This window comes from Bufo gargarizans, chromosome 4, assembly GCF_014858855.1.
Source record: "Bufo gargarizans isolate SCDJY-AF-19 chromosome 4, ASM1485885v1, whole genome shotgun sequence".
NCBI classification, from domain to species: domain Eukaryota; kingdom Metazoa; phylum Chordata; class Amphibia; order Anura; family Bufonidae; genus Bufo; species Bufo gargarizans.
Genome location: NC_058083.1, coordinates 379,415,922 through 379,488,010, shown reverse-complemented (window position 1 = coordinate 379,488,010; position 72,089 = coordinate 379,415,922). Strand labels below are relative to the sequence as shown.

General features: G+C 44.9%; 1 protein-coding gene across 1 annotated transcript; it reads left to right on the top strand.

Annotated features, from left to right (window-relative positions):
* Positions 1-45,525: 45,525 nt before the first annotated feature.
* LOC122935450 (pecanex-like protein 2) lies at positions 45,526-57,626 on the top strand. Its single transcript, XM_044291217.1, has 2 exons — positions 45,526-45,678; positions 57,507-57,626. The coding sequence occupies exons 1-2, from the start codon at positions 45,526-45,528 to the stop codon at positions 57,624-57,626; spliced, it is 273 nt and encodes a 90-aa protein (XP_044147152.1).
* Positions 57,627-72,089: the final 14,463 nt, after the last annotated feature.

Here is a 72,089-nt window from a genome sequence, read left to right as displayed (position 1 = left end):
GGGAGGTGTCACGGACGGTGTACAGGAAACAAGGCAAAGCAACATGTATAAACGACTCGCTGGATCCAAAAACTAAGGAACCAAGGGAGACCCCTGCAGAAGACCTGGCACTTTCCCTGGCTGCTCAGCCTATGCAAAGATCCGAATGGTGGAGGTTTGCATATCCACGAACCTTGACTATAAAGCCCTGAGCACCCTACAATAGTGAGGGGACACGACCACCGGCTCCCTACACAAGATACGGAGGGAGTCAGGGTCACCTGGGATCCAGCAAACAGATAATAACAGATAAAGATACAACACTTAGCTTTGAAGCAAACAGGAGGACAGAGTCAGCGTGCACACACACTCCAGGAAGTAGTATAAGCCGCCCAGAAAAGCCTTCTGGGGAAGAATTTAAAGGGAAGCAATTAGTCCAACACATGACAGCTGAGAGAGGCTGACGAGAGGAGCTGAATACCACAACACAGAAACTCAAGGAGGAGGTTCTGAAAGGCCTCTGTCAGAGCTTCTCAGCTGTCTGGTTGTGACAGGAGGAGCAGGAAGTTCTAGTTAGTGTACCAGCCACCCCTGCTAGGGGTAGGCTGTGTTAGTAGAAGCTCCCAGGGGATCCCAAGACAGGATCGTGCCTCGGCTGAGGCCAAAGATCACTCTTCCCAGTCCGAGCCCTTTAGCCTTCGACTGTGGACAAGCAGTACCTCCAGAACTATAGATCTCCAGGAAGAACCATTCCCTGCGAGCAGTACTGTGAGTACTTATCCAGAGCCCTGGAGAAACCAGATTCCTCCTCAGCTAGTCAGGCCCATATCAAGCAGAAGATAGACAGAGCAGAAGGTAGATACCTGCAAGATTCTCCAGGCATATGATCATAAGCAGAGAAGATATTGATCCCCCATATTGCCAATACCTCCTGGGACCCAAGACTATTGCTGTTACTCGTATGGATATATGCTGCCATCCAGTAAAGACAAGTTGAATTATATTTCAAGTCTGGATCTCATTTACTGCTACCAAAGTTTCTCAATTACTCCTATTAACAACACTCATTTTATTGCAAGTGAGCCAGGATCCAGGAGTCCAGCCGTACCAAGGTAGGAGACACCGTTGACATTACACAGAGACACTATCCCCACTCTGGCATTCCTCACCTGGTACGTGAGTTTCTACATCTTAAAGGGCCCTGCAACAGTACCCTGCGCACATTGCAATTGGCATCACAAACAAACCATAGACTTATATACATCTATCCTGACCCACTGCATATTTGGCCACCGTACCCGTGTCCTGCTCATTGCATAAGTGGCGTCACAAACAGGATCGGATCGAATTGTGTGCCTATCCCTGTCCAACAGAATCGGATCCAATTGTGTGTTTAACCGGATCTAATTGCATGTTTCACAGTACTGCAAGATCTGAGGATTGTGCAGAAAACCCTGAAAAGTGACTTTATTGCCTTGTTACTGTGCCAGAAAGCGCTAAACATGCGCTCCAGCATTCCAAGGGTTAATTCACCATATTCGTAAGATGGCACTTTTTCTTCATGCCCAAAAGCGGGGAAAGACAAGAACACCCTCTCAAGAGCGTGAAAATGCAGAATACACCCCCCAGAAGCGGGAAAACTTAGTAACGCCCTTTCAAGAGCACGAAGATGTTGAATACGAACTCTGAGGATGGGTACAGCGTGCAATTTTTGTTGCGGGGAACGTAAATACTTCCCTCGCCAGTGAAAGGAGGAAGGCTATCCTCATGAAAATAGAGCCCAAACTGGCCAACATGGCTTTGACGGAAGCGGGCAAGGGTGCTCAAGGGCTCCTGTTCGGCGACTCCTTTATAAAGGAGCTCGGAAAGTTTGTGGGGGTCTTCACGGCCTTGGATAAAGCACAATCATCTATGCGCAAAGTTTTTCACGGTAGGGACTCTACCAGGGCCGGCAGTAGTAGGGGCCGACTGTCCGGCCTTGCGCACTTTCAGACCCGTAACACAGGTCGAGGGCCCTACCATCAGCGTCCAGCATTTCAAGACCAGAGACAATAGGCCTCTTTCTTCCCGTCCAGAGGCGCTTTCGGAAGGTCCAGAGGTTTCAGAGGGACTCCGGGTTCAAGACGTCCTTTCGGTGAGTCCTCAAGATCCGTTTCTTGTTTCTTCCCTTTACATAGGGAGAAGACTCCAACATTTTTTGCATGCCTGGTCTCTCATCACAGCTGACCCGTGGGTCCTGGCTACGGTCGGGGGGTTTCAGATAGAGCTAATAGACGCCCCACTTTGTCTTCCTCCATCCAGGCCGAGGGAGTTCCCGCCGGAGTATCTTCGGCTCATAGACGCGGAACTCCTATCCCTTCGGGAAAAGAGGGCTATAGAGAGAGCCCCGTTACCCCACGGAGGTGTCATCAGCGACATTTTCCTAGTGGAAAAGAAGCGAGGACAATTGCGCCCAGTTATAAACTTAAAGAACCTAAACTTTTATGTTCAATACTGCCATTTCAAAATGGAGGGTATCCACTTACTCAGGGACCTCCTTCTTCCGGGGGACTGGATGGTCAAGCTCGACCTGAAGGATGCTTATCTTACAGTGCCGGTTGCCTTGCAGTCCAGGGACTTGCTTCGATTTCTTTGGAAGAGGCAAGTCTGGCGTTTCACCTGCCTCCCGTTTGGCCTGCCTCCCGTTTGGCCCAAGCTCATGAAGCCAGTGGTCTCATGGCTTCGCAGCCAAGGCGTCCGTTTGATAATTTATTTGGACGACATGCTGCTCATGGCCCAGTCTCAGTCCGTTCTTCTATCTCACCTGCGTCTGTCCATTTCCCTTCTCTCCGGCCTCGGGTTCGTTATCAATCAGGAGAAATCCTGTCTTCAACCTTCAAGATCCATGGAGTTCTTGGGATTCCGGGTGGATTCGGCTGCACGCACTCTTTGCCTTCCATTGGCCAAGGTCCGATCCATCCGCAAGGAGCTGCGCCACACTCTACGGCTTCCCCGGGTGTCCCTTCGTCACTTAGCCTGTATCCTGGGTCTCCTGTCGTCCTCTATTCAGGTGATTTTCCCTGCTCCCCTGCATTACAGGGCACTTCAACAGCTCAAGATTGCACATCTACAGGTGGGGACCTCCTACGCGGACTCAGTTGTCCTAGATCAGAATACCAGGGATGAACTGACATGGTGGATTCACAACCTCGACGCGTGGAATGGCAATGCCATAGTTGGCTCTCAGCCCGACTTGATTATAGAGTCGGACGCCAGCCTGCAGGGGTGGGGCGCTCGCTGAAACGGAATCTCCATAGGGGGTCCTTGGTCAACATCAGAGGCGTCTTTGCACATCAACGCGTTGGAGCTTTTAGCAGGCTCCTTTGCAGTTTAGAGCTTCGCCGGCGACAAAGCCACTGCTTGCATTCGGCTTAGGATGGACAACATGTCAGCTGTGCGGTATGTGAACTCCATGGGCGGCACTCGTTTCGCAATGTTAACGCATCTAGCGAAGGAGTTCTGGTCCTACTGTCTGGACAGGGGCTTCACGGTTGTGGCAGAGTATATTCCAGGTCTTCTCAATTACCACGCAGATTGGAATTCTCATTACATCTCGGACTTCTTCGACTGGAGGTCGTTTGCCTTGGACCTCTTTGCTTTGCGGTGGAACGTTCAGTTGACCAGGTATTACAGTTGGAGACCGGATCCTCTGTCGGAGGCGGTGGACGCTCTTCTCCAGGATTGGTCGGGCATCCTCTCCTATGCCTTCCCACCTTTCGCTTTGATTCCCCGGGTGCTGTCTCAGGTGCGCCGCCAAGCGGCAGAGGTAGTTCTGGTAACTCCCTTCTGGCAGGCCCAAGTGTGGTTTCCCCAACTTCTAGAACTGTTAATCGAGGATTCTCCTCCCGTCCCCGCTGGATCTCCTGTTGGGCCCTCTGGGCCAGCACCATCCTCTCCTGATGGACGGTTCACTTCGCCTTCTGGTATGCAGAGTTTCGGGGGTCGCTGGGAAGTCGCTGGAGTATTAGAGACAACTATATTCCTACTGGAAAGTGCGTGGGCTCCCGGGACCAGATGTGCCTACCGGGCGGCCTAGGGAGCTTGGTCTAGTTGGTGCATGGTCCGGAATCTGGATCCCGTTGCTGCACCTGTAGAGGTTATTTTACAGTTCCTGTCCTCCCTTTTTGAAGACAGCAAGGCGTATCGTACTATTAATTTGTACAGGTCGGCTATTTCTTCCCGTCATCAGAGGTTCTCCGGTTGTCCGGCAGGTCAGCATCCTTTGGTATGCCGCCTGCTCAAGGGTTCTCGACTCTCTCGGCCTCCTCGACCCCGGTTCACTTCTTTGTGGGATGTTTCTGTGGTCATTAATTTCCTTTCCCGTTGGCCTCTTAATTCGGAACTTTCGCTTCGTCAACTTTCGGCGAAACTCGTCAAGTTATTTTGCCTAGTATCTTGTAAATGAGTCTCTGATGTCCGCGCTTTAGACTTTGACGCGGTTTCCTTTACCCCAGATGGGGTCTCTTTCAACATTTCTTGCCGTACCAAAACCAGTATCAAATCGGTCTCTTACCCGGCCTTTCCAGAGTTTCCTTCGGTTTGTCCAGTTTCGTGTTTCAGGGAATACCTGTCTCAGACTGCATCCTTGCGATCTTTGGACTCTCCGCAACTGTTCATTTATTTTCGTAGGCCCTTCGCACCAGTCACCAGTGTTACCCTGTCTCGTTGGGTCAAATGGATTCTATCTCTCGCGGGCATCGATACTTCTATCTTCACGGCCCATTCGGTTAGGGGTGCCTCTGCCACTTCTATGGCGGTCTCTGGAGCCCGTCTGGAGGATATCTTGAGATTGGCGGACTGGGCCAGAGCTTCTACGTTTAGGGATTTTTATTTCAGACCTGCTCCTCATGCTTTTTCTTCGGTGATTTATTTGCTTAAAACTTGCAATAGGAGCCTCCGTGTCTGGATATAAAATTGCATGATTTTCCTAGTTTATGACGTAAAGTCATGATTTTATGAAAGACATGGAGGCGAGTATTTCCCTCCCGTCTTACTTCTTGGATCTCTCTTTTTTCTTAGGAGGGTCGAGCTCTGATGTTCTTACTGTGTTAAGAGTATGTTATTTTGCTGGCCGGTAGCCAAGCTGGTATCCTGCCAGGCTTTGTTATGGTTATAATATTATTATTATTGTTGATCGACTTTGCCGTGCAATTACCACACATTTTGTTTCTCCTTTTTTCCTTAGGTTGAGAGCTGGGTTCTGGAGTGGTTCCTTGAAGTCCAATTCTTCTACGTTCCAGTGCTGTTTCTTCAGTTTGGATCAGAGTTGTGGAGGTTTCCTGTTGGAGTTTCGCCGATTTGAGAAATGTCCAGTGTCTCGTTTGGGGCCCGTTGGTTCTGCAGTTTAACAAAGAAAGAGGAGAATATCACAGAGGAGAGCCTATTTATGGACTGGTTGGTGGGAGGGGTTACTCTTAGGGGTGGTTCTATATGTTATCTTGTTATTCTTTTCTTTGCTGCTGTGGATTTTCAGTAAAGATAGAGAAAGCAATACTCGCCTCCGTGTCTTTCATAAAATCATGACTTTACGTCATAAACTAGGAAAATCATGCAATTGTTAATTAATTGGGAGATCCCACGGGACATAGATGGGGTTTCCATTTATTTATAAAATTTCCACCAAATGTGGTTTAATCCTTTTACTATTGACTATTGTATCTCCAATTTTTTTTTTTTTTTGGGGGGGGGGGGCTTTGTATTCTTCATTCCAGTATTTCCTGCAATTGTTTGTGATTGTTTTTGATATATATTTATTTCACTAAAGATGCAATGCTTGTACTTTTATGTGTGGTAGTGTGTATAATTTATTGGGGGAGGTTTTGGTATCACCACGTCCGTAACAACCTGCTCTATAAAAATATCACATGATCTTACCCCTAAGGTAAATTCCAACTAATCAACTAATTCTTGTGGTCACTTTGCCACATAAAGTGTACTATTGAGCTATTGAGTGATCAAAAAAAATGGTACCTATAAAAACTTAGACTCTTTCCGCCAAAAAATTAGCCCCTACACAAAACGATTGGCAGAAAAAAAAAATATAGCTTTCAGAAAATGTTGACAGAAAAAAACATGATTCTTTTTCAGAAATGAATTTATTGTATAAAAATAAAATAAAAATAGCTTTGTCCTTATGGTGAAAACTGGCTTGGTCTTGAATGGGTTAAAGACTCTATGGAAAAGTCGTTTTTTTACAGTATGTAATTACCATGTTATGGATAGTCAGGTATTATTCCCAGACCAGTATTTTTATAAGGCTTTGTTAGAGAAAATTAGTGAAAGCATGGTGAAACGATGGGAAAAAGTGGTTCATTTGCTTTATTAGGAGATATAGGTTCACATTTACAGAAGTATTAAAAAGGTTTCTATTAATACTGATCATACATTGCTGCTGTTTAGTTCAATACATCAGCTTTATTATCCTCCAATACGGTATTGCTGAGACAATGGCAACCGTTCTTGATGTACTCACTGAATGGTTGATTTTTTTTCAAGGTACAATTATTTTGGACAGATGTTATTGAAATAGGGACTATCATGCGTTATAATATTGAAACTGTGTACAGGGTATCTATCTATGCGGATATAAAAATAATTTGGTCTCTAGAACCCTTTTCTTGACTAGATTTATAATAGTCAGAAAATAGTTATCTATAGATGTTCCCACAATATCCGCCTGGGTAGCCAACAACTCCAGCCCTGTTTACATAAAAACATACAAATGTTTATGTTTGTAAGATATCCTGAAAAACCTCAATAAAAATCATTTTGAAAGAAAATCCGCCTGGGTAAACTTGATTAAAGCTGTTTGCTACCGTTAATAAATATATTACCAGAGTGCAGATTTAATTAAGAAATGGTCACCTATTTGCGTAAAATGGAAGAAAGGATGATTTGAGATAGGGAATAGTGTTTCCCTTTTTTCTCTATCTCTCTGGTGTGATTTTGGGGGTTCATGCTGGGTTTATTTGGCATTTTATTGCTTTCTAAGGCCTCTTGCAAACAATGGTATGTCTTTTTCTGTATTTTGCGGTACATTTTTAACAGATGCGTTGTTCAGTTTTCTCTTTCCGTTGTGTTTCCGTTCCGTAGTTCCTCAAAAATCTCTGTATGGTTTGCTTATGCGATCCATTACTAAAATTAGTAATCATTACTGTAATGTACAGTAATGTTTTTAAACAGTAAACACATGGGCAAAGTGGGAATGGATCCATAAAAAACGGATGACATACGGATGTGTTCCGTATGCATTCTGTAAAAAAAAAAAAAGGTTTGTGTGCAAGAGGCCTAAGGCAGAGACTGAAGTATACTGTCAGCAGATAATGCATGCTTCTGCAGTGTGAATAGCGGCATTATAAATTGAATGGATGGTCACAGAATTGCACAGTTTAGTCTTAATAGGTTGGATCCAGAAAGTGTGGAGCTCACCTTGTTACTAGATCAAACTGCAATGAGATCAATAGTAGAAGATGGTAATGTCAAATCTATCAGCGTACAGTAATAATCATTAAATCCCCTGGAGTCTGTCTGTTTAGACAGGCCACTTGCTCTAAAAAGACCCACTTCTTGCCTGGAGATAAAAAAAAAAAAAAAAAGGATCTCTCAAAACAGGCACAGAAACAATAGAGGTGGGTAGGTTACCAACTACTATTTCTTTGGAGTTTGCTGTAATAGTTCTCATATTTAGAATTAAAGAGTAACTAAACCTTTATCTAAGCTTTTAATATTATGTCCCTAATGCCCAAATAAAACTAACTCTAATATATTTTATTAATGAATTTTAAATTTTTACTACTCTTTTTCCTACCTAAAGCACACCATTCACTGGTGCGCTTAAAACTCTGTTCTCTTTGCACCACCGACAACTCAGTGATGTACTGAGTACAGAGTACGTTTTATCAATGAGCAGCAGCAGCGCTGTGAGTACGGGCAGGAGTGCACATTGCTGCTCCTGCCTGTGCTCCCTGTATTATTACTAACTCTTGGCATAGTATATGGGTACCCTGTACCATTGTACTAGGCCAGGATTAGCTGAGTAGAAAGGGCTCCTGCATCTACCTGCTCCGCTAAGCTAAGTGTCACAGTCCCTTCTGTGAGAGAGGTGAGAAGATAGGATAGACTTCCTGCACGTGAGGCTATCTGACAGGTCTCTCTGTTTTCCTCTATGTATGTTGTTGTTTGGCAGGATCTTACCTCTCCTCAGGTGCCGCTCGTTATCAAGTGATGAGGCTCTATTTAGATCCGCCTCACACTGCTGACCATGCGGTTTATAGTTTCTGCTTGGTGTTGCTAGTGCTGGTTTGTCTCTAATCTGCTGCTTTTCCATACATCTCTAAGATAAGTACTTGTTGTCTTCATTGTTTCTTATTATCTGATATGCGTTGTTTCTAGGCCTCAGGGAGACGCAGGTTCCTTCATTCTTGAAGTAACCAGCTGCCTCATCCCCTGCTACCTATCCTAGGGCTCACCAGTTTTAGCAGGGCTTTAGGTATCCGATGTAGGAGTATTTCCACCATCAGGATCTGCTCCTACTGGCAGGAGTTAGGGAAAGGCCTAGGGATTACTAGGAGGTCACCATCCCTCTTCCTTAGCTTTTGTGGCCTAGATTGTTGTCTATATTATTTGTGGTGTGTATTTGGTGTTTTCCCTTTCCCTTAACCTGTGCCATTATTAACCGCCAAAACCGTTATCCTTTTTTTTTTATCAGTGCAACTATGGATACTGTTTCTGCACTGGTTGATCATATGCAGGGGCTGTCTTTGGAGGTAGCTGACCTCCGCATGGCTGTTGCACAGATTCAGAGACCACAGGCGGTGCGTTCTGGCAGCGGGAACCAGGCCTGCCCCGAACCGAAGGTTGCTCTCCCGGATAGGTATTCCAGGAGAAGTGACAACTTTCAGCGGTTCAGGGAATCGTGCAAATTATATTTCAGACTGCGTTCTTGCTCTTCTAAGGATGAGAGTCAGAGATTGGGGATTTTTTTTATTGCTAAAAGGTGACGGTGTCTTGGGCTTTCTATTTGGCGACTGGTTCACAATCCCTACAGTCGGTAGATGAATTTTTCAGAGCTCTGGGACTTATCAACGATTGCCCAAATCTGGTTTTCCTGGCCGAATCTAAGTTGCGTTGCTTGTGGCAGGGAGAGCGTTCAGCTGAATCCTATTGCTCTGAATTTAGGAGGTGGGCAACTGATACGAAGTGGAATGACCCAGCTCTCCATAGTCAAGTTTGTCAAGGACTGTCTGAGAACCTGAAGGATGCCTTGGCATTTCACTCAAATCCAAAGTCATTGGAGGCGGCCATGTCTCTGGCGGTGCGTATTGATAGACGCCTGAGGCAGAGCTCTAAAGTTCCTCTCGCTCAGGACATATTATTATACAGAGAAGTGGTCTCATCTGACACTCTGGGTAAAGAGACACGCAAGCTTGTATCTTTCTGAACCTGAAAGAGTGGCCATGCAAAAGTATATCACTGAGAGTTCGGCTAAAGGTTATATTAGACCACCCAAATCACCAATGGCGGCGGGGGTTCTTCTTTGTTAAAAAAAAGGATGGAACTCTTAGGCCATGTTTGGACTTCAGTGAGCTTAATCACAGCACTATCCGTGATCCCTATCCCCTTCCTTTGATCACAGATTTATTCAATCAGATTTTATACACCAAGGTGTTCTCTAAGTTGGATTTGAATGGGGTATATAATCTGATAAGAGTCAAGAAAGGGGACGAATGGAAAACGGCCTTTAATACTTCTGAGGGTCATTTTGAGAATCTGGTCATGCCTTTTGGTTTGTCCAATGTTCTTGCAGTTTTTCAACACTTCATCAATGACATTATTTCATCATCTGGTGGGCAGGTTTGTGGTGGTTTATCTGGATGATATTTTAATGTATTCCCCTGATATGGAGACGTATAAGGATCACGTGAGACAGGTCTTACAGATCCTAAGATAGTATAACTTGTATGCCAAAATGGAGAAGTGTGCATTTGCAGTCCCTGAACTGCAATTGCTGGGGTACCTGCTCTCATTTGGGGGTTTTTGTATGGATCCTGAAAAAGTCTATGCTGTGTTGGACTGGGATTGACCCGAAGATCTGAAGGCACTCATGCGATTTTTGGGGTTCACCAACTACTACCGTAAATTTATATTAAATTACTCAACTGTTGTTAAACCATTAACTGATATGACTAAGAAAGGCGCAGATTTCTCAGTCTGCTCTGAAGAAGCATTGCATGCTTTTTCAGCAATAAAGGAATGTTTTGCTTCTGCTCCTATTCTGTTACAACCGGATGTGTCACAACCATTTATTGTGGAAGTTGACGCATCAGAGGTAGTGGTTGGAGCAGTCTTGTCACAGGGTTCTTTTCCTAGCAAATGGCACTCTTGTGCTTTTTTCTCTAAAAAACTCTCTTCTACCGATAGAAATTATGATGTAGGTAATAGGTAGTTGTTGGCCATTAAATTGGCTTCTGAAGAGAAGCGTCATTGGTTGGAAGGAGTGATTCATCACGTTACGGTAATTACTGATCACAAAAATCTGGCCTACCTGTAGTTGGCTAAACCCAAGGCAGGCCAGATTGTCGTTGTTTTTTACTAGATTTAATTTCATTGTCACTTATTGTCCCGGGATTAAAAACGTCAAGGTAGATGCCTTGTCGCGTAGCTTTCCCGTGGAGGGGGGGGGGGGGAGGGGTGATTCGGAGGATCCTGATCCGATATTGGCAGATGGGGTAATTGTATCCGCCCTTTATCCTAAACTTGAGGCAGAGTTGTTGGAGGCCCAGGAAGTGTAGCTGGCCAGCTAAGACTTGTCCTAGGTTGCTAACATAGCTTATATGTTTATACAGCTAGACCTGCCAATAACTTTAATACAGTTCCTGTGTTTGTGTGTTAAAGGCAAAAGAAAAGTTATTTACAGTGACTTCATGTTTGGATTTCATATAACTCTGTATATATATTGTATTCACAGAAGCATAAAAGATAATATGCCTTTAAGATATACTATATGGATGTGAGGTAAGCTCAATGACACAGCAGAAACAACTGAAAAAAATAGAATTAAACTGTTGTTGCTGGGCAGTAGTCTAGATGTCATGGTCTTACCTTCTTGCTGTTCTCCTTCGTTTGACATGTGCTGGCGGCCATCTTGGTTTCTGGGTTTCTTGGTTCCTGTAGCCTCCCACCCTGCGGCTTCTCCTTCCCACTGGGAGGAGCTGGATGCCTAGCTCATATATATAGGAGGTCTGTGGCTTCAGTTCCTTGCTTGGTCCTCCTGTGTTCACATGCTTCTAAGACTGCTGCTGCTTCTGGTTCCTGATCCTGGCTTCGTCTGACTACCCTGCTGGTTCCTGATCCAGGCTTCGTCTGACTACCCTGCTGGTTCCTGATCCAGGCTTCGTCTGACTACCCTTCTGGTTCCTGACCTCTGGCTTCGCAAGACCCTGCTTCGGTTTAGCCATCCGTTTGGACTTTTGCCTTACAGCTTGATTTTCAATAAAGCCTTCTTATTTCCACTTATCTCTTGTTGTACGTCTGGTTCATTGTTCCATGACATTAGGACCAAGCCATGAATTCTGACGGTACAGGGCCATCCTCGCTACCTACGCTGGTTGCCAGACTTGATCAGCAGGATCACCTGTTGGGTCGGTTCGCTGTGGCGTTGCAAACCCTGCTTGAACGCACGGCTCATTTAGCTTCCGTTGCCGATGGGTCGGTTGTCGCTCCTGGGGCCGCTCCTACTGCCGCTCCGGTTGTTGCGCCAGAGTCTACCCCGACACCTGTTGCTGCTCCTGCGGTGTTTCGGGGTATGACCGGTTCTGCCCCCCTTCCACAGCGCTTTGGGGGAGAGCCAACTCAGTGCCGAGGTTTCCTTAACCAGGTGGGCATTTATTTTGAGTTGCTGCCACATGCCTTTCCTACTGAGAGATCAAAGGTGGGCTTCTTGATCTCGCTGCTCTCGGACAAGGCCTTGGCCTGGGCCAGCCCTTTATGGGAGAACAACAATCCGGTGGTTGCCGAGTTTTCCGGTTTTGTTGCTTCTCTTCGGAAGGTATTCGATGTGCCGGCTCGTGCTGCCTCTGCTGCGAAGCTCCTTATGTCCATCAGACAGGGTTCACAATCCGTAGCTGAATACGCGATTGAGTTTCGTACCCTGGCAGCAGAGGTGGGCTGGAATAATGAGGCTCTGGTCGCTGCTTTCTCTCATGGTCTCTCGGATGCCTTGAAGGATGAGGTTGCAGCTAAGGACCTACCAGTGGAGCGCGAGTCTCTTATTTCTTTCCTGATTTTGATTGACACCAGACTCAGGGAGAGACCTTCCTTTAAGGAGAGCCTGCGGAGGCCTTCTAACAGATTGGCGCCTACGTTTGCTGTCCCACCCGTGCCTCCCTCTCCTCCCACGCCTCCTGGGGATGACTTGTCTGGGGGTGAACCCCTGCAGCTGGGGTTTGCTCGCCTGTCCGAGGGGGAGAGGGCACTCCGGAGACGCGAGGGCCGGTGCATGTACTGTGGTCTCGGTGGGCATTTTCGGTTGGCATGCCCGAACCGTCCGGGAAACGCTCGCACCTGAGATCCTGTCGGGGGCAGATCTTGGGTGGAGTCTCCTCGTCCCCGGTTTCCCGTGTTGACAAACCACTGATTACTGTTGTCCTCTCCTGGGTCGGGGGCTCGGTGACGACCCAGGCGTTGGTGGACTCTGGTGCTGGTGGTTTGTTCATTGATAGTGTGTTCGCTGCCCCCAATTCCATTCCTCTGCAGCCTCGAGGTTCCCCACTGGCTCTTGAGGCGATAGACGGCAGACCCCTTCTGCCGCCACACGTGACTCATGAGACCCTTCCAGTGGGGATGGCCATTGGTGCCGTTCACAGAGAGTCGGTCTGTCTCCAGGTTATTTCGTCTCCACACTACTCGGTGGTCTTGGGGTACCCCTGGCTCCAGAAGCAAAATCCGACTTTCGATTGGAGATCGGCCGAGATCCTCTCGTGGTCACCGCAGTGTGGGGCTAGTTGCATCCATGGGTCTGTCAAGTTGCTGTGTACTTCCTCGGACTCTCTGTTGCCTCCTGAATACGAGGAGTACCGGGATGTATTCGATAAGGTGCGTGCGGTTGCCCTACCTCCGAACCGCCCATACGATTGTGCCATAGAGTTACAATCTGGTGCCGTTCCTCCTCGTGGCAAAGTCTATCCACTGTCGGTAGCGGAGAATGAGGCCATGGAGGAGTACGTGAGGGAGGCGCTTTCACGCGGACACATTCGCAAATCCTCGTCCCCGGCAGGGGCTGGATTTTTCTTTGTGAAAAAGAAGGGCGGTGAGTTGAGGCCTTGCATCGATTACAGGGGTCTCAATCGCATCACGATCAAGAACGCTTACCCGATACCCTTGATTTCCGAGCTGTTCGATCGCCTCAAAGGGGCCACGGTCTTTACCAAACTCGACCTGAGGGCGGCATATAACCTGGTAAGGATCAAGGCGGGCGATGAGTGGAAGACCGCGTTTAACACCAGGACCGGTCATTATGAATCCTTGGTTATGCCCTTTGGGTTGTGCAATGCGCCCGCAGTCTTCCAGGAATTCATCAACGATGTTTTCCGTGACCTGTTGCAGCAGTGTGTGGTGGTCTATTTGGATGACATCTTGGCATATTCTGAATCCATGGAGGCCCACATTCTGGATGTCAGACGAGTGTTGCAACGGTTACGAGAGAACAAGCTGTTCGGTAAGCTTGAGAAATGCGAATTTCACCGATCCCAGGTAACCTTCTTAGGTTACATAATTTCCGCTGAGGGGTTCTCCATGGATCCTGAGAAGATTTCGGCTGTCTTACAGTGGCCCCAGCCCAGTGGTCTTCGTGCCCTGCAGCGCTTTTTGGGCTTCGCCAATTATTATCGGAAGTTCATCAGGGACTTTTCCATGCTAGCCAAGCCTCTCACGGATCTGACCAGGAAGGGCAGTAATCCCCAGGTCTGGCCGCTCGAGGCCATCCGTGCTTTTGAGGCTCTAAAGTCCGCCTTTGTGTCGGCTCCGATTCTGTCGCATCCCAACCCTGGGTTGCCTTTTGTCCTCGAGGTGGACGCGTCTGAGACGGGAGTAGGCGCCCTTCTGTCTCAGCGTAGAACACCAGAGGGTCCTCTGCTTCCTTGTGGGTTTTACTCCCGGAAACTGTCTTCCGCGGAGTGCAACTATCAGATTGTTGACAGGGAGTTATTGGCCATCGTGCAGGCCCTTAAAGAATGGAGGCACTTGCTCGAGGGCTCGGTGGTTCCGGTTCTCATCCTGACGGACCACAAGAATCTGACCTACCTCTCTGAGGCCAAGAGATTGACACCACGTCAGGCCAGATGGGCTCTGTTCTTGTCACGTTTTAATTACGTGGTCTCCTACCTACCCGGTTCCAAGAACATCAGAGCAGATGCCTTATCACGGCAGTACTCCGAGCTGTCCGGGGAGGAGTCGATTCCGACTTCGGTCATACCTCCGAATCAGATCCTGGCCGCCATTCGCACCAGCCTGACCTCTCCCCTGGGTGAGCAGATTTTGGCGGCTCAATCTGGTGCTCCCTCTGGGAGACCCAACGGCAGATGTTTTGTGCCTGAGGAGTTGCGCACTCGGTTGTTGCGAACCTACCATAACTCCAAGGCCGCGGGGCATCCTGGAAAGAATCAGCTGTCCTGGGCTGTTTCACGTCTGTTCTGGTGGCCTTCTCTACGTTCCGACATCGCTGCATATGTAGCGGCATGCTCCGTTTGTGCCCAGAGTAAGTCCCCTTGGCACCGTCCGTTGGGCCTTTTGCAACCCATAGCCACCGGGGAGCGTCCATGGTCACACCTGGGGATGGATTTCATTGTGGACCTCCCTGCATCCCGAGGCCATACGGTCATTCTCATGATTGTGGATTGGTTTTCCAAAATGTGCCACTGTGTTCCTCTCAAGAAGTTACCCTCTGCACAAGAGTTGGCCACGATTTTTGCCAGGGAGGTCTTCCGGTTGCACGGTTTGCCCAAGGAGATTGTGTCGGATCGGGGGAGTCAGTTTGTGTCCAGGTTCTGGCGCTCCTTTTGCTCCCAGTTGGGGATTCATCTCTCTTTCTCCTCGGCCTACCACCCTCAGTCCAATGGGGCCGCAGAACGATCCAATCAGGCCTTGGAGCAATTCCTTCGTTGCTATGTCTCCGATCACCAAGACAATTGGGTTGACCTCCTGCCTTGGGCTGAGTTTGCCAGGAACACGGCGGTGAACTCTTCCTCTGGGACGTCTCCCTTCATGGCCAATTATGGGTTCCAACCTGCCGTGTTACCGGAGGTATTCTCTCCCCAGGATGTTCCGGCTGTGGAGGATCACCTTTCTGTCCTACGTGCTTCTTGGGTACAGATCCAGAGGTCCCTTGAGGTCTCTGCGCAGCGCTAGAGACTCCAGGCTGATCGCAGACGAGCGCCCGCTCCTTCCTACCAGGTCGGAGACCGCGTATGGTTGTCCACCCGCAACCTCAACCTTCGAGTGCCCACTCCCAAGCTGGCGCCTCGCTTTGTTGGTCCCTTCCGAGTGCTTCGCAGGGTAAACCCGGTAGCCTATGCCCTTGCGCTTCCTCCTGGCATGCGGATCTCCAACGTGTTTCATGTCTCCCTGTTGAAGCCACTGGTGTGTAATCATTTCACTTTCCGTCCGGTCCAAGTGGGCAATCGTGAGGAGTATGAGGTGAGCAATATCCTGGACTCACGCCTGGTCCACGGTCGGGTGCAGTTTTTGGTCCATTGGCGTGGTTATGGTCCAGAGGAGCGTTCCTGGGTTCCCTCCGCAGATGTCCATGCTCCTGCCTTGCTCCGAGCCTTCCACGCACGCTTCCCTGAGAAACCGTTCTTTACTCCGCGGAGGAGGGGCCCTTGAGGGGGAGGTACTGTCATGGTCTTACCTTCTTGCTGTTCTCCTTCGTTTGACATGTGCTGGCGGCCATCTTGGTTTCTGGGTTTCTTGTAGCCTCCCACCCTGCGGCTTCTCCTTCCCACTGGGAGGAGCTGGATGCCTAGCTCATATATATAGGAGGTCTGTGGCTTCAGTTCCTTGCTTGGTCCTCCTGTGTTCACATGCTTCTAAGACTGCTGCTGCTTCTGGTTCCTGATCCTGGCTTCGTCTGACTACCCTGCTGGTTCCTGATCCAGGCTTCGTCTGACTACCCTGCTGGTTCCTGATCCAGGCTTCGTCTGACTACCCTTCTGGTTCCTGACCTCTGGCTTCACAAGACCCTGCTTCGGTTTAGCCATCCGTTTGGACTTTTGCCTTACAGCTTGATTTTCAATAAAGCCTTCTTATTTCCACTTATCTCTTGTTGTACGTCTGGTTCATGGTTCCATGACACTAGACCAATCACAGCAAGCCTCACACACATCAGGAGTCTTGGCCAATCACAGCCAGCCTCACACACAGCCTGTGTGGGAAATTCCCTAGGAGGAGCTGCTAGAAATTATTCACCAGTGAGAGAAGCTGAACAGACATTCACTCCACTAAGAGCTGTGTTTTATGGAAGCAGAGAGGCCTAAATAGGTATTTAAACTTATAAACAGTTATACATTGTTTCTACTGTTAATATAGTGATAAGAACTGTATACTGAACCAGTTATTTGTGTGTTTACTTACAGTTACACCAATTTCAAACTACAAAGTTCACAATCCAAATTCTAATTCCAAATTTCAATCCAAATTGCATACAACCATACCAGATCATACTCTGCAAATAGTTACTGCTAACTGCATATTGCAAATTGTGACCAAAGTGAACTATTAGTTAGACCTCAGATATACCTCTCAGAGAGATCATAAAGTGCTTAAATAATGTAAACTGATAGTACAGATACTCAAGAGAGAAATATATCCACCATGTTATGTTGAATGACAAGATTGAACACCAGCTAATGCATACGCTAATGCATATCGCCATTTTGTGATAACTTTTCAACATGTGTTATGTACATGGACTATTTGCTGCGGAGGCTGAAGTGTTACATATGAAGAAAAGTTGAAGTTAATTAAGAAGTTATTTCAAGCATTTGATGTGCTCTTTAAACCTACTGTTTCCATAGAACGACGCTAGAGGAATTACAGAGTCTGGTTAGACTAAAAGTCAGAGATATCAAATTACTTCTAATGCCCCAGCGCAAAAAGCACTTTATAGTGCTGAGCCTGCCACAGTGGAACTATTACCCCCAGTGGGTGAAGCGAAAGCTCTCCTAAACTTGCACAGAAAAGAGCGCATTAGAGCAGCGGAGCCCCAGCATATACTGCTGGGCAGCATCTGATCCCTGAGTGAGCAAGCAAAGACACCTCAGTGGAGCTACCATAGAGGACATATAACTGGTGAATTAGTCAAACTGCAGCCGACTTTTAAAGTTGCAGAACGGCAAAGGCAAAATAGTCAGAGAAAGAGCGCCAACCCTCCTGCGATCCCTAGAGAGAGAAAGAGACGAATGGTGGGAGGCCAAAGTCCAGAGCTAGAGTGCCCACACCGCTATCCACGAAGAGGCCATGTACTTCAGCCAACTAGTTCCTGCCACTAGGCCCAAAGCCTGTGATATGGTTCTGATTCTGGATCTGACCCAATAGTCAGGAAAGGGTTGATGTACTGCTCCGAATGGTATGAAATGATTGGCATACGTACGCCTCGAGAGATCACACACAGACTGTCACAGAGAAGTCAATGCTATGATGTTCCGTTTATTATTTAGATTACATGATTTTTTATAGCAGAAAAAGAGGAACTTTATGACTCGGCTAATTTGATCTCATTGTCACATTACTAAGTCCCATGATAACGTATCACATTATCACTCCATACTTTAGCAAAAGTCAGCATTATGTCAGCAATATGTCAGCAATTTCAATATCATAAAGTGATTAGTAAGGGATTATTAAGGGAGCTGGCTGCTGCTTCAGGGGCCATTTTGTTAAGCAAACTGTTAGATATAATACAAGCAAGTATACATTTGATACTAGATATATGATTCCACAACAGTCCCCCCTTGTAGACTTGATTGTAGACTTGATTGTAGACTTTCCCTAAACCTAGCGAATCCCTTGGCATACCATTCGTATCCTCTTCACCCACAGTGGCGACAACTTATCCCTTGTGAATAAGTTCCCGATTGAGCGGACTTCTGGTAATACCCTGGGATTCATTTGTCCCTAATTCTCATCATCTCTTGGATCTTCAGGCCTGGGTAGAGGAGCTTCATCAGCGGGAGTTGGAGAAGGCGGGGGTGTCGGGAATGCAGGGATCACATCCACATCTATTGCGGTGCTAGCCATTTGTTCATAGAGAAGTAGTATGGTTTCCTCAGCAGGCTTCTTTCTGTTGGTGATGCGGTTAATGCAGGAAACAACAACTTTGATAAATATGTAGATTACCATCAATATTAGGGCTATCTGTAATATTCCCTGAATTATTCCCATCGTCCATCCACTAATTCCCTTGAACCAGTTACTGGGATTAAGGAATGAGAAAGTGTCAGACCACCATGTTGACTTATCTGCACTGTGAGCCTCTAGCCATTCATCACGTATCTCACTCATCTTTTCCAAACCAGCTTTTACTTGTAGATTACCTTGTGGATCGATATAATGGCAGCATGCAGTACCTACTACCTGACACATACCTCCATCCTTTGCAGTCAAATAGTCTAATACTAAAGTGTGTTGATTAGTGACTATGATGAGCTGATTCTGGACAACATTAGATGTATTCATCAGTTTCATAATTTCCCAAATCTGATCATCCAAGTAGTCGGTAGCCATTACTAGTTTGTCATATGTTTGTGTAAGCATAGGATAGATTAATAGAGTACTAAAGAACTTGTTGGCACCACTCATTTCTACAAGATGGGGTTTTCCATTTGGTCTAGGAATGTTATCTGCGGCTCTTTTATATAAGGTGTGTTTGGGGATAGCATTGACATTTAATTTTCCATGAGGCAGTGTGAAAGTGGCTGGTGTGAGCCTAGCAATTGTACATAAACCTTTGAAATCCGAAGGGAGCCATTTATATGCCCTGTGTCCACATACTAGGTATATATTTTTTGGGACCGAAACCACTGTACTATTGAACAAACGAGTGATTAAGTGGGCTAATTTGATACCTTCTGCTAGTTTTTGACCCTTTTCTTGACCCTCTGTGGTTTTACTAGTTATCCCTATTGTCAAGTCCCTTACACTGCGCCGGGCGCAGGCCAGATCACCACTTGCTTCAGCATATATACCAATGCACTGTACTGGACTGTCTGGGTTGGAATCATTACAGCCTGATCTGTTATGGGAACTGAAAACCATACCATGGGTTTGTACCTGTAGGCAGTAACAGTGGGTCCAATTTGGGAAGCAGGATACATTGCTCCACATATAGTCATTCCAGGGCATATTGCTATTCTGAGCTGAGGGTCCTGTTCTGTTTATCATTAGCCATGGGGACCCATCCCATGCTACTACTATTAGGGAAGCTTTCCTGTTGGCATTTTTGGTATTAACCTCATTTATGCTAGAAAGGAAAACAGCTGATCCTGCCAAATCTTTTATCTCTTGGAAGGTTAGGGGCACAGCTAAATAAGGCATAGCTCTAGCATTTACTGGGCCATGTGTACATATCCAACAATCTTTTAGTGAAGAGGTGGTGGTGTCAGAATCACCTTCCTTCAGGCTTTTATACAACACTTGATGATGTTTGACAAACTTATTGTCCCACCCGTCATCATCCATTTCTGCCGGGGGAGGAATGTATGCACTGGTGAGTGTCACCAGTGCTAGCAGATAAAAGAAAATCATTGTGTTATTTCTGAATCTGGCGGGTTCCTTATCCTTTTGCAGTGAGAGGCGTGGATCCAGGTGGATCTCCCTTCGAGCTTTACAGAAGTTGGAGTGGTCAGTAGTACTTGGTAAGGCCCCTCGAAGCGTGGTTCTAGGGTACTTCTGACGTGTTTCTTGACCACTACCCACTCTCCTGGTTTCAGAGTGTGGCTGCCTTCTAGGGAGTCAGGATCTGGAATGGAAGAAAAGACTTGTACATGGATGTTAGACAACTGTTTGCTCAAAGCTATCACATACTTTGCAACAGATTCATAATGCATTTGCAACTGTTGAGGGAAGTACAGCCCCATCCGGGGTCCCGACCCAAACAATATCTCATGTGGAGTCAGCTTATGGGGAGGTTTGGGAGTGTGTCTGACTGCAAAGAGTGCTATTGGTAAACACTGAACCCAATTGAGCCCTGTCTCCCTAGTCATTTTCAGCATTTTTGACTTTAATACCCCATTCAGTCTCTCGACTTTGCCGCTACTTTGGGGTCTGTAAGGGGTGTGGAATGCCAGGTGTGACCCTACCATCTTCCAGACCTCTTGGGTTAGGTTAGCAGTGAATGCTGGGCCCTGATCACTCTCAATGACCTCAGGTACCCCGTACCTACAGACAGTTTCCTGTATCAATTTTTTAGCAGTAGTTGTTGCTGTCTGATTCCTGACGGGGTAGGCTTCTGGCCACCCAGAGAACATGTCTACCACTACTAACACGTATTGAAACCCTTGGCACATTGGCATCTGGATATGATCAATCTGGATCCTCTGGAAGGGGTATAAGGCTTTTGGGAGACATTTTTTGGGCGTGGGCTCAGTCCTACCTGGATTGCATTGGGCACAGATTAAACATGACTGGACATATTTCACTAGTACAGGAGTGATTCCTGGGGCTACCCATATTTTATCGATGAGTTCTTTCATTATTGTCTTAGATTGATGAGTGGGCCCATGGGCCACAGAGGCTATTACAGGATAGAGTGCTCTAGGCAAGCACACTTTCTTCCCTTGTGTCCAAAGTCCGGATTCTTCTTCCAGGGCTGACTCCTTTAGCCAGGTTTCCTTTTCTGAGCGGGTGGCTTGCTTCTGCATCTGTTTCAGTAGATCCCATGATACTTCTTGTTGCTTGACATCCGGTTGTGCTAACATGATTTTATCTGGCTGTGCTCTTTCCTCTTCCATTGCTGCCTGTTTGGCTGCTTGGTCAGCCAGGGCATTTCCTTTGGCTTCTGGTGTGTCAGCACGGGTATGTGCCTTTACTTTGATTACTGCTACTTTGGTGGGCAGGAGTACTGCAGTCATCAAGGCCTCCACTGCTAAAGCATGTTTAATTGGGGTTCCTGCTGCTGAGATGTCATGGGGAGCCATGATGGTGAGTGGGTGTCCCAGGACGATGTCAGCGGTAGCATTCAGGAGAGAACTAGCAGCATGAACGGCCCTGACACAGGAAGGGGTGGCTCTGGCTACAGGGTCTAGACGTTTTGAGAAGTAGCCTAGAGGTCTACCACGACCCCCATGGCTCTGGGTGAGAACTCCAGTGGCATGACCCTGACGTTCCATGACATAAAGGCGAAAGGGAAGCTGATAGTTAGGGATGCCAAGAGCTGGGGCAGTGACAATGATTTGTTTGAGAGATTGGAATGCTTTTATGGCTTCTGCAGTCATTTGGAAAGGGACAGTAGCAATACGGGGTATGCAATCAAACAGTGGCTGCATCAGAATGGATGCATCAGGGATCCATGGTCTACAGTATGAAATTAGTCCCAGAAAGGTTTGCAGTTGGTGAGGGGTATCTGGCAGTGGGATGTCTGAGACTGCTTTCTTTCTGGCATCCGTAAGATGCTTACTGCCTTGTGAGATGCAGTGACCTAGGAAAACAACTTTTGGAAGACACAACTGTAATTTAGAACGTGAGACTCTGCACCCAGCATCCGCCAGGTAGGCAAGAAGTGAGGCAGATGAGTTCAGGCAGACGGGGTGTGAGTCAGCACAGAGGAGTAAATCATCGACATATTGTAAGAGTTCCACCTCTGGGTGATCTGCTTGCCATGGTTGTAAGATGGATGCCATTGCTTTGCTAAAGCAGGAAGGACTATTATGAGCTCCTTGAGGCAACACCGTCCAGGTGTATTGTTTTCCATCATGTGTAAAAGCAAAGAGAAATTGGGAGTCTTCATGTAATGGGACAGAGAAAAAGGCATTTGCTAGATCAATGACAGTAAAGATAGCAGCCACAGGAGGAATGCTAGCAAGCAAAGTGTGGGGATTTGGTACAATGGGGGTTTCAAAGACCGTAGCCTCATTAATTGCTCTGAGGTCTTGTACCATGCGATATACAGGAGGCTGTCCCTTCACACTCTTCTTTTTAATTGGGTATAAGGGAGTGTTACATGGTGAGGTGGTAATTTTAATAGCTCCATTTGCAAGAAGAGCCTGTATCTGGAGGGTGATAGCATCTCTCTGGGAAATGGAGAGAGGGTATTGTGCTTTATATGGCAGTAAGTTAGGATTCTTCAAGGTTACAGTGACTGGCGGGACTTTGAGACGCCCAATGTCTTGGGGACCTTTGGTCCAAAGGGTATCAGGGATGAGGTGCAAAATGCTTTGCAGCGAATCCCCTTGTTCATGTGATTCAAGTGACTGGGATTTTAATGCCATTAGGAGGCAGGTTTCTTCAGGACTCAATGCCGTACCTAAAACAACTGTACCATTTTCCTTGAACTGGATGTTGGCCCGTATTTTCTGAAGAAAATCTGAGCCTAATAGGTTATAAGGACATGTCTGGCTTACAACAAATTGTGACATTACTCCAGTGGGCAGATGTAACTGTGGAGATTGGCTTTGGGACTTAGTGGAGGGAGTAATCAAGAGAGGCTTAGTAACAGGGTTGTGCTGGGTGACCCCTTCTAAACCAGAGCAGGGTAAATGCATATCTGTGAGCCAGGAAGGGAGTATGGCGGTCTCACATAACACACTGCGGGCTGCACCAGTGTCTACAAGGAATGAGAGTTCCTTCCCTGCCACATCGAGGGTGATTCGAGGGGCGGGGCCTGCAGGAGGGGCAGAGACTGCCATACACGGGGTGTCCCCTCCCAGCAACACTGGTTTGCCAACGTCCTAGTGGGATGGAGCTGGCCATGGAGGAGGAGTTCCTCTTTGGCTCTGATCTGCTGGCCACAGATGTTTGGAGCGACAGTTTCTCTTAATGTGCCCTGGTTTGCCGCACCCATAACAGACACGGGGCGGGGGTCTTTCCTCTCTTCCTTCTCCTGTCATGACTGCCATGACTGATATGCGGGATTTCTTTGTACTACTCTCCAGCCCTTTTGCAACTTGTTCTAAGATTTCTAATGTTAATGATTTCCATTCTGGGCGACAGGTTACAAGAGCTTTGTTCAGATCTGGCCTAAGGCCATCTACAAATGACCGTGCTAGGAGTCTTAGGTGCACAGGTTCATTTGGACTGAATCCCATATCTTTATAGTTTTGTTTAACTCTTTGTACAAACTTTTCTACTGACTCTGCTTTATCCTGTACCATGTCCTGCAGGGTTGTGGACTGCTCTGCTAGTCTGTCTTTCGCCCACTTATATAATTGCTGAATGAAATCACGGCCAGATTCTGAATCACGAGTGTCATAATTTGCTCCAGGGAGTTCTGGTTGGCGTATGTGATCCATTATAAGTGAAGAAAATTCACCAGTTTTATTTTGTACAATACTTTGCAAGTCTGACCAAGTACACCCGTAGGTTTGATATACGTGTGCCAATTTTCTGTAAAAGGGCATAGGGTGAGTATCTGGGTCAGGCATGAGGTTCACTATGGTGAACAACTGCTGGGGGGTAAAGGACACATACTTAGGTGGCCCGACTGGGCGAGTGTTCAAGTATATTTCCCTTAAGGCTTCAAGATTTCCTTGTCCTATGTTATGGATCTCTCTTTGCAGCTCTGTAATTTGGTTTTGAAAAGACTCATTCATTGCTCTTGCTGCACCCTGCTGGCTACTTAGGGTAATATCAGAAAATTGTCCAAGGTGCGGTGGGGGGCTGCGATATCCCGGGGTTTGTGCTGCAGCACCAGGTGCATAGTCCACTGTCTGCTGTGAGTCTTCCCCTGCATCTTCCTTTTGTTTCTCCCCATCCTCATCTTCCTGATCTACAGCACCACTACCTCCTACCATTATATGAGCTGGAGCTATGGGCTGACTGGGTAGCATGTAGGTGCCGTCAGGATTTACAAGTGGGTATATAGTAGTGACTTGTGGCATGACAGAAAGAGCAGGGTTTGGGGAGATTACAAGTCCAGCCTTGGGCGTTGGCTGAGGACAAGATGGCGTCATTGCTGGGACTGGTGAGACGTGCTGGGGGGCTAAAAGAGCATGATTATGTGGGCGTGGAGCACCACAGGCTAAGCACGTATCACGGGGGGCAGGGTTCTGCTGACCACAATGTGTACAAGTCCAACTTCCCCTTTTTCTTTCAGCTGCACCATTATAGGGCGGTGGCTGTTCCTGTACTAAGACTGGGCCAGGCCGATAGTAATGGAGTCCTGATTTTTCATCAAACATTGCTTCTCCTTTTGTCTGTTCAAATTCTTTGCTACAGTCCAGCCATACCCTAACTGTATCTATCAACTTATCATCATTCAATTTGCCTCTCTTCTCAGTCAACAATGTCTGCCATATAGCAGAACACAATACACCTCCTTTTGCAATATCATAACTCTTTTCTAACTTGCTTAGTCCTTTAACATAACTTTTTCCTCTCCGGTCCGCCACGTACTGTTCAGGTGAACAATAGCCCTTCGGGACACTATTTCGGTTACCCATTTTTTTCAAAACACCACGTTCTGGAGCCTTCAACACGTTCTGGAGCCTTCACTTACTGTCTCTGATAGTTGGATTAGCACAGACACTGACAAACAAACACCTTGAGCTTGAGATTAACACACCACTGGGTTATCAGCAAGCTGTCTCCTTCCCTTCTACTATTTCTTGGGGTCACACACCGGGGTTACCCCTCAATGTAGGCACTTTAGGAGACTTCTATTGTTCTGTCAGTCTATGCCTCTCCTTTCTCCCAGAGAAACCAACTATACACAAAAAAATAATAAAACACAATACATCAAGCTTATCAATACAATGGGGTTCTTACTTTCATGCCCCTGAGGATGCCTCACTGTCGGTGCACCCCTCCCTAGAACAAATATGGATAGACTAAGCCAAGGGACACAGAATAGGTAAGATGAATATATTTTCTCACCTCTTATTACGGGCCGCGGTCCCGGTGTCCGTTGGCTTGTCTCTCTGGGTCCAGTCTCTGGGGGTACGCCAGCAGGAGGTCCAATCCTCAGGCCCCACGTTGGGCGCCAACTGATATGGTTCTGATTCTGGATCTGACCCAATAGTCAGGAAAGGGTTGATGTACTGCTCCGAATGGTATGAAATGATTGGCATACGTACGCCTCGAGAGATCACACACAGACTGTCACAGAGAAGTCAATGCTATGATGTTCCGTTTATTATTTAGATTACATGATTTTTTATAGCAGAAAAAGAGGAACTTTATGACTCGGCTAATTTGATCTCATTGTCACATTACTAAGTCCCATGATAACGTATCACATTATCACTCCATACTTTAGCAAAAGTCAGCATTATGTCAGCAATATGTCAGCAATTTCAATATCATAAAGTGATTAGTAAGGGATTATTAAGGGAGCTGGCTGCTGCTTCAGGGGCCATTTTGTTAAGCAAACTGTTAGATATAATACAAGCAAGTATACATTTGATACTAGATATATGATTCCACAACACCTGCAGCAGCGTATCCAAGCCAGCACATCGCAAGTCAGCATATCCAAGCCAGCGCATCACAAGACAGTGTTATCACAGTCAGCACGGTGCATCGCAAGTCAGCAGAGCATCGCATCACATCAAGAAAAGACAAGTCTCCTTTAAGAATGACATTTGTTCTAGCAACCTACAGATCACAGTATCCTGCTCATCAGAATAAGCTTTCCTTTATTACTTATCATTGCATATAGGCTTTGGCATAAAGAGACATTTTTGTGTTTAGGAAAAAGGTTAAACAAAGGACAGTTTGTATTAGACAGACTCTGATGTATTTAATGTGAAAGTAATTTATTGCCTGCATCTATTGCATCCATTGCTATTGCATTTAAAGTGAAAGTCATTTATTTCTGCATTTGTCAGTATTGCATTTAAAGTGAAAAGTTATTTAATATTTGTATTGGTTGTTAAAGCATTTAAAGTAAAATGTCTGAACCTAATATTACTATGCCACTGTTAATGGATGCAAAGGTAGATAGAGTAGAAGGGATAGAGGGGAAGAGAACCTGTCTGAGTTAGAATAGTCTGATGCAGCATTAGTCTTGCCTCAAACAAATATAGCCCAAACAGATGAACTAAGACGTTCATCACGTGGCAGAAAACTGACCCCAAAGATGCTGGATAATTTTGAGCAAGAAGCAACATTAAAAGAAAAAAGTTTGCCATAATGTATGAGAAGTGGAAATAATATATTAAAGGCATTCGTGGAAAGTTAAAACAAGAACGCATAAAAGGGGAAGAATCTGAATCAGAGCTTATGGCAGCATATGTCAACCTACGGTCGTTTATGACACCTTCCCAGGACATTGTAAGGAACATGGACACATGTAATGCGGTCACTAAAGATTTAGTAAAGCTTATGAGAGAACTATCATCTGCAGAAAACTATGATGAAGTTAAAGCAAGAAGGAGAATGAACGATCTCTTTATGAGAGATTATGCTAGGTCCTTAGGAAGAACCACAATCTCAAGTGTAACTTCCGTCGCTAGCAGAAGTAGCACATATCAGAGTCCTCAAGTATTTCAGCCAAAAGAAAGGAATTAGCTGAACAACTTGCTGTCAAGAGAGCAGAAATTGAGATGGAAGCTGCCATCGAGGCACAGCGCTGTCAAATGAAAGCACAGCGCCATCAAATGGAAGCTGAAATGGAGGTACAGCGCCATCAAATGGAAGATGAAATAGAAGCAAAGCACCAACAGATGAAAAGTCTGGAAAGGCAGAAAGAAGTTAAGATCATAGAAGCCAGACTCAGAGTACACGAAGAGGATATGAATCAGAGTAGTCATAGGTTCAAATCTGTACTTTCCTACATACTCCCAGGAGAATGGAAGGAAATCTCCAGCACTAAGTGAGGAAATCAGGAAAAGGGTGTGTGAATTTACTCTCTATCTCTACCAGAAAAGATAAAGAAAGGAACTCACATAATTCAGAACTAAATGAGAAAATAGAACCGGATGATTCTATTCCTAGATGTCACGACAATGTTCAGGAGAGTGTTACAACCATTATCCCAGCAAGACAACAGAGAACAGTCCTAGCTAGACTTCCCATTCTGGAACCTACTGTATTTTCAGGAGACGTACTGAAGTTCATAGAGTGTAAGGCAAGTTTTGAGATGATCATTAAGCATCATTGCTTCAGTCCAGTTGACAAGTTATTCTACCTTCAGATATATGTTGGTGGAGAAGCCAAGGAAGTTCTTGAAGGTAACGACTATAGAAAAGAAGAAGAAGCCTACAAGTAAGCTTGGGAAAAATGTAATACAAGATATGTTCATCCTTTCTTAGTATAAAGAGCCTTTAGAGAGAAATTGAATAACTGGCCTAAAATAGGTTATAAAGAATACTTCAGACTCCAAAAGTATGGTGCCTTCCTGCAAGCATGCATCAATGCCATCCCACATGTTCAAGTACTAGAAGTACTAAACAATTATCTAGAAAACCACAGGATACTAGCCAAGCTCCCTGAAGAAGTGGCTTCTAGATGGAATAGCTATGTGACTGAACAGTTAGATCTAGGCAAGAACTTCCCAAGTTTTAAAGAGTTCTCTGAGTTTGTCAATAAGGAAGCATGGATAGCATGTAATCCAATAACATCATCTTACGTCCTAAAATCCTTAGAAGAAAGGCCTACAAGAGAGATAAAACGTGCAGGAGCAACTAGCTTTGCAACCAACACAGCAGCTAAAGGTCCAGATACCTACGAGAGCAAGTTCAAAGTCACTACTGGGAACAGTAGAGAGACAGAACTGACAAATCTTCAGACTACCTTCAAATGTATGTTTAGTGGAGAGAACCACTCCATACACAAGTGCCAACAATTGAAGGTGAAGTCCCCAGAAGAAAATAAATAATTTGTGCTGGATAACCAACTATGTTTTGGATGCCAAAGAAAAGGCCATGTTACTAAGGAGTGTAAGAAAAAGGCCACATGCAGCGTTTGCAAAGGACACCATCCTACACCACTACATTAAGAATGTCCAAAGAAAGATAAATCCTTAATACCTAAAGATACTGAGGACGAAAATAAAGTATCGGTATTCTCTTGAAGACAACGGCACATCAATGGTTGTACCAGTGTGCATTTCAAATTCTAAAAGACAGAACAAGAAGGTATATGCCTATGCGCTACTGGATGCCCAGAGTGACGTCACCTTCATGGATCAAGAAATCTGCAAGAAATTACAAGTGGCTACAGAACCAGTGAAGCTCAAACTCAACACAATGACTGGAAGAGACACATTAGTGAACAGTCAAAGGAGAGTTAGAGGGCTTCATTCAAACTTCATCTACCTATAGCTTATACAAAAGATGATATATCTCTAGATCGAGATCACATACATATCTGTAAAACAGCCAATAAATAGGAGCACCTATCTGTCATATCTTATGAAATGTCCCCGCTGAACGAGTTTGGTGTTGGACTGTTGATAGGTTACGATTGTCCCGAAGCCTTGGTACCACGAAAGGTAATCACAGGAGGAAAGGGTGAACCATACGCTATTCAAACTAATCTAGGATGGGGTGTTGTTGGAGTAAAACCGCAAATAGCAAACTCAAGAGAGGTGACAGGATTGTGTCATCGTATATCTGTCCAAGAGTTACCAACTGTAAGTCCAGCAAAAGTAATCAACATCATTGAGTCTGGCTTTGCATACATAAGTTCTAAAGAAAAGAGTGTATCCCAAGAAGACATAAAGTTCTTACACATTCTAGAAGAAAGTATTCCGCAGAATCAACAAGGTCATCTTGAAATGCCCATACCTTTTAGAGAACGACCTTGTCTGCCAAATAACAGAAATCTTGCCCTAGCAAGATTGAAATGTTTGAAGAAAAGGGTGGGAAGAGATCCCAAACTGAAGAATGATTATTTGAAATTCATGGAAGGCATCCTTGAAGAAGGACATGCAAAGAAAGTTAATAATCAGCCTAAAGAAGGAGAAGTGTGGTACATCCCACATCAAGGTGTCTACCACTCAAAGAAACTGTCAAGGAACCATGAACCAGACGTACAACAAGAGATAAGTGGAAATAAGAAGGCTTTATTGAAAATCCAGCTGTAAGGCAAAAGTCCAAACGGATGGCTAAACCGAAGCAGGGTCTTGCGAAGCCAGAGGTCAGGAACCAGAAGGGTAGTCAGTCGAAGCCAGGATCAGGAACCAGCAGGGTAGTCAGACGAAGCCTGGATCAGGAACCAGCAGGGTAGTCAGACGAAGCCAGGATCAGGAACCAGAAGCAGCAGCAGTCTTAGAAGCATGTGAACACAGGAGGACCAAGCAAGGAACTGAAGCCACAGACCTCCTATATATATGAGCTAGGCATCCAGCTCCTCCCAGTGGGAAGAAGAAGCCGCAGGGTGGGAGGCTACAAGAAACCCAGAAACCAAGATGGTCGCCAGCACATGTCAAACGAAGGAGAACAGCAAGAAGGTAAGACCATGACAGAAACCAGATAAGATTAGAGTGGTATTTGATTGCTCAACAAAGAAAGATGGTGTTGCATTGAACAATCATCTACTAAAATGACCAGATCTTACAAACACTCTGCCTGGAGTACTTTGTAGATTCAGAAAGTATCCCATAGCAGTCATGTGTGACATTGGAAAGATGTTCCACCAGTTTCATGTGAAGAATGAAGATAGAGACTTCCTGAGGTTTCTGTAGTGGGAGGACGGAGATACAGATTCAGATCCAGCAGAATACAGAATGAAAGTACACTTGTTTGGAGCAGCATCGTCTCCAGGTTGCGCCAATTATGGTATGAAGTACCTGGCCCATCAGCAGAAAATTTTATGAAGAAAAACCTTTATGTAGATGATGGTCTTATAAGTCTAGAGTCCACAGAATCTGCAATCAAACTAGTGAAAGAAAGCCAAGAGTTTAGTGGACTTTATCACAGATTTGCCTAATTCTTCTGGGAAAACCATGATTCTGGTGGTTGTTGACCGCTTCAGCAAGATGGCGTCCTTTATACCATTATTAAGTTTAACTAATGCCAAAACTCTCACGCAAGCGTTTATCGATAACATTGTGAAACTACACAACATTCCCTCTGATGTGGTGTCTGATAGACGGACTCAATTTGCTTCCATATTCTGGAATGCGTTTTGTACTCGTCTGGGGATCCAATTTTCCTTCTCTTCGGCCTTTCATCCTCATTCGAACGGGCAGATTCAGCGCACAAACCAGAATCTGGAGACTTATTTGAGATGTTTTGTCTTTGAGAATCAAGAGGAGTGGTCTTTATTTTTGTCGTTGGCCGAGTTTACCATAAATAACCGTGGACAGGAGTCCACCGATAAGATATGTTTTTTGGTGCATATGGGTTCCATCTGCAGTTTGGCACATTTTCTGGTACTGAGACGTCTGGTATACCTGAAGAGGAAAGATTCTCCTCTTCGTTGTCATCTATTTGGCAGAAGATTAAAAACAATTTAAATAAAATGGGCAAAAAATATATAAACGTATGGCTGACAAGAGATGTGTGAGTAGTCTGGACCTGAGAGTGGGTGATTCTGTGTGGCTGTCCACAAGAAACATTAAGTTGAAGGTACCCTCTTGGAAGTTGGGGCCAATGTTTATTGGGCCATACAAGAACTCTTCCATTATTAATCTGGTTGCTTTTCGTCTTGAGCTTCCACAGGCTTTGAAGATTCATAATGTGTTTCAAAAGTCATTGCTGAAAAGATATGTTGAACCTGCTGAAGCGTCCTCCCTGCCTCCTATCATGGTAGATGGTAATCTTGACTTCCAGATTGCCAGGATAGTGAACTCACGTATTCTTAGTGGAACTCTTCAGTACCTCGTGCACTGTAAGGATTACGGTCCAGAGGAAAGAATGTGGGTTCCTGCGACCGACTTGAATGCCAGTCGCCTTGTGAGGGCCTTTCACAGGGTGCATCCTGAAAAACTCGGATTTGTGTTGTCCAGAGGCCACCCGTAGAAGGGGAGGTACTGTCACGGTCCCTCCTGTGAGAGAGGTGAGAAGATAGACTTGCCTCACATGAGGCTATCTGACAGGTCTCTCTGTTTTCCTCTATGTATGTTGTTGTTTGGCAGGATCTCATCTCTTCTCAGGTGCCGCTCGTTATCAGTGATGAGGCTCTATTTAGATCTGCCTCACACTGCTGACCATGCGGTTGATAGTTTCTGCTTTTAGTTGCTAGTGCTAGTTTGTCTAGGATCTCCTGCTTCTCCATACATCTCTAAGCTAAGTACTTGTCTTCGCTGTTTCTTATTATCTGGTGTGCGTTGTTTCTAGGCCTCAGAGAGACGCAGGTTCCTTCATTCTTGAAAGAACTAGCTGTCTCATCCCCTGCTACCTATCCTAGGGCTTGTTAGTTTTAGCAGGGCTTTAGGTATCCGGTGTATGAATATTTCCACCATCAGGATCTACTTATACTGGCAGGAGTTAGGGAAAGACCTAGGGATTACTAGGAGGTCACCATCCCTCTTCCTTAGCTTTTAAGGCCTAGATTGTTGTCTATTCGTTGTGTTGTGTTTGGTGTTTTCCCTTCTCCTTAACCTGTGACACTAAGAGAACTGATATGCAGTTCTAGACAGAGGTCGGGCACCTCCTAGTAAAGCACTGTTAAGAACAATGATGGCCAGCAATGTAATTGCACCTGTGGTCGTGGCTCATCAGGAAACCGTGAATCCTAAGGGTGACTTCTTTACTTGACCTGCCTAACTAATAGTACTAAGTGGCTTGAGTTGTGCCATAACCGCTGCGTCTTAGGCGTAACTGAATAAGAGGGCAATCCCTAGAGGAATGAAACTGAATGAGGGAGGGTAGGGAGGGTATTGCAAATCCACGCAGGACGAGGTGGCGTGGGTGCACCTAGCTATATGAAGGCGTGGGGGGCCAATAAATCGGCCTTAATATTTGTGGTCGGGGCTCATCAAGAAACCATGAATTCTACGGGTGACTACTTGACCTGCCTAACTAATAGTACTAAGTAGCTTGAGTTGTGCCATAACCGCTGCGTCGTAGGGGTACCTGAATAAGAGGTCAAAACACCAGAAATGCGAAATTAGGAATTTTATTACGTACAATTCTTGCATCACCAAGTGCTGAAATGCAAGCAACATTTCCTGCTTAGGTTAGGGAATGTATCTATTAAAGCAGGAGTATAGCCAGTGGCCTAATTTGAGAATAATATGAGCCGGGACCTTGTTTCTTGATGCAGCTGATGCAGCGCCAATCCGGAATGAGTGACCGGACACGATGGCAGGATTCAACCCTAGATTTGAAACTAAAACACGGACGTGCACAGAAAACAGGGAGCTGCTATCCGGATGACTATGCGAGGTGAAATGCTGGACCCCTGTGCGGTAGGACCGGATGGTATTGTGTGATAGTTTACACTCCAAATGTAAGTAGCCAATAAAGGCCAGGACATAGTTGATGAAATTGGTATCTCGCTGGGAATACTTCTCTTGGAACTTGCAAAACAAGCTCCAGCACGTGGAGTAGCTTCTGGATGTATTGGCCGATAGGGATCTGGCAACTAGTCGATGTGTGGTGAGCAGATGGCTGGATAATCCAAAAACAGGGTTGAAAATGGTGGGACTGCGGTCCCTGTGGCGTGTGCTTCCCGCATTACCTGGGAAAAGAGGGAAAAATTAGCCCGAGACAAGGCGTCGGCCGCCACATTCTGGGTACAACGGATATGCGAACAGCAATAATGGAAATTGTAAGTCAGGGAGAGCTGGACCAAGCGTCTAGTGAGAGACATGATGTATTGGGACTTGGACCTACCCTTCAATAAAATGTCTACTGTGGCAGTGTTATCGGAAATGAAGACAACAGTGGAATGGGACCATAGGTGACCCCAGGCATGAGCAGCTGCTACAATAGGGTAAAGTTCGAAGAGAGCTGACATCTGCATGAACCCAGGAATATTTCTGACTTCATCGGGCCAAGTCCCGGCCAACCAGTGGGTGCCAAAAATGTCGGCAAACCTTGTAGTGGCTGATGCATCCGAAAAGACCATAGGGGAAGTATTACTGGCGGCCGGAATAAAGAAGGAGACTCCATTCCAATGACACAGGAAATGATCCCACATGACTGCCATGGCCTGCGCATCTAATTGAACTGGACTGTCTTGTTGGCTGCATCAGGGAGGAGGGCTAGTAACCGAGATATGAATGACCTGCCTTGAGGAATGATTCTCATGGCAAAGTTCAGTATGCCTTGGTTGTGCCTAGCGTGAACCTGTGAATGACGTCTCTAATCCTGACATTTCTCTTCTGGTAACCTAGCTACCATGTTGTCGGAGTCCAACACAATCCCTAAAAAAACGATGTTAGTGGAAGTGCCTTTGATTTTCTTAGGTGATACGGGAGCCCCAAGCTAGGAAAAGACTGCCAACAAGTTGTCAATGGCCTACTGAGGTCTGTTAGGGGTTAGCCACCGATAAGTGGGGTCGCTCCTTTAGGGGGTGATTCTCCCGCATTTAGGCGGGAGACCTCTCCGCTTTTAGGCAGGGCCAAAATGGCTGGTTAGGGACTTACATCTCCCAGTAACCATACCGTCTCTGCCCAAGGGGAGCTAGTGACATATAATACGATTTTTTCTTCAGTACATCTGCTGTGAAGAGCTACTCCTGGAACCCTGGTGGATCCCTCTACAAAATTTGTTTATTCGTTGTGGCTGGATACGTCCCCTTTAACTTTCATCAAACCGTGAGTGGTGACTATACAGTCCAAAAAATTGTACTCTGAAAATGTATACATGCCAGGTCTGCTAAAAATACACAAATTTATTGTTTACATGCAGCTACCTTAATTCTTATTGTGGGACTTATTTTAAATATATATTGATATAAAAGCTAAGTTTTAGTAGGACAATTATTCAGTGATATACAGGTCTGTTAGGGGGTTCGATCAATAAGAAGTTGTTGAAGTAATAAATGACGTGATCGCAGTGGAATTTGGTTTCTAAGATCCAGTTAAGGCTCTGCGCGAACTGGTCAAAAAGCCAGGGCTACGCTTGGAACCAAAAGGTCCTTCCACTTGACGCCATGCCAGTGCCATAGCAAAGGCATGATAGGGAGGAGTTTGAATGCATCGGATATGTCAGCTTTAGACAAGTAGATGCGGGGCCCACACTGCATTATGGTGGCTATAGCGTGGTCAATGGTTGAGTATTTCATGCCCACTTCTTCGGAAGGTATTAGGGAATTGAGGCTGGGGATATGGGAACTGTGAGGGGCGGAGAGATCGTAAATTAATCTTTCTTTGTTGCTGAACTTGCCCGTCACTACACCTACCGAACTGACCCTCCAGCGATCGAACGGCGAGGTCGCGAAAGGCCCTATAAGAAAACCTTTTCCAAGCTCGATTTAAATCAATGTGTCTATGGCGTTGGGTGCTTTATTGTCCGACTGTAGTTTGCTGCATTCGTATGTCATCTCAGGAAGTGTGATCAAACCTGTATGGAAGCCCTTCTTGAACCCAGAGATGAGAAAATTAACAAACTCAGGGTCGTGAGGACCCTGCAGACAGTGCTGTAAATAATGTACATACCACCTTGGGGTGAGCCTGGAAACAATTGGTGCACACATGGAGAAGGCGACATTGACCATAGTTACAGGCTGAGAAAATTGTAATTATTACATATTTGGGATCGACCTAGAAATTTGACAGGTCGACCCAATTTGTCGACCGTGCCAATGCCCTTGTGGGCCTCTGAGGGGCTGGCAGCAGAGGTACTGGGGGTTATTTCCATACCTCCAGCTGCCAGGTGACACCAGTCGGCGGTGTGAAAAATAGATTGACATCGAGCACAAGATGGGGCTTTGAGGCTGGCAAAATGTCTGCAGAAGAGCTCGGTGTCAATATTGGCCCAGTTAGTGGAACTGGAACTGACTAAGGGCTACCGTGGCTTTTGCAGAAAAAGAGCAATGGTAATCATAAAATGCGGTACCGCTGTACTTATGCCCCAAGTCAATCACTCTGTAAAGATACAGATCTAGCTCTTCTCTTCTATCTGGACGTACTGAGCAAATGATCTCTCGATACAGACCAAATGCCAGAAAAAACGCAGGAATGGTGAGTTTACTATTGAGCCTGTGGTCATGACTCCTGAGTACCACAGAAACGTCACCACAGGCAATGACCTTGTTGTCAGAAATGTCCCTGGTGGCAATCAATAAAGAAGCGAGATTCACATCTCTGCCCCTAGAATGTCTTTCTTGATATTAGCTGGGATGAAATGAGTCAGTGTGATGATCGGCACAGAGGGTATGGCATTACTGACGAGGACCTCCCAGGCCTCCCAGTCTCTAACCGTGCCTGGATGTTATTGATCGATGAAGTCAAGTTGTTGACCATTGCATGCAATTGGGTAAGAGAAGTCTGTTGAGTCGACATAGACCCCTCCTCTTGCAGTGGGCCTGTGGTACTGGCAACCAGTAAGCGGTACAGTTCCCCCTTCCTAGCCGAAGCCGAGAAGTGGATACCCCTTTTCAATAACTCAGAAGTAAGCCTAGGAACAGTCCAACTCTGGAGCGACGGAATACTGCCCGCTTCAGACATCCTGGTGACATTCTCATCCACAGAACCCTGCACAATATCAGACGCATGCGACATTGCTGACTGTGGACAAACATCAGTATTTTAGAACGGTACAGCGTTGAGGTGCGCCGTCACCTGAGTGAACAACCATGTGTGCTATTATGAGTGGAACATGCGTGCGCCGGCGCAGAAGCAACTTGTAGAACTGTGACGTGAACCCACGCCCCTGACACAAGAACCACCTATGTGACGAGGCAAATACCGTGAAGCCGAGACCGAGGAAAGAGTGGAAGTAGGAATTGACAACAACCATGCCAACGTTGGTCATGACATGGACTTACCGAGAGTTCAGAAAGAACCTGCATAGATGAATAACAAAGAACTTATAACAGACATGATAACAGCAAAATGCAACTAAGAAGTAGTAGTGACCCCTGCACCTGCACATGCAGATATATATATATATATATATTTTTTTTTTCCTTCTAGCTGATCCAACGGAAATACCGAAGCCACGGAAAAGGTGAAGCTATAACCTAAAAGTATCACGATCGGCGTAACTGTCACATACGTAACACGGAGGGAGGAAAAGAGGGAGGCCCTGCCCTAGTGAGAGGGAAGGTGGTGACCCCTGACTCACCTTGCGTCTGGCACCTGGCTGCCCTGTCGTCCCTAGACGGGTTCCTCACCCGTACGCCGATCACGTGCCTAAAACCCTGGCTTTCCCTAGGATGAGCCCTAGATAGTGAACAGGGCGGTGGGAACACTAGTCCGCACCACTAGCTCTAGAGGAAAACACCAAGGGGAGGACAGACAATACAAACTAAACATATAATCCCAGGTGGGCAACAACAGGAGACAACAAAAGCCCAACAGGGATCCGGAGGGTAGCACTCTGGAACAACAACCAGATTCTCAGCTCCAGTGGGTCAGCATAGATGTCCAGGCAGGAAGCTCTATAACTGGCAACAAGAGAAGTGTGAGAGGAGAATATAAGGAGTTTGGGAGTGGCAGACAAGAAACAGCTGAGGAGGAGAAGCTACGGATCCCTGAGCGAGACAAAAAGGATAGCAAGGCAAACACAGAAAACAAACACTATGAAACACCGTGATCTTTAGACATAGAGCGCGCAGCCACCCGCTGCGACTTCCTGACCCCGGGTATAACGGAGTCAGACGTGGCTCTTGACACCCTCGTGACAGTACCCCCCCTTTCACGAGGGGCCTCCGGACACTCAGGACCAGGTCTCTCCGGATGAGAGACATGGAAAGCCTGAATCAACCTGTTGGCGTTTACCTCTGACGCTGGAACCCACATTCTTTCCTCGGGACCGTACCCCCTCCAATGCACCAGATACTGAAGAGAGCGGCGGACCCGACGAGAATCAACAATTCTGGATATTTGAAACTCCAGATTACCATCCACAACAACAGGAGGAGGTGGCAGCGGTAATGGTTCTAGAGGTGGAACATACTTCTTGAGCAACGACTTATGGAAGACGTTATGGATCTTAAAAGTCTGAGGTAGCTCCAGGCGAAAAGCCACAGGGTTAATGACGGCTACAATTTTATAAGGACCAATGAACCTAGGACCCAGTTTCCAAGAGGGAACCTTCAACTTAATATTCCTAGTAGACAACCACACATAGTCATTCACTCCTAGGTCCGGACCTGGCGACCGTTTCTTATCGGCCATGCATTTGTATTTACCACTCATATTTTTCAAGTTAGCTTGCACCTTCTGCCATACCGATGAAAGAGATGAAGAAAACCGTTCCTCTTCGGGAACCCCAGAAGACCCCCCCTCTTTGAAAGTACAAAATTGGGGATGAAAACCGTATGCACCAAGAAATGGTGACTTGCCAGTGGATTCCTGACGGCGATTATTTATGGCAAACTCGGCTAACGGTAAATATGATGACCACACCTCTTGGTTTTCAGACGCAAAACACCTTAAATATGTTTCTAGGTTTTGGTTGGTACGCTCAGTCTGTCCATTCGACTGAGGATGGAAAGCTGAGGAAAAGGATAAGTGTACCCCTAAACGGGTACAAAAAGCTTTCCAAAACTTAGAAATAAACTGGGTTCCCCGATCCGAAACCACATCGGAAGGGACCCCGTGAAGCTTCACGATTTCACTGATAAACACCTGAGCAAGAGTCTTAGCATTAGGAAGTGCGGGTAGCGCAATAAAGTGTACCATTTTGCTAAACCTGTCTACTACTACCAAGATAACTGTTTTACCCGCAGACAAAGGTAAGTCAGTGATGAAATCCATTGATAGATGTGTCCATGGTCTATTGGGGATGAAAAGTGGCAATAAAGACCCTGCTGGACGTGTATGAGAGACTTTCGCGCGTGCACAAGTAGAACAAGTAGACACAAAATCTATTACATCCTGACGCAACCTTGGCCACCAAAAACGACGAGACAATAGCTCCAAGGTTGCTTTACTACCTGGGTGCCCAGCAAGTGCCGAATTATGATGTTCCTTCAATAACTCAAGACGCAGGTTTAACGGTACAAACAATTTCTCTGAGGGGCAAGAGGCCGGGGCGTCCCCCTGGGCCTCTAACACCTTTCCCTCTAGAACAGAGTGTACAGCCGAGACAACCACTCCTCTTTGTAAAATAGGTACCGGATCACTAACATTACCCCCTCCAGGGAAACTACGAGACAATGCGTCTGCCTTGGTATTTTTTGCCCCAGGACGATAGGTGATTACAAAGTTAAATCTGGTAAAGAATAGCGACCACCTAGCTTGTCTAGGGGTGAGACGCTTAGCCGATTCTAGGTACAGAAGGTTTTTGTGATCCGTAATTACCGTGACGGGGTGGATTGCTCCCTCTAAGAAGTGACGCCACTCTTCAAACGCCAGTTTAATCGCCAACAGTTCCCTATTTCCAATATCATAGTTCTTTTCTGCTGCAGATAATTTTTTGGAAAAGAAAGCGCAAGGACGCCATTTGCCAGGAGACGGACCCTGAGACAATACAGCCCCCACTCCCACCTCCGACGCATCAACTTCAACAATAAAAGGCTGGGAGACATCAGGTTGAATTAGAACAGGTGCCGAGGTAAATCTCTCTTTTAGAGAGGAAAATGCAATTTTAGCGGCGTCAGACCATTTAGAAAAATCAGTCCCCTTCCTAGTCATGTCAGTAAGGGGTTTAACGATCACTGAATAATTTTTAATAAACTTTCTGTAGAAATTTGCGAAACCCAAAAACCGTTGTAGAGCTTTAAGGTTCTCAGGAAGATCCCAATCTAAAATTGCCTGGACCTTCCCAGGATCCATACGGAAACCTGAAGCAGATAATAGATATCCCAGGAATTGTATTTCCTGAACGGCGAAGACACATTTTTCAATTTTCGCATATAATTTATTCGTCCGTAGGACCTGCAGTACTTGCCTGACATGTACTTCATGTGTTTTCAGATCAGCCGAATAAATTAAGATATCATCTAGGTATATGACTACAAACCTGCCGATGAGATGACTAAAAATATCATTAACGAAATGTTGGAAGACAGCAGGGGCATTGGTCAGACCGAAAGGCATGACTAAATTTTCGTAATGCCCCTCAGGGGTGTTAAAAGCTGTCTTCCACTCATCCCCTTCCTTGATACGAATCAGATTGTAGGCCCCCCTAAGATCAAGTTTGGAGAACCACCTAGCACCCGCAATCTGATTAAAAAGGTCAGGAATGAGAGGAAGAGGGTATGGGTCTCGGACGGTTATCCGGTTTAGCTCACGGAAATCTAGGCAAGGACGCAGGCCCCCATCTTTCTTTTTAACAAAGAAAAACCCTGCAGCCACGGGTGAAGAAGAGGGTCTGATGTGTCCCTTGGCCAAACTCTCGGAGATATAATCTTTCATGGCTTGTCTCTCGGGACCCGAAAGATTATACAACCTGGACTTGGGTAATTTTGCACCGGGAATCAGGTTAACCGGGCAATCATAAGGACGATGAGGTGGTAGCTTCTGACAACCCTTTTCAGAAAAAACGTCCTCAAAGTCCGAAATAAATGTGGGTAGGGAAGCTATGGAGGCGATTAAGCAATTGTTATTTAAGCAATTCTCTCTGCAATGCTCACTCCACTCCAATATCTCCCTGGCCTGCCAATCCACCACTGGATTGTGCGCTACCAACCAGGGAAGACCCAATACCACAGGAGAGGGAAGGCCCTCCAGAACGTAACATGAAAGACGCTCCTTATGGTGGTCCCCTACCCGAAGATGTAAGTTATGGACAACGTGAGTGAGGTTTCTCTGAGACAGAGGAGCAGAGTCAATAGCGAATATGGGAATGGGTCTCTGCAGCGTACAGAGAGACAAACCCATAGTGCGGGCAAAATGGGCATCTATCAAATTTACCCCTGCACCACTGTCTAGAAAAAAAGAAATAGACTCCGTCTTAACACCAAAAACAATAACCGCTGGCAACACAAATTGAGATGTTCGTATGGAGGAAACGTATACCCCCCGGCTGACATCCTCCGCACAGCCTGGGGTTAGTAGTTTTCCGACGTTTTTTTGTTTTTGGGAAAAGGAGGGACAGACATTAATGAAATGACCCTTCCCCCCACAGAAAAAACAAGCCCCCCACCTACGGCGAACCTCAGGAGGACGGACCTGACGAGAAGTTCCTCCTAGCTGCATAGGCTCATCCAAGTCCGTACAGACTAACTGCTGCTTGGGAGAGGTTACCGATTGCTCAGGAATTTTCGATCTCTCCCTAAGACGTCTATCTATCCTGATAGAGAGGGACATAACAGCATCAAGGGAGAGGGGGGTCTCATACAGCGCCAGCGCATCCTTAACCCTTTCAGATAACCCAGAGCAGAACTGACTCCTGAGAGCCGGGTCGTTCCACTGAGTATCCGTAGCCCACCTGCGGAACTCTGAGCAATATTCCTCTGCTGGCCGATCTCCCTGTAGGAGTCTCCGTAACTTCGACTCAGCCAGGGCGACACGGTCAGGGTCATCATATATGAGACCCAAAGCCCCAAAAAATCCCTCCACTGACCGGAGAGCCTGGGAACCAGGGGGTAACGAGAACGCCCAGGATTGCGGGTCCCCCTGAAGCAGGGAAATAACAATCCCCACCCGCTGTTCTTCATTACCTGAGGAGTAAGGGCGCAGCTTAAAATATAATTTGCAGGCCTCACGGAACAACACAAATTTGTCCCTTCCCCCAGAGAATCTGTCAGGAAGAACAACCTTGGGTTCTGTAACAACCTGGTTACCCATAGCAACCGCTGGGCTTACGGTCTGCTGCATTTGCTGCTGCTGTTGGAGGACAGACGCCTTCAATCCTGCCACCTCCAAAGACAGGCCTTGAAGCTGTTTTGCCAAAGCAGCAATAGGATCCATATTGGATTCTAAGTAGAGAAAAAAAAAATTAAATATATATATATATATATTATTTTTTTTTTCTCAAAAAATAAGGGCCAGTTATAATATCACGATCGGCGTAACTGTCACATACGTAACACGGAGGGAGGAAAAGAGGGAGGCCCTGCCCTAGTGAGAGGGAAGGTGGTGACCCCTGACTCACCTTGCGTCTGGCACCTGGCTGCCCTGTCGTCCCTAGACGGGTTCCTCACCCGTACGCCGATCACGTGCCTAAAACCCTGGCTTTCCCTAGGATGAGCCCTAGATAGTGAACAGGGCGGTGGGAACACTAGTCCGCACCACTAGCTCTAGAGGAAAACACCAAGGGGAGGACAGACAATACAAACTAAACATATAATCCCAGGTGGGCAACAACAGGAGACAACAAAAGCCCAACAGGGATCCGGAGGGTAGCACTCTGGAACAACAACCAGATTCTCAGCTCCAGTGGGTCAGCATAGATGTCCAGGCAGGAAGCTCTATAACTGGCAACAAGAGAAGTGTGAGAGGAGAATATAAGGAGTTTGGGAGTGGCAGACAAGAAACAGCTGAGGAGGAGAAGCTACGGATCCCTGAGCGAGACAAAAAGGATAGCAAGGCAAACACAGAAAACAAACACTATGAAACACCGTGATCTTTAGACATAGAGCGCGCAGCCACCCGCTGCGACTTCCTGACCCCGGGTATAACGGAGTCAGACGTGGCTCTTGACACCCTCGTGACAAAAAGAAGATGATTGCCACACACGCTACGGAACCTTAGAGTCCCCTTGTTTTTTTTCTTTTTTATTCGTTTGTTTTTTTTACAATCCAAACTACCACTCTGTGCCCCCACCCAACATGTTTCTACTAAATACTATACCCCCTATATACTCTCCTTTTTTTTTTTTTTTTACAAATAGTTCATACCCCCTTCTGCTATATTTTTTATTTTTATTTTTCAAGAACCACTATCACCTGCTGCCTGGATGAATCAACAGCCTACCAGAAGCAAACAGCCTTGCACCCACCCCTGTCTCACTATGAGCACGGCGGCCCGTGCTATACATTACATTACACACAAACCTGAGAGTCTGCCGCGTGGGGAGCCGATGCTGCCAGGCAGAAATGTTCCGGTGCGGTGGTGCCAGGGCCGGTGCAAGGATTTTTGCCGCCCTAGGCAAGATAAAAATTGCTGCCCCCCCTATCAGATGATCTGTCCATATCATGACATCACATATGTTCCACCCCTTCTCAGCATTTAAATTAAAAGAGAGTTATATGTTGCAATAAAGCCCCCTATTAAAAATGGTGGAGAATAACTACCATAATTTAAGCCATAGTTAAAGAAACAAGCCTGGGGCAAAAAACAATAAGGCCCCCCCCTCCCCATGACACTTGATGACTTTTACAGAAGAAACTGTATATTGTGGGGCACGGTGTATGCTATATGTGTATAACATAAACATATTTCATACGAAAACTTACAATTACTTGGCTTGACCCTTGGGGATCTCGGACACCACTTCAACACTTTGGCCGGGGGCTCGGTGGAGCTGATGTGTTTTATCCTAATGAAAAATATTTCATAATAAGGATTTGGAGAAGGGGCAGTGGGATAGCAGAGCAGGGAGAGGCTGGTGCTACTACTAGGGGGTCATACCATGGGGGAGTAATAAAGCCCACCATAATGCCCCCCCCAGTAGAAATAATTCTCCTTATAATGTGACAGTGCAAAAAATACCCCCTTGTAATGCCCCCAGTTGAGCTATTGTCCCCATAGTGCCCCAATAATGTGCCAGTATAAACTACCCCTATATAGTGCCCCCAGTAAATGCCCCCATAGTGCTCCTCTCCTCCCTCCCTCCTAGTGCCTCCCATAATGTACCAGTATAAAATGCCCCATATATAGTGCCCCAGTAGATGCCCTCAGTGTCCCCCATAATTTGTAAGTATAAAATTCCCCATCTCAGTGCCCCCGTAGATGACCCCATAGTACTCCTCTCCCACCTTCCCCATAGTACCCACCATAATGTGTCCCAGTATAAAACGCCCCTATACAGAGCCCCCATATAAATTCTTTGTGGCCTAAGTAGATGCCTCTATAGTGCCCACCAATAATGTGCCAGTAATAAGTGCCCCCATAGATGTCCCCCAATAATGTGCCAGTAAAATGTGCCCTCATATATGCCCCCCAATCATGTGCCGGTAATAAGAGCCCCCCACCATCATGCGTCAGTAACAAGAGCCCCCCATATCATGTGCCAGTAGCCAAAGCCCCCCTATTTCATGTGCCAGTAGCCAGAGCCCCCCTATATCATGTGCCAGTAGCCAGAGCCCCCATATCATAATTCTGTAGCCAGAGCCCCCCCCTATATCATATGCCAGTAGCCAGAGCCCCCCTATCATGTGCCAGTAGCCTGACCCCTCTATCAACATGTGCCAGTAGCCATAGGGCCCCCCATCATGTCCCAGTAGCCATAGGGTCCCCCCTATCATGTGCCAGTAGCCATAGGGCCCCCCTATTGTGTGCCAGTAGCCATAGGGCCCCCCTATCATGTCCCAGTAGCTATAGCCCCCCCCATCCCTATCATGTCCCAGTATCCATAGGCCCCCCCGATCATGTGCCAGTAGCCAGAGCCCCCCATCATGTGTCAGCCCAGTAGCCACCAGTATTGACAACAACAACAAAAACACTTATACTTACCTCCATGTCAGCGATGCGATGCAGGCCTCTTCCGGCTGTACGGCTCAGGGCTCAGGCGGCGCGATGACGTCATTGCGCCAGCCTCTGATAGGCTGCCGGCCTAGTGCCTGCAGCCTATCAGAGGAAGGGACACACCTCTCCCTCCCCTGTCCTGCTGAACAGCCATCTGTATCGCTGTCCTGAGGACGGTGAACCAGATGACTGGAGATGAGCGCTTCCACAATGGAAGCGCTCATCTCCGTGTGACACTTGTCCTGCCTATAATTAGTTGTGGGCCAGCGCGGGGGGGCCCTTAAGAACTCAATGGAAGTGCCGGCCCTGCTTACTAGAGCGGCTGCGCAGCATGAGGGGAGCCGCCGGTGCCCCCTGCTAAATTGCACCCTAGGCGGCTGTCTAGGTCGTCTTACAGGTGGCGCCGGCCCTGGGTGGTGCTCCTTCTTACCTAAAGTTGCCGACACACAGAGGATGGAAGACCGCAGTAAGTCAGTTACCCAACCCGGATGCCGAGAGGCAAGAAAGAAACACGCAAAGTAGAACAGGTGAGCCTCCTCAAGCAGGACACATGTAGCACGCACTAGGATGCCGAATCCACGCAGGGCGAGGTGGCGTGGGTGCGCCTAGCTATATGAAGGCGTGGGGGGGCGCCACTCCCACAAATACAGGCCAATAAATCGGCCTTAATATTTACCAGAACTAGTTGTGCTGCTTCAGGCACAACTCTGAGAAGTACACACAGTCAAATAGGGTGAACACTGCTTCAAACTAAGCAACTTTTCCAAGACTTTATAACTTATGACCTATCCACAGAAAGAGTCATAAGGATAGGTCATCAGTATCTGATTGGTGTTCTCACAGCTTTTCCTAGTCCAGTGATGAAACTTTTATTGGTCACATGACCTAGGAGCAGCTTAGCCCCTTAGAAATGAATAGGGCTGATCTGCTATACCGTGCACAGCTGCTATACTATGTACGGCATTGTGCTTGGTAAACTGTGAGAAGACCATGACGCTCACAGGAGCATCGGGCCTTCTAAAACAGCTTTCCCTGAATAGTGGTAAAAAAATAAAAATAATCATACCTCATCCGTTTAAGCGTCGAAAAGCCAGATGCCGCCATCTTGATTTAGTATCCTGTGCAAAATCCCATGTGCGATGATGTATGATGTCACCATGGGCAATGCAAGATTTTGGACAAGTTAAGTATGATTTTATTTATTTATTTTTTATTTTACACTGTAATATCAATGTCAGATGCTGCGATCAGCTATGAACACGGCATCTGAGGGGTACAATGATTGGGAGTGGCGCAGTTGCTGCTCTCTGTGATTGCACCCACTAACAAATACATTTTTGGGTAAAATTCGACGAAGCAGCCAAATCAAATTTTTCAATTCTTCTCTCATCTCTAGTCATCAGTTATAAAATCTTGGAAAACCTTGTAAGTTGAATAGGGTATTTTAAAAGTGCAAATTGCATCAGACTCTGGAATCTTTGCTTCATTTCAAACGGAAACTAATGAAGACATCCATCTAGTGGCCATCCTGGGAAGTGCAGCTTTATAATTCTGCAGTGGCACTGCTGCCTGGAATATGCTCAGTCTGCAGTCTGGAAGCTGCTGCATGGAATATGAGGTGAGCGTGATACTGCAGGAATGCGCACTGGGATTCCCTTGCTGCATCTCCCTCATTCTTCTGGAGTCATTCACCAGCTGCTCCTTGTGTACTGCCTGCTGTGGTGATGGGATCCCACGTCTTGCAGATATTAAGGCAAGGAGTCTGGGCAGCGTTAACAGGAGGCTGGTACCATGACCCCCATGACAGCCAGTTTAATAACATCTGCCACTTGTATCTGTGGATATTCCTGCTTTTGTTACCTCTGGCAATGCACTTGGTAAGTATTCTATTCATCCTTCATACTGTGTCATGCTATGGCACTCTCTTGTTTGTAGAACTTTCTCGTTTGCTGTATGTAAGTGAAGCTACAGAGTACTTACTCCCCTTCTGGACCCTGTAAACTAAGCACAGCTACTGTGCTGGCCGAGATGAGATCCAGATGGAATTAGATTTCTTATGTTGGCTTCAGTAGTAACAGAATGAATGCTGGGAAACGAATGGTGCAGGATAAATTACTACTAGATCATTCCTGAGCTTTCCGACGACGTGTACTGGTCCCTCAACTTATCACATTACATTAGGTTCACGGACGACAGTTGTATGATTGCATGTTGAAGAGTGATGTTTTATACTCCAGTCTAAAAAAGAAATATAGTTGGAGCGATTTGCACTCAATTTATTAAAATATGCACCCCTTTAAATAAACTTCACACATTTTTGACCGTACTAAAGCCAGAAAATGAAATCTGCGCTTGCTATGAGCAATCATAGATTTGAGCCAAAATAAGTGCCATTTTCTGGCTACTTTCACACGGATTCCGGCAGGTAGTTCCGTCAGTACCGGACCTGCCTGCTGGATCCGGCAATCTGTATGCAAACGGAAACCACAAATGCACTGCAATACCGGATCCATCTCTCCGGTTGTCATCCAGAAAAATGTATGCATTTCAATGTAAAATAATGCCTTGGAATTCCGGTTCAGGAATTTTAGGAGAAAATACCGCAGCATGTGACTGAACTGAAGACATCCTGGTGCATCCTGAATGGATTGCTCTCCATTCGGAATGCATTAGGATAAAACTGATCAGTTTTTTTCCGGTATTGAGCCCCGAGGGCAGAATTCAATACCGGAAATGTTTAACGCAAGTGTGAAAGTACCAAGGGTTATCCGACACTAATTCAGGCTGATTCTACTTACCTGGTTCCTCGTTCCCTGCACTGTTCCTGGTCGCTGCACGGCCACAGCTGCTTCACCCTATGCGAGGATGAAAACATCTATTGTCAAGGGGGCAGCCAATGGCAGGCGGTGACGGAGATGAGCCTCCCTAGCATCACCCATGATGCTAGGGACGCTCGTCCCCATCACCACCTGCCATTGGCTGCTCCCCCGGACAGCTGATGTTTTCATCTGCGCACAGGGAGAAGCAGCTGCGGCAGTGGGGGGACTAAGAGCGGCGCGGGTAGCCAGGTAAGTAGAATTAGTGTGAGGGGCCCGGCATATGGGGGAGCATTTGTTAGAGTCGGATAACCCCTTTAATTACACCTCCCTCCCATTTAAGTGAATATGAGAAGTAGAGGTAATTGCATTGCACCTCCACTACAATGTTGACGGCTTGCAGGTAAACATTGAAGAGGAGGCAGCACTTGCACAAGCACCGCAGGCCCTTCAAACACTGATCTAGGTCATCAATATCAGAAAACCAGACAAGCCCATTAAGGGCTGTTTCACACGAGCGGATGCCGTGCATGGCATCCGCTCCGTGAAAGAGTGCCAAGACCCGATGCAGACTGCAGAGGCACGGAGCAGTAACATGACTGATAATGCTCGGTGCCTCTCTGTGATCTCTTTACTACGAAATCACAATGACAACTTTATCTCACTGTGATTTCGTAGTAAAGCGATCACAGAGAGGCACGGAGCATTATCAGTCATGTTACTGCTCCGTGCTTCTGCAGTCTGCATCCGCTCGTGTGAAACAGCCCTAACTTTTTCAGGTCTGGCCAATACAGAATGAAGTTGTTTTTTTTTTTTTTCTTTTTTTTTCTTTGATGCATTGGTATAGGATTTTCAATTATCCGTTGACACAGCTGTATGAGGATTTGCCTTTTTTTGTGGAATGAGTTGTGTTTTTTTTCATGGCACAATTTTGGAATACGAGGTGAGCGTGATACTGCAGGAATGCGCACTGGGATTCCCTTGCTGCATCTCCTTCATTCTTCTGGATTGTTAATTTTTATTAACTCTTTCTGGGGAGAAATGGAAAAATCTATTCTGCCATTGTCCTGTATAAATTTTGCCGTGCTCCCCGGCTGGCATAAAGAACATGTTAACTTTATTCTTAGTGTTCATATGATTACATTGGTATTAAATGTATGTCATTTTTTATGTTTTTCTACTACTGCACTTTTTGATTTATTTTTACGTTGTCATATCCTGAGTGCCATAACTTTTTCATTTTTCTATTGGTGGAGTTGTGTAAGGTCTTGTTTTTTCATGGGGCAAGCTGTAATTTTCACCATTTGGGGCGCATTAAAGCTTTTGTTCACTTTTTTGGGGAAGGACAATGAGAATAAAAACAGCAGTTCTGGATTCTTTTTCACAGTCTTCTCCATGTGGTACATCTAGTATGTATAGCTTTATTCTGTAGGTCAATATGACTATAGCAATACCAAATTTGTATCGGTTTTATGTTTTACCACTTTTGTAAAAGAAGAAACATTGTGACCAGTTTCAGACGACTTCAGACGTGTGGGAGCATGATGTCCCATTCTGAACTCTGCTCTTGTAACAGGATCATTATAATGATTTATACAACTTGCTCGTATGAAACTGGCCTTTGAAAGAGTTTCGTTTTTTGTGCCGTCATATTCTGACAGCTATAACTTTTTTCGTCAGTGTACCTGTACGATTGCTTGTTTTTAAGTGGACGACCTGCAGTTTCTAGTAATACTATTAGGGTGGGTTCACACATACAGTAGGTTTTTGTGCCATTTTTTTTAGCCAATGGAAGAAATGGGTTGGGAGAAGAAGAAAAATATCAAGGAAAGACTTAAAGGGGTCCCTGAAATGCCCCCCCATATGCCCAGGCCCCTCACACACAATGTACTTATCTGGCTCCCCAGCACTCGCGTTGCTCCTGGTCCCCGCACAGCAGCTGCTGCTTCTCCCTGTGCGCGGATGAAAACATCCGGAGTTGGGGAGGGGGGCAACCAGTGGCTGGTGGTGACTGGGACGAGCCTCCCTAGCGGCACTCGTGATGCTCGTCCTCGTCACTGCCTGCCATTGGCTTTCCCCCCCAATGCAGCAGCGACCATGCGGGCATAGGAAGCGACGCGGGTGCCGGGGAGCCAGGTAAGTACATTGTTTATAAGGGGAGCATATGGGGGAGTATTTCAGGGGTCGGATAACCCCTTTAACAGTACTCCAGTCAAAAAACAAACAAAAAACTAAGAGCCATCGGCTCCTAAGGCTACTTTCACACTAGCATTTTTGCTTTCCGTTTGTGAGATCTGTTCAGGGTTCTCACAAGCGGTCCAAAACTGATCAGTTTTGCCCTAATGCATTATGAATGGGAAAGGATTCGCTCAGAATGCATCAGTTTGCCTCTGTTCAGTCACGATTCCACTCTGCCTACAGCGTTTTGCTGTCCACCTGACGAAGCAGAGCCAAACGCATCCGTCCTGGCACACAATGTAAATCAATGGGGATGAATAACTTTTTCACTGACATAATCTGGCACAATAGAAAATGGATTCGTCCCATTGACTTTCAATGATGTTCAAGACGGATCCGTCATGGCTATAGAAGACATGATACAACCGGATCCGTTCATGAAGGATGCATGCGGTTGTATTATTAGAAGGGAAGCGTTTTTGCAGATCTATGACAGATCTGCAAAAAATGCTACTGTGTCAGAAACAATCCCATTCACAACCACCCTGGCCGAGGGGAAGAATATAAGCTAGTTATAGTGTTTAAAATGTAACCTTTGAAGCCCATTTCTGCAAATGTCGAGAACGCAAATGACCAATGTAAACGGTCGGGCGCCTTTTCGGCATCAAGGGTGACTGCGAGTAGAGATGTGCAGTGGATTTCTGCTAAATTGAATAAATTCAGGAGCCGCTAGTGTTGTTCGATGCGTGCCCTCCTTTAATAAATCCAGTTTGGTCCTCCTTTATCAGAAAGGGAAGTATAAGAGCCAGTTGATTTGCTAGTAATTTAGCAAAGATTTTCATATCTGAATTGAGTAGTCAAATAGGATGGAAGTTCTGTGAAATATTGTCTGGTTTTCCAGGCTTAGGGAGGGTTACAATCAAAGCTGTTAGCATATCAAGAGGGAACGGGGACCCATCCACCGCCTTTTGGAAAATAGATAAGAGATGAGGAAGTAATACAGAATGGAATTGTTTATATTATTCATAGGATAACCCGTCTGCACCAGGAGATTTACCCATCTGTAGGGAAGGTAGCAGGATTTTGATCTCTTCTTCTGTGATGGGACGATTCAGTGTTTTGTAATTGGGTACATGATAGAGAAGGAAGGGATGCTTCAAGTAGGAAGTCTTTGACTAAGGCGGAGTGGTCACCCGGCAAGGTCGTGTGGTCCTTAAGGTTATAGAGGTTGTTATAGTAGAGTCGGAATTGCTCTGCAATATCTCTAGGATCTGTAAGTTTAGTATTGGAGCGTAGGATCTATAAGATTCTAGTACGGGTTTTCTGTGATTTGAGTTGACTGGCTAGTCGTTTACCTGCTTTATTGCATTGGGCATAAAATCTGCCTTTCAAGCGTAGCAGAGTTTTATCATGGTTATGAAGGAGAAGTCCCCTTAATTTATCTCGTTCAGTAGCTAGGTCTCAAGAACGTGTAGAGTTAGGTCACTTTTTGTTGGCTGCCTCAAGTTGAGCTATTTTCTCCATTAAAGAGGATACAGTTGCAAGAAAAAGTATGTGAACCCTTTGGAATGATATGGATTTCTGCACAAATTGGTCATAAAATGTGATCTGATCTTCATCTAAGTCACAACAATAGAAAATCACCGTCTGCTTAAACTAATAACACACAAAGAATTAAATGTTACTATATTTTTACTGAACACACCGTGTAAACATTCACAGTGCATGTGGAAAAAGTATGTGAATCCTTGGATTTAATAACTGGTTGAACCTCCTTTGGCAGCAATAACTTGAACCAAACGTTTCCTGTAGTTGCAGATCAGACGTGCACAACGGTCAGAAGTAATTCTTGACCATTCCCTCTTTACAGAACTAGTTCAGTTTGGCAATATTCTTGGGATGTCTGGTGTGAATCGCTTTCTTGAGGTCATGCCACAGCATCTCAATCGGGTTGAGGTCAGGACTCTGAATGGGCCACTCCAGAAGGCGTATTTTCTTCTGTTTAGGCCATTCTGTTGTTGATTTACTTCTATGCTTTGGGTCGTTGTCCTGTTGCAACACCCATCTTCTGTTGAGCTTCAGTTGGTGGACAGATGGCCTTAAGTTCTCCTGCAAAATGTCTTGATAAACTTGGGAATTCATTTTTCCTTTGATGATAGCAATCAGTCCAGGCCCTGACACAGCAAAGCAGCCCCAAACCATGATGCCCCCACTACCATACTTCACAATTGGCATGACGTTTTCATGTTGGTGTGCTGTGCCTCTTTTTCTCCACACATAGTGTTGTGTGTTTCTGCCAAACAACTCAACTTTAGTTTCATCTGTCCACAGAATATTTTGCCAGTATTGCTGTGGAACATCCAGGTGCTCTTGTGCAAACTGTAAACGTGCAGCAATGTTTTTTTGGACAGCAGAGGCTTCATCTGTGGTATCCTCCCATGAAATCCATTCTTGTTTAGTATTTTACGTATCGTAGATTCGCTAACAGGGATGTTAGCATATGCCAGAGACTTTTAGCTGACACTCTCAGATTCTTCTTCACCTCATTGAGCAGTCTGCACTGTGCTCTTGCAGTCATCTTTACAGGACGGCCACTCCTAGGGAGAGTAGCAGCAGTGCTGAACTTTCTCCATTTATAGACAATTTGTCTTACCGTAGATGAACAGCAAGGCTTTTGGAGATACTTTTATAACCCTTTCCAGCTTTATGCAAGTCAACAATTCTTAATCGTAGGTCTTCGGAGAGCTCTTTTGTGCGAGGCATCATTCACATCAGGAAATGCTTCTTGTGAAAAGCAAATCCAGAACTGGTGTGTGTTTTTTATAGGGCAGGGCAGCTGTAACCAACACCTCCAATCTCATCTCATTGATTGGACTCCAGTTGGCTGACACCTCACTCCAATTAGCTCTTGGAGATGTCATTAGTCTAGGGGTTAACATTCTTTTTCCACATGCACTGTGAATGTTTACATGCTGTGTTTAATAAAAACATGGTAACATTTAAATCTTTCTGTGTTATTAGTTTAAGCAGACTGTGATTGTCTATTTTTGTGACTTAGATGAAGATCAGATCACATTTTATGACCAATTTGTCCAGAAATCCATATCGTTACAAAGAGTTCACATACTTTTTCTTGCAACTGTATCTCCTTTTCTCTAGATTTTTTCTCAGTATCTACTATTTTTATTAAATGTCCCCTAATGAAAGCTTTGTTGGCCTGCCACACGATATAAGGGTTTTGGAGTGAGTCTGTATTAAATTGGAAATATTCAGTTAAAGCTTGTAGGATTCCTGAGGCGTATTTTGGGTGCTGAATGATATAGGTGTTGTTTCTCCATATGGGGGGTAAGGTAGATTGGAGTTGCTCTGCAAGGGTGATGGTAATCGGAGCGTGGTCTGACCATTGGATAAGCCCAATTTCTGAAGCGGTGGTGTGAACAAGGGCAGTATGGTCTACTGAAAACATGACAAGTGGGAATAGGAGACATGGTAAGGAGAGAAGAATGTAATCTCTCTCTTGACCATGCTGTGCCCTGCAAACATCCACCAGTCCCTCAGTGTGTACAGGAGAATATAGGCCAACTGTAGGTCGACGAGTAGGGTTTGTGGAGTCGAGGGAAGGGTCTACTACAGTATTGAAATCATTGCAAATGATTAGTTTACCCTGTTTCTGCTTATTAATTAGTCTCATGACTTAATGAAGAAAAGAAAGTGGGTGATGATTAGGAGCATATAGGTTTAGTAGGGTGTAAATAATTTTATTGATAGAACATATCAGAATGACATAGTGACTATAAGTGTCTATTAATTTAGTAATAATTAAAAAGGCTACTGAGTTTTTAACAGCTATAAAGACTCCTTTCGATTTTTTGACATTATGGGAGTGGATAATATTGGGAAAAAGGCGATGTTTTACTCGGCTGGCATCGGCAGTCAACAGGTGCAACCCCTGAATACACAGCACATCTGCATGTGCAGTTAGGGCTTCTTTCTATACATAGGTCCGTTTCTGTGAGCAATCGAGCCCTTTGGCGTCTAAGGACATTATCTTAACCCCTTCACGCAAATGTGACCATGGCATATGATCAGTCCGATAGCGGAAGACACGCTCTTCCGGTCCGGTAACAGCGTTCTCCGGCTGAGATTGGGGAACCTGTTGCTTCACTAAAATACACAGAAGCCTCAAGCAGGCTTCGGTGCCTATTTCAGGAATATACCAATACAGGCCACTAGGTGGCAGCATTGTGTCTTTATATTGCAAATGAAGTGTTCAATGATGTTTTTTAGTGAACACAATAGGTAATCTAATGATTGCCAGTTATTGTCTCCCAAGGTGACGTAAAAAAAGTCAAAAAAAGTTTTTACAAATAGAAAAAAATAATAAAAACCATAAAATTTCACCCCCGTTTCCTTAAAATAAAAATAAATAAAAAACTATAACAAAATAAACATTATGGGCATCGCCGCGTGCTAAAATGCCCATACTGTTAAAATATAACAATATTAAGGGCTTACGGCAAATGGCATAACGGAAAAAAAAAACACGTCAATTTTACCGCATAGTGTAAAGTGTAATGCAAAAAAATAAAAACCTTTATCAGAATTGTGTTTTTTCCCAATTTTACCCCATTTGAATTTTTTTTCCGCTTCCCACTACATGGTATGCAACCGTAAATGGTGCCATTAGAAAGTACAACTTGTCCCTCAAAAATGAAACCCTCATAAGACTATGTGAATGGAAAAATGGCCTGGGCCTGAAAGGGTTAACCCCCATCGTTATAGTTAAGGTACAAACCAGATTCCAAAAAAGTTGGGACACTATACAAATCGTGAATAAAAACTCAATGCAATGATGTGGAGGTGCCAACTTCTAATATTTTATTCAGAATAGAACATAAATCACGGAAGAAAAGTTTAAACTGAGAAAATGTACCATTTTAAGGGAAACATATGTTGAATCAGAATTTCATGGTGTCAACAAATCCCCAAAAAGTTGGGACAAGGCCATTTTAAATGCTCTCCCATTCTTGTCTAATACAGGCCTCTAACTGTTCAATCGTCTTGGGCCTTCTTTGTTGCACCTTCCTCTTTATGATGTGCCAAATGTTCTCTATAGGTCAAAGATCTGGACTGCAGACTGGCCATTTCAGTACCCGGATCCTTCTCCTGCGCAGCCATGATGTTGTGATTGATGCAGAATGTGGTCTGGCATTATCTTGTTGAAAAATGCAGGGTCTTCCCTGAAAGAGATGACGTCTGGATGGGAGCATATGTTGTTCTAGAACCTGAATATAATTTTCTGCATTGATGGTGCCTTTCCAGAGATGCAAGCTGCCCATGTCACACGCACTCATGCAACCCCATACCATCAGAGATGCAGGCTTCTGAACTGAGTGTTGATAACAACTTGGGTTGTCCTTGTTCTCTTTGGTCCAGATGACATGGCGTCCCAGATTTCCAAAAAGAACTTTGAATCGTGACTCGTCTAACTACAGAACAGTCTTCCATTTTGCCACACTCCATTTTAAATGATCCCTGGCCCAGTGAAAACGCCTGAGCTTGTGGATCTTTCTTAGAAATGGCTTCTTCTGTGCACTGTAGAGTTTCAGCTGGCAACGGCGGATGGCATGGTGGATTGTGTTCACTGACAATGGTTTCTGGAAGTATTCCCAAGCCCATTCTGTGATTTCCTTTACAGTAGCATTCCTGTTTGTGGTGCAGTGTTGTTTAAGGGCCCAGAGATCACGGGCATCCAGTATGGTGTTACGGCCTTGACCCTTACGCACAGAGATTGTTCCAGATTCTCTGAATCTTCGGATGATGTTATGCACAGTTGATGATGATAGATGCAAAGTCTTTGCAATTTTTCGCTGGGTAACACCTTTCTGATATTGCTCCACTATCTTTCTGCGCAACATTGTTGGAATTGGTGATCCTCTACCCATCTTGGCTTCTGAGAGACACTGCCACTCTGAGAAGCTCTTTTTATACCCAATCATGTTGGCAATTGACCTAATTAGTGTTAATTGGTCTTCCAGCTCTTCGTTATGCTCAAATTTACCTTTTCCAGTCTCTTATTGCTACTTGTCCCAACTTTTTGGGAATTTGTTGACACCGTGAAATTTTGAATCAACGTATTTTTCCATTAAAATTATACATTTACTCGGATTAAACGTTTGATCTGTCATCTACGTTCTATTACAAATAAAATATTGACATTTGCCATCTCCACATCATTGCATTCAGTTTTTATTTTACTTTTTTGGAATCCGGTTTGTAAAAAAATAAGTACAATAAGCATGAACAAGACAAGTTACAAACTGGTACAGAAGGAGAGAGGACACTGCCTGCAATGTCTTACTATCTATAAGGGATGGGAAAAAGATACAGTAGGTGAGGGTAAAACTAGTCATGGTGGTATAGCGACAGCAGGATTACTGTAGATTGCAGACTTGTCTGAAGAGGTGTTTTTTTTAGAAGGTTTCCATGGTAGGTGAGCGTCTGATATATTGCATTAGAGAGTTCCAGAGTACGGGCTGCACTGGAGATATCTTGGAGGCGATTGTGGGAAGAGGAGATAACAGGAGAGTAGAGAAGGAGGTCTTTTGTCTTCTCTGCAGACCCTCTCAAGCTCTGTCACTTTGGATGGGAACTGTCAGTGTACAGCCATTTTCAGGTCTCTGCAGAGATGTTTGGTTTGAAGTGAGGGCTCTGGCTGGGCTACTCAATGACATTTACAGAGTTGTTTCTCGGACACTCCTGTGTTGGCTGTGTGCTTAAGGTCATTGTGTTGTTGGAAAATAAACCTTCAGCCGAGTTTAAAGAGGACCTTTCACCGATTATGACACTGTGAACTAAGAATACAGACATGGAGAGCGGCGCCCGGGGATCTCACTGCACTTACTATTATCCCTGGGCGCGGCTCCGTTCTCCTGCTATGCCCTCCGGTATCTCCGGTCACAAAGTTATGGTAGGCGGAGTCTGCCCTTGTTCTTCTGTAGCGCTGGCCAATAAATAAATAACCTCCCAGGCTGTGAGCTCTGCGCTGCAATTGGCCAGCGCTACAGAAGAACAAGGGCAGACTCCGCCTACCATAACTTAGTGACTGAAATCTCCGCCTACTTTAACTTAGTGGCCGGAGATACCGGAGGGCATAGCGGGAGAACGGAGCGGCGCCCAGGTATAATAGTAATACAGTGAGATCCCCGGGCGCCGCTCTCCATGTCTATATTGTTAGCTCACAGTGTCATAATCGGTGAAAGGTCCACTTTCAGATCCAGAGCATCCTACATCATAAAGAATATTACTGTACTTTGCTCAATTCAGCTTTCAGTCATCCCTGCTGCTGATGCTGCCAACACTATTCTTCATTGTAAGGATGGTAGGGCGCAGGTAATTAGCAGTGGTTGATTTCCTCCAGACATGACACAACAAAAAGTTCAGTCTATATTTCATTATGTCAGAGAATCTGCAGGCTGGGAATCCATTAGGTGCTGTAATTGGACATCCGGCTCGTGGTGTCGTGCAAAAACTTTCTGATTGGTTGTGTGGACAGTTTGCTGCCCAGCACAGATTGGATCACAGCTCTCCATTCTTCTAGACAGATGATCTGTCTGTGCAGAGGTTCGTCTGTGTGCACTTCTTGCTCTATTTACAGTTCATCATTGTACATAATTCCACAGCCCCCACTCCAGTTTTCCTGGGCATGCTGGGCATGCTGTATTTATGAAGCTGCAGTGGTGATGCCACATCGACAACATGTGACTACTGCGGCCAATGACTGGCCTCAGCAATGCATACTGAAACCAGACAACTGCTTCAAGGTCATTTATTTTCACACAAGTATGTGAGGTCCAGAAAATATGGTCTGTCTGATGGCCACATTTCTACATCCAACTGTGATTTTGTTGACCTGTACTCACTGAACCATAGTGATCTAAGATACTGTAGCTTCCATCCCTACTGTGGGTCTTACTGTCCCATACTCTGTGAGTACATAACAGTAGATCTGCTGTTGGGCTGGAATGCACAGCATCATAGATCACTATGATGAGGTGAGTTTGGGTCAGCCAAACTGTTGTTGGTCCATATATCCTGGACCACACACATGCTTATGTAAAGTTGGCCTTATGAAATAAATTAATTTAGTAAAAATCAACTTTTTTATGTGGGCTCATTCTACAGGTTGGTATTAAAACATCTTTAAAGTTGTCCAGCTTTTAATCTTGATGAAAGATCATCAGCATCATATTGGTGGGACTCCGACACTTGAATGTGAGCTGACCTGCAGTACACCGGAATAACCACTACACAGTGGACAGAGCCTTCTGCTTCCAGGTCTGTCCACTGGTTAGTTCTGGTGGCTGCCAAAAACAACTGATCAGTGAGGGTGCTGAGTGTCGTTGGACCCTAAGTTATGTGATATTGATGATCTGGAAGATAGGTCATCAATATCTAGTAACCTGTTTAATCTGTGACTATGTGTCAAGTATTGCCATCTGCTGAAGATACAATAATACTATAATACAATAATCATAATCATAATCAGGTGACTTGTCTATTATGATATCTTGATGTTTATTTACTGTTGTGCAGAGAAAATAAAACTATGACAAACTTCTCTATTTATATTTTCACAGAGCTTGCCTCCAACAAACTTTACATTATGCCTTTACTGTGTATCCACTACTCTACTATTTGCTGTTATTAAGTTTGTAAGTTTTCAACTTCATCTTATGTTCGATAAAGGGATAGTGAATCACCTTAAGAAAGATAAAGGAGAAGCAAAACAAGATGGTAACATCACAAATGGCCGCTCTGTTTCTGGGTGAGATATTCCTTAGGACATATTCTTGTAAAGTAATCTATAGTTATGTAGTTTTATGTCTGTTCTGTGAGCAGATTTTTATTCCTCTAGTTTCAGCATTTCTCTTTACAAACATATTATTACTTTATTGTCATTTAGTACAACTCATCTTCTATATTGCAACATTTTGGTATATTCTGTTTGTGTAAAGAAAAATTCTGAATGTATATTCAGAATCTTTTTTATTTTGCATAAAGTGAATTTTTGGCAATCACCAAATTACACCACAGATACCTATGTTATTCATTTATCACTTCTTTGTCACAGGTATGGGCTGCACTTTTCCCTGGTGCGAGGTTAAGTGTTTATATAAGTGTTTATATATGCAGAGCTGCGGGGATGGATTTATAATTTGCGATGTCTTTGGTGTCAGTTTTAAATCTTTAAAGAGGACGTTTCATGGGAAGTTATGGGAAGAGTGAATGTAGAAGACCACATGGAGTAACCAAGAGTGGTAACTAGATCTTTTTCCCACCGATCCAGATAGGGAAAGTATGCGCAGTAAAGCAGGTCTCCTATGGCTTAATATATAAAGCACAAGCCCCTTACAATTCTATTAGGATAAAAAACTAAAATAAAATAAAATAAAAATCAAGTAAGGTTTTGGGGATATCTGAAAAGGTCATAAGGTGCACACCATCCCAAATTTCAGCCACATACAGAACATTCAAAGCCAATTAGATCAATATCAGGTATGAGGGAAGAGAAAACTGACAGTGTTAAATCAGTTGTTTGCATACATAACAAATGACCTAAAGCTGCATATTTGTGACAGACAGACAGGCCTGCTTCAATAGTAAGATATATAGAGTTATGGGGATTGTTACATAGAATCACCATCCAAAGCTGTCTGGTGAGAGGAAAAGATCCAGCCGGCTCCCGTTCCATTAATATCCAATGCCTAACACAAGATGGGTGTAACCATTGTCTTGCTTGCTGTAACAAGGCTGCTTGAAAATATCTGATAAGTTGAGGAACACCCAGACCCCCATGCTTAATTGAGCCAAACAGAATCTGAGATGCAGCTCTAGCTCTACATTTTTTCCAAATATGTCTTCTTAATAGAGATTGCAGTTTATGGAAAAAGGACACAGGGACAGGAATGAGATTGTTTTGAAAAATATATAGCAGCTTGGGAATAGTCTTCATTTTCACAGAGGCTATGTGGCCTACCCATACAATCTCATGCTTAAGACAATCTTTAAATTCTTTATTGATATAAGTAATGGAACATAGTTAGCAGTGTTCCTCCTAGAGTTTGTATACGTTAACTGGATACCTGGATATGGGAGTCCTGACGGGGGACATGTAAAGGGGTACAAAGTTATAAGGGAACATATAATTTCATCCTGAAAACACAAAACCAAGACTAATGGAATTACTATAAAAAATATATATCTTTATTAAATACAATGACACACTTATATCACATGATCGGAATAGGAGAGAAAGGATGGAAAAATGACACACCTAATACAAAAGAAACTAAAGCAAGGGTATGCGGACCTAGACTAACCACAAATGTAAAGAATCCAAACCTACCAATAAGATCTAATTATAATTACCAATATGACATGATATAAGAACAGTAATGATTCTCAAAAATATGGGCATGAAAGATGTAAGCACGAATATTGTGCCAAAATGAACAAGTGAGGACATATAACAGTCTCTAAGAATTACCCCAAATACATATTTTGTATTTAGTAATACGAAATATGTGAGAGGAATACAAGGCTATAATACTATTAAGAGCACTGAGATAACCTTTTGCAAATACAAAAGGGGGGACATGGTGTCAGGGAACACCCACCCCCTTTTGGTATGTGCAAAGGTTTTATGTGGAAGTGAAAGGGTTAAGTTTATTTACTTACCTGTAATGTGTGCTGGGCTGAACTATCCTCTTGGGTACTTGAAGATCTTGATTGGTCTGCTGGTAACTGTCAGCACGAGTCACCTGTAAGAGAAGAAGATTTCAGTGACTTACTGTGCATTCAGAAGTTGACAGCGAAGAAACCCCCATCCCAACCCCCTTAAAAATGTTATCATCATGGTGTTTATACGGGGTAATAGTCGCTCCTTGAGTGGACTAGTTTGGGTCTTAGACAAGGTCTTGGTTCAGATGATATAAATAATTTTGATTATCTAAGAAAAGGAAACGTAAAAACACTGTGGCCTTTATATACCAAAACAATGTTAAAAAATGTTTAAGAATAAAATATCTTTGTGTGTTTCATTTGGTTAGTGATGAAATATGACACCATGCCTGTGATGCCAAATTTATAAAAGACTAACCAAAGATATTCTCAGTGTCGAATGTCTTCTCCGTGTCCAATGAGAGGAGCAGAGCAGGCGTTGATTAATGAAGCGACGGGTACCATCTGCTGTCAATCTACCCTTCACAAATCTAAGTTGGTCATGATGGACCAGTGTAGGTAATATGTCAGCCAACCGATTGGGCAGAAGCTTCACATAAAGTTTTAGGTCGGTAATTAAAAGTGAGATGGGATGAAAATGACAGTATCTTTCTGGAGATTTCCCAGGTTTCAGTAAGGTAATAATAACCGCTCTAAGCAATTCCGGAGGAATATACCCCATAGACAGGGGCATAGCAGCAGATCATGCGACTGCTATGGGGCCCAGGGCAAGAGGGGGCCTAGTCTTAGCTGGGATTATCACCTCTTCTACTGAAGGTAAAAACGTGGTCAGGACTCTACCCTTTAAATGTAAAGCTTCATTGAAAAGGGTTTAGGCGGAAACCCTTCTGTCCAGTGTGAGGGGTGCCTGGTTTGATCCTTGCTATAGGGCCCTTACTTCTCTATGTACGCCACTGCCCATAGATCGAAAATAATTAAACATATCCAAAATATAAGGAGATAACGTAGAGTGGAATATCAGAAGTTCAGCAGGGGTGAAAGGAGCTGAAAGGGAATCTAATTGGACAGAGGGAACAGAGAGGAGGGAAACCAAGGCCAAAAAGGAAGCTATGGTTTCAGTAGCGGGTTAAATTGTATGAGGGTTGTTTTTAAGGTTATACAAAGGTTTATAGTATGAAGCTATTTGATCTGCAATTTGCTGGAGGTCAAAAATCTGGGAGTTTTTCTGATCATAAATATATGGTATAGGAGATTAAGCCTGAGCATGTATAAGCTGACATGCTAAAAGAGCACTGGGTCTGTTGCCAAGGTGATAATATCTAGCTTTTAGGCTACTTTCACACCGGTGTTTTGGCTTTCTGTTTGTGAGATCCATTCAGGGCATTCTGAATGGAAAAGGATCCACTCAAAATGCATCAGTTTGCCTCAATTTGCCTCCGTTCCGTGTTTTGGTGTCCGTCTGACAAAACGAAACCAAATGGATCCGTTCTGACACACAATGTAAGCCAATAGGGACGGATCCGTTTTCTATGACACAATCTGGCACAATAGAAAACGTATCCGTCCTCCATTGACTTTCAATGGTGTTCAAGACGGGTCCGTCTTGGCTATATTAAAGATAATACAAACGGATCCGTTCTGAACGGAGGAAGACGGTTGTATTATCTGAACGGATCTGTCTGTGCAGATCCATGACGGATCCGCCCCAAGTGCGAGTGTGAAAGTAGCCTTAATTGTCACGGAGCTTTCTCTGTGTAGCTGGTCCAATTCCTGTTGGATTGCAGTAATTTGCTTTGCTCCTTCAGGACAATGATTTATTTAAGGATCTAAAGCCTATAGTAGACTGGACAACTGTCAGCCAATTGACAAACGTTTGTATGAATCTGGCAGTCTAATATTGCCACCGATTGCCCAATCAACGAACAAATGCTTGTTCATCAGGCAATTGGAAGCTTTCTTGTTTGAAAATCTTTGTTTGCTGACAACAGATTGTGCTGTGTAATCACAATCTGCTGGTGGAAAACACCTAGACAGCATGGGGACGATAGATGGCATAACAATCGCTCCTCCCCATGCTGGGGAGTAAATCACTGCATGTAATAGCAGTAGTCTCCTCTGCTAATAAGCAGGCGATTTCAGGGAAGGATTGCTTCCCTCCCAACAATAGCCTACTAGATCGTTCACTGTAAGGCTGGGTTCACACGGGCGTCACGTTTTGGCTCAGGATGCGTCCCGGGTGCATTGCGGCAAACCCGCGCGAGTAGGTACGCAATTGCGTCAGTTTTGACTTCGATTGCGTTCCGTAGTTCAGTTTTTATCGCGCGGGTGGAATGCGTTTTGCACGCACGTGATAAAAAACTGAATGTGGTACCCAGACCCGAATTTCTTCACTGAAGTTCAGGTTTGGGTATGGTGTTGTATAGATGTAATTATTTTCCCTAATAACATGGTTATAAGGGAAAATAATAGCATTCTTTAATACAGAATGCTTAGTACAAGGTCAATTGAGGGTTAAAAAAATAAAATTAACTCACCTCCTCCAACTGATCGCTTAGCTGCCTATCGCCTGTTCTTTCTTCAGGACCTGTCAAAGGATCTGTGGTGACGTCACTGAGCTCATCACATGGTCCAATCACATAGTCCATCACCACGGTGATGGACCATGTGATTGAACCATGTGATATGACGTCACCACAGGTCCTTTAGCCGGCAGCTCATGTTTAAAGAAGTAAGTAGAGATCGTCAACTATGCGATTGTTACCACCAGATCTTTGAGAAGTTCTGTTAGACGTTCTTCAGTACCTTCTGCATGATCTTCTTTTGTTTTTCTTTCGTTTTGACATCTCTCCTCACTCTCTCAGCTGTCATCTTTTAGCAGTGATTGCCTCCCTATATATCTCCTCCCCATACTGCCTTACCTTGCGGTTTATACAACTTCCTGGAGTGTGCTGATGCTAGAAGCTGTTACTGCTGCATCCACAAGATAAGTCTGTTTCTTTATTTCTGTTTTCCTGTGGGCTTGATCCTAGGTGACACTGATTTCCTCCGTATTAAGTGTAGGGAGTCAATGGTCATGTCCCCTCACTATTATAGGGTGTTCAGGTGTCATACAGTCGAGGAACGAGGGTATGCAATTTTCTACCATTGAGATTTTTGCATAGGCTGAGCAGTAAGGGAGAGAGCTTGATACTCATGTTGAGGATGTGTCATGTTTCGTCCTAAGCGGGTTGCCTACTCCTCTAGTGTTGGGGCTACCCTGGCTCACTAAACATAACCCCACCATTGATTGGCAAGCGAGGCAAATAAATGGTTGGAGTGACTTTTGCAGAGAGAATTGCCTCACGACATCTGTTTCAGAGGTTTCAACTAAGACTGTACCATCTTTTCTCTCAGAATTTTCGGATGTGTTTTCTGAGAGTGGTGTTCAGGAGCTGCCCCCTCACAGGGAGTACGATTGCCCTATTAATCTCATCCCAGGCACCAAGCTGCCTAAATCTCATTTATACAATCTCTCCCAACCTGAAAGGGTCGCTATGTGTGCTTTTATCTCTGAGAGCCTGAGAAAGGGACACATACGACCCCCGAAGTCACCTGTTGCCGCTGTTTTTTTCTTTGTTAAGAAAAAAGACGGTTCTTTAAGACCATGTCTGGATTTCAGGGAGCTGAACAGTATCACAATTCGTGACCCTTATCCGCTTCCTCTGATCCTGGATCTGTTTAACCAGATTGTTGGGGCTAAAGTTGGATTTAAGAGGGGCATACAACCTGGTCAGGGTCAGAGAAGGAGACGAATGGAAGACGGCTTTCAATACCCCTGAGGGCCATTTTGAGAATTTGGTTATGCCTTTTGGTTTGATGAATGCTCCAGCTGTCTCTCAGCATTCTGTGAACAGCATTTTTTATCATTTAATGGGGAAATTTGTACTAGTGTATCTAGATGACATTTAGATTTTTTCTCCTGATTTCAAAACTCATAAGGACTACCTACGTTAGGTCTTGCTCATCCTGCGGGAGAATAAATTGTACACTAAACTGAAAAAATGTGTGTTTGCAGTTCCAGAAATTCCATTTCTGGGGTTTCTTCTCTCCGCTTCTGGTTTTCTCATGGACCCCGAGAAGGTCCGCGCTGTGCTTCAGTGGGAGCTTCCTGAGAATCAGATGGCGCTGATGTGTTTTTTGGGTTTTGCCAATTATTACAGGAAGTTTATTTTGAATTATTCCTCTGCTGTTAAACCACTCACTGATATGACTAGAAAGGGGGTAGATTTTTCCTCCTGGTCAGTAGAGGCGTGTAAGGCCTTTTCTAGTATCAACCTGATATCTCTCTGCCCTTCATAGTTGAGGTGGACGCTTCTGAGGTGGGTGTGGGTGCGGTCTTGTCTCAGGGTCCCTCTCCTGCCAAATGGCGACCGTGTGCCTTTTTCTCGAAGAAACTCTCCTCTGCAGAGAGAAATTACAGTGTGGGAGATAGAGAGTTGTTGGCCATCAAGTTAGCTTTTGAGGAATGGCCATTGGCTAGAGGGAGCCAGACACCCTATTACCGTGTTTACCGATCATAAGAATCTGGCCTACTTGAAGTCAGCCAAGCGTCTGAACCCGAGACAGGCCAGATGGTCTTTGTTCTTTTCAAGGTTTAATTTTGTTGTCACGTTCCGCCCTGGGGTTAAGAATGTGAAGGCGGATGCCCTGTCACGCTGTTTTCCGGGAGGGGGGAACTTTGAAGACCCAGGTCCCATTTTGGCTAAAGGGGTGGTTGTGTCTGCTCTTTATCCTGAATTGGAGGCAGAGGTTCAGGCAGCCCAGGCAGAGGCTCCTGATCTTTGTCCTCCTGGGAGGTTGTTTGTGCCTCTCACTTTACAACACAAGGTTTTTAAGGAGCTCCACGATACTGTCTTTGCTGGGCACCCGGGGGGTAGAGCCACAGTGGATCTCATTGCTCTGAGATTCTGGTGGCCGGCTCTTCGTAAGTCTGTTGAGGGTTTTGTGGCAGCCTGTGAGACCTGCGCTCGTGCCAAAGTCCCTCATTCACGGCCATCGGGTCCTCTCCTTCCGTTACCCATTCCTTCCCGTCCTTGGACACATCTGTCCATGGATTTCATTACACACCTGCCTCGTTCCTCAGGGAAGACTGTGATTCTGGTGGTGGTGGACCGTTTTAGCAAAATGGTGCATTTTGCTCCTTTTCCTGGTTTGCCCAATGCTAAAACGCTGGCGCAGGCATTTATTGATCACATTGTCAAACTGCATGGTATCCCTTCAGACATAGTCTCTGATAGGGGCACGCAGTTTGTTTCCAGATTCTGGAAGGCCTTCTGTTCTCGCTTGGGGGTTCGGTTGTCATTCTCTTCTGCTTTTCACCCGCAGTCAAATGGCCAGACAGAGCGCGTCAATCAGAATCTGGAGACATATCTGCGTTGTTTTGTGGAGGAGAATCAGGAGGATTGGTGTTCTCTCCCTTGCTGAGTTTGCTTTAAATAACCGTCGTCAGGAGTCCTCTGATAGGTCACCATTTTTTGGTGCATATAGGTTTCATCCACAGTTTGGGACATTCTCTGGAGAGGGGGCTTCTGGTTTACCTGATGAGGAGAGATTCTCCTCGTCTTTGTCATCTATTTGGCAAAAGATTCAGGATAATCTAAAGAGCATGAGTGAGAGATATAAGCGTGTGGCGGATAAGAGACGTGTGCCTGGTCCGGACCTGAATGTTGGTGATCTGGTATGGTTGTCTACTAAGAATATCAAATTGAAGGTTCCCTCCTGGAAGTTGGGTCCTAAGTTTATTGGGCCTTACAAAATCTTGTCCGTCATCAATCCTGTTGCCTACCATCTTGATCTTCCTCAGACTTGGAAGAGCCATAATGTTTTTCACAAGTCCCTATTAAAACCTTATGTCCAACCAACTGTACCCTCCTCTTTGCCTCCTCCTCCGATTGTGGTTGATGGTAATCTTGAATTTCAGGTCTCTAGGATTGTGCACTCTCGTATTGTCCGCGGTTCTATTCAGTACCTCGTTCATTGGGAGGGTTATGGTCCTGAGGAGAGGATGTGGGTTCCAGTGGCGGACATTAAGGCCACTCATCTTCTCAGGGCATTCCATAGGTCCCATCCCGAGAAGGTGGGCTCTGAGTGACCGGAGTCCACTCGTAGAGGGAGGGGTACTGTCACCACCAGATCTTTGAGAAGTTCTGTTAGATGTTCTTTAGTGCCTTCTGCATGATCTTCTTTTGTTTTTCTTTCGTTTTGACATATCTCCTCCCAGCTGTCATCTATTAGCAGTGATTGCCTCCCTATATATCTCCTCCCCATACTGCCTTACCTTGCGGTTTATACAACTTCCTGGAGTGTGCTGATGCTAGAAGCTGTGACTGCTGCATCCACAAATAAGTCTGTTTCTTTATTTCTGTTTTCCTGTGGACTTGATCCTAGCTGACCCTGACTCCCTCCGTATTAAGTGTAGGGAGCCGGTGGTCGTGTCCCCTCACTATTATAGGGTGTTCAGGTGTCATACAGTCGAGGAACGAGGGTATGCAATTTTCTACCATTGAGATTTTTGCATAGGCTGAGCAGTAAGGGAGAGAGCTAGGGCTGCTACAGGGCTTACCCTTTTGTTCCTTAGTTTTGGATCAAGTCAGTCGGATCTCATTTGTGTCTTCTAGTTTTCTGTAACACCATCTGTGACAGCGATCAGCGAGGAGGAGGTGAGTTAATTTTTATTTATTTTTTTAACCCTCAATTGACTTTCTACTAAGCATTCTGTATTAAAGAATGCTATTATTTTCCCTTATAACTATGGTTAAAAGGAAAATAATACAGTGAATAGACTGTCATCTTAGCAACCATGCGTGAAAATCGCACTGCATCCGCACTTCTATGGTGCCTGCATTGCGTGATAAACGCACAATATAGAGCAGTGTTTCCCAACCAGTGTGCCTGCAGCTGTTGCAAAACTACAACTCCCAGTATGCCCAGACAGCCTTTGGCTGTGCGGGCATGCTGGGAGTTGTAGTTTTGGAACAGCTGGAGGCACACTGGTTGGGAAACACTGATATAGAGCATGCTGCGACTTTCACGCACCGCACAAGTGATGCGTTAAATTTACGCTCATGTGCACAGCACCATAGAAGTGAATGGGTCCGGATTCAGTGCGGGTGCAATGCATTCACCTCACGCATTGCACCCATGCGGAAATCTCGCCGTGTGAACCAATACAGGTTTAAGATGTATAAGATCATTAGTCAGAGTTTTTCATTTTCTCATTCTCATTTTGCCAGCCTATCCTTTTTATCTCTAGTGGCTATGCTGATGTAATGATCACACATTGAAGCCTTATGAGCACAACAAATGGTAGCAACAGAGATCAGTGGTATTATTGATTTGTAAGTATTCATCCAACACTTGAACAAAATGACAGCGGTATTTAGTTGTAAGTATATTTTGTAATATAAATTGATTACTACACCAGGGCAGGCACGGGAATTAGGGTAATTATCAGAAATGGACAATACTAGTGGAGAACAGTCTAGCAGAATGTAGGCTGTCAGCAAAACATAATCAATCCTAGAAAATGAATGTTGAGGATGAAAAAAAATATAAGGTAAAATCTTTTTCAGTGGTATGTTGGAGTCTCCAAGCATCAAATAATCCCTTGTTTTAAGTAATAGTATATAAAGCGAAAAGTGCACCCGAGGATGTGGGGGTAGATAAGTCTAATGCAGGCCACAAGAGCATGTTGTAGTCACCCACAAGAATCAGTGACCCCACTATATCTACCTATAGTTGTCAGAAGTTGGTGTAGGATACATTGTTCAGAGTACAAACAAGAACAATATATCGGCTGCCAGGGTCCATAATTAACTGGGAGGGGAAAAATAGTACCATGTGTTTGATAGCTACGGCTACTCCACATTTATGGGATAAGATGTGCGTAAAAGAAATGAGGATAAGCTTTTTGGTGTACAAACCGGATTCCAAAAATGTTGGGACACTATACAAATTGTGAATAAATACTGAATGCAATGATGTGGAGGTGCCAACTTCTAATATTTTATTCAGAATAGAACATAAATCACAGAACAAAAGTTTAAACTGAGAAAATGTACCATTTTAAGGGAAACATATGTTGAATCAGAATTTCATGGTGTCAACAAATCCCCAAAAAGTTGGGACAAGGCCATTTTCACCACTGTGTGGCATCTCCCCTTCTTCTTACAACACTCAACAGACGTCTGGGGACCGAGGAGACAAGTTTCTCAAGTTTAGAAATAGGAATGTTCTCCCATTCTTGTCTAATACAGGCCTCTAACTGTTCAATCGTCTTTGGCCTTCTTTGTTGCACCTTCCTCTTTATGATGCGCCAAATGTTCTCTATAGGTGAAAGATCTGGACTTCAGACTGGCCATTTCAGTACCCGGATCTTTCTCCTACGCAGCCATGATGTTGTGATTGATGCAGAATGTGGTTTGGCATTATCTTGTTGAAAAATGCAGGGTCTTCCCTGAAAGAGCTGACATCTGGATGGGAGCATATGTTGCTCTAGAACCTGAATATATTTTTCTGCATTGATGGTGCCTTTCCAGACATGCAAGCTGCCCATGCCACACGCACTCATGCAACCCCATACCATCAGAGATGCAGGCTTCTGAACTGAGCGTTGATAACAACTTGGGTTGTCCTTGTCCTCTTTGGTCCGGATGACATAGCGTCCCAGATTTCCAAAAATAACTTTGAATCGTGACTCGTCTGACCACAGAACAGTCTTCCATTTTGCCACACTCCATTTTAAATGATCTCTGACCCAGTGAAAACGCCTGAGCTTGTGGATCTTGCTTAGAAATGGCTTCTTCTTTGCACTGTAGAGTTTCAGCTGGCAACGGCGGATGGCATGGTGGATTGTGTTCACTGACAATGGTTTCTGGAAGTATTCCTGAGCCCATTCTGTGATTTCCTTTACAGTAGCATTCCTGTTTGTGGTGCAGTGTCGTTTAAGGGCCCGGAGATCACGGGCATCCAGTATGGTTTTACGCCTTGACCCTTACGCACAGAGATTGTTCCAGATTCTCTGAATCTTCGGATGATGTTATGCACAGTTGATGATGATAGATGCAAAGTCTTTGAAATTTTTCGCTGGGTAACACCTTTCTGATATTGCTCCACTATCTTTCTGCGCAACATTGTGGGAATTGGTGATCCTCTACCCATCTTGGCTTCTGAGAGACACTGCCACTCTGAGAAGCTCTTTTTATACCCAATCATGTTGCCAATTGACCTAATTACTGTTAATTGGTCTTCCAGCTCTTCGTTATGCTAAAATTTACTTTTTCCAGCCTCTTATTGCTACTTGTCCCAACTTTTTGGGGATTTGTTTACACCGTGAAAATTTGAATCAACGTATTTTTCCTTTAAAATGATACATTTACTCGGATTAAACGTTTGATCTGTCATCTAAGTTCTATTACAAATAAAATATTGACATTTGCCATCTCCACATCATTACATTCAGTTTTTATTCACAATTTGTTTAGTGTCCCAACTTTTTTGGAATCCGGTTTGTAGAAGGACAGAATGTGGCAGCTGGCACTGGCCACCACAGAGGGGTATTTTGTGCTGCTGGGGCATTATTTGCAGCACTGTGGTTTCTGGTACTGCTGGGGCAGTGCATTGTGTTACACTGAGATATTTGGCTCCGTTGGGGTGGTATTTTGTGCCACAATATGGTATTGTTGGCCCCGCCTACATGTGTTAGCCCTGCCTTCTGTCACTTTGGAACTGCCTACAAAATTAGGCCACTTTTAGCTTTTTTCCAGGGCCACTTAAGTAACCACCAATACGCCATTTTACAGCTGTGCCGCTGCCTTTTAACTACGGCCCAGTCTAAGCGCTGCATGGGCCCCCATGCAGCGGAGAGTGGGGGCTCAGCTCTCACATGAGAGCTGCGTTACTGCTCTAGCAGCCCGGACCGGGTGGAGTGCCGAGTCGGGCTGTTTAACCCCTCACATGCTACAGGCAATGGTGCCCGCCACATGTAAGTGGTGACATTGTATGAGTCTTATGATGCTACATGCCCATGTACGCATGCTACCGTACATGTTTATGCACTTTTGTTTTTAACAATGTAATATTAGATTGTAATTGAATAAAGTCGGGATATTTTTCTGCTCTGCTCTCACTATCCTTGCAGTTGTTGCTTGATTCACACACTTCTGTTGCTTGCTGTCCCTTCTATATGGATTCCTTGGTGTGTGACTAGAACTGAATTGTGGATATTTGATCTAGTAGCCACTTTTTGTTCATCCATGATGTATTTACATAAGTATTCAGATTCAATTGCTGTTTTTAAAAATGTAGAATACCTGCATTTATCGTGGGACCCGAATGGCTGACTTAAATTTATAATTCACATTTACAATGTTTTCTGTTTTATCTATAGCGTGAAAAAGGATCCTGATGAAGACAAAAGTGAAGATATAAGGCAGTGCCATCAAGATATCCAGAGAAATATGTCTTCAGATTCAGTGGTGTGTACATTATACTATATATTTCTTGTTTTGTGACATTTGACCACTTTTAGCTATAGATGTCATGTAGTTGTATAGATAACATGACTGTATTTTATTTTTCTTTCATTTTACGCACTTATATAGCGCTGACATATTCCTCCATGCTTTACAGACATTATCATTACTCTCCAGTGCAGTTCACAATCTAAGTTCTCTTTCAATATGTCTTTGGACTGTGGGAGGAAACCAATTCTAACAACTTGTACGCTATCCACAGGACAGTGGATATGTGTCTGATCGGCAGGGGCCCGAACGCCGAGGTCCTCGATAATCACAGCCTTTCTTCCTGTTTGTCCACCAATCCATTCAACTCTATGGAATGTTATGGGATATCTGAGAGCAAACGTTCGGACCCCACCGATCAAACACTTAAAGAGCAACTAAACCTTTACATAAACTTTTAATTATGTTGTCCCTAATAAAACTATCTCTAATATACTTTATTTATTAATTTTCTATTTTTACTACACTTTTCCCTGCCTAAAGTGCACCATCTCCTGGTGCTCTAAAACCTCTGTTCTCTGTACACTGCCGACAGCTGAGTGGTTTATGGAGTACATTTTATTAATGGGGCTGCAGCAGCACTGTGAGTACAGGCAGGAGCGCACATTGCTGCTCGGAGCGGGCATAAGCAGGAGACCACTATGCTCAGCTAATCCTGGCATAGTACATGGGTACTCATGTACTATGCCAAGAGTTAGTAATCATCCAGGGAGCACGGGCAGGAGCAGCAATGTGCGCTCCTGCCTGTACTCACAGCGCTGCTGTGGCCCCATTGATAAGATGTACTCCGTCCAACGCTGAGCTGTCAGCGGTGTACAGAGAACAGAGTTTTTAGCGCACCAGGGAATGGTGTGCTTTAGGCCAGGGAAAAGTGTAGTAAAAATAAAAAAATAATAAATAAAGTACGTATATTAGAGATAGTTTTATTAGAGCATTAGGGACAACATATTAAAAGTTTATGTAAAGGGTTAGTGATTCTTTAAAGGGTCATCAGAAAATGATATGTTGTTTAAAATCACATTTTTATGTTTAAAGGCTATGCACACCTTTAGGGAAAATAATTTTTATGATTACATTTTACTCATATGGGGCTAAAAATCATTTTTAGCTGTGTGCATCCTACTTTCACTTTGTGCTGATCATTTAATAACCCTTATCAGTAAGATAAGGATTGAGCTTAGATGAGTGTTTATAATGTCAGAGAGCAGAGATAAGGAGCCAGTCAGCAGAGAGAAAATTCAGATCCCTTTATTAGAGCATCTCAGCTCTGTACAGAAAAAGGGGTCCATATTTTTAATAAAGACACATAAAAAAAAAAAGATTTTAGCTCATAATGAGTACAATGTACTAATAAAAAAATACCCCTAAAGGTGTTGTGGGGATTCGCTCTGGTAGTTAGGATATGCGGGCGCAATTCAAACTTCAGTGTTTATTCACACATGATGCCAAAAACAAAACGTCACTTTTGCAGTGTTGGTGTTACTTCACACCCAGTGGCAAGTTAATAAAACAAAAGTCACCTTGGTGACAGTTCTGCACACGGGTCTCCGCTCTCCAGCTCAGCACAGGCCTCAGATCCCAGCACACAGACCTCCTGAGCTCCACTGTTAGATGAAGGTAATCCTATCCACCTTTCAGTGCTGGCTGGTTTTTATGCCTGGCAAAACCCGGCCTGGAACGTAAGGAGTAGTAAAACAGTTGACAAATAAAGGTTACGTCAGGAGCTGGTGGGAGGCGCAAACCTTAGAAACGTACATTAAGAACAGAATTGTTCCTATGGGTTTGCGTATTCCATTTCTTCCAACAGCAAGCGTTCAGTCAACGGAGTTCAACAAAAAAAATGGGAGAGAGAATCTATAGACAGCTCTTTACATCTTATGACACTACTCCTGGAAGAGGAGAAGGTATTCCATGAAAAGAACACCTGTATATTACAGGAGCAAATTGAAGCAATAAAAAAATTGAGTTTGCCCGCAAAGAACTGATTTTACA

Excerpts from the sequence above, each read along its gene's own strand:
- LOC122935450 (XM_044291217.1), top strand. The coding sequence starts at position 45,526 with ATGGGATCCCACGTCTTGCAGATATTAAGGCAAGGAGTCTGGGCAGCG. Across the intron at positions 45,679-57,506 it reads TACCTCTGGCAATGCACTTG|TTTGTAAGTTTTCAACTTCA; the intron begins GTAAGTATTCTA and ends GCTGTTATTAAG.